Raw genomic sequence first — 68,085 nt, forward strand, 5'->3', positions numbered from 1 at the left:
TTGCACCAGGGTCTCTCTACAGGGTAGCTTGAGTGTCCTCACAGCATGGTGGGTGGCTTCCTCCGGCCTCCAGAGAGAGACCCATCCAAGGGAGCAAGACAGAAGCTGAAATGCCTTGGGAGCCACACACCTTCACTTCTGCTCTATTCTCTTGGTCACACAGGTCAGCCATGATTCAGCGTGGAAGGGGGGCTACACAAGGGTATGAATATTAGGATAGGAAGATTGTTAGGGGCCATCTTGGATGTTGGCTACTATACAGGGCATGCTAAGTGTAACTGATATATTGTGCTTGGGCTATAAATGATTAGAAATGAATCAAAGGTATTTATGGACTAAATTGTCAGGGTCTAATGAGTTTGGCTTTTAACTGTTCGTGATAAGAAATTATTGAAAGGTTTTTAAGAAGGCACCTCGAAGTTTGAACTCTCTCTTCTTATCCATATTATACAGCAAGATCTTTCCAATATGTCCAAATAAACCCCCTGATGTTCTCTGCTTTTTCTTTGGGCCGTTTGATACCTCATGTAGATTTACACACACTCTGTCTTTCAGTTTTGTGTTGGACTGCCTTTTAGAAACTGTCTGTGTCATATATCTACTTGGATATTCTTCCACTTTGTAAAACAAAATCTCTGAATCAGTTGGGATACTTTTGGTTGCAAATGAAAAATTCAACTCAAAATGACTTAAGCAATGAAAAGAATTCATTGACTCATACAACTGGAAAGTCCAGAGGTAGAGAGGATTTCAGGTGTGGTTTGATCCAGAGTTTCACATTTTCAAGAGGGATCTGGCTCTATTTCTGTGATGTGTTGGTTCATCCTCAGGTGGACTTTCTCCACAATAGCAAAAATGGCTCCAGTGAGTCCAAGTTTTATATTACACTGGAAAGAGCAAAAGCATCTTTTTCCTCAGATCCACTTTGATTGGTCTGGTTTAGATCACATGCCCATACTTAAACCCATCACTGAAGTCAAGGGTCTGGAATATACAAATTGGCTTAGTTTAGTCCACATGCTCCACCCTCAGAGCTGGGGGTAAAGTCAGTTCTCCCCAAATGACATAGTCCTTCAAATGGGAATTGGAAGTTGCTGAGAAGAGGGAAATTGGACGCAGGGAGGAAACCGCAAGTGTTCAACACAAAATCAAAATTGTGTTGTGGTTCATCTAAACAACAGTCACTGAGCCCCAGTCAAAGATAATATTGGGCCCTGGGATAGAGCCATAAATTTGACATAATCCCAGCTCTCAAGTGAAGCAGAGTCTATTATTCCCTGAGAACATAAACTCTCTGAGGGTGGGGATTTTTTTCCTTTCTTGTTCACGTGTATATCTTCAGAGCCCAGAACAACACCTGGCACATAATAGGCATTCAGTAAATATCTGTTGAATGAATAGTCTGGGGGAAAGATGGATGTATATGTAATTCACCATACAATATAAGGTCCATTTCTGGCTCTAGGGACTTCGAGAGGATGGGGCTGTGATCTACTGTCTTACTCTTCCTCCTTTCCTCTTCCCTCTTCTGATTGTAGCTCCTCCAGGGTGAGAGACTGGGAGGAAAGAACTGGAGAGAGAACAGAGGGCTCCTCATGTGCCTGGCTGCCTATTGGCTGTCGGAGGTGCCCCTAATCTCACTCGTGTGCCGCTGGGTCCATCTCCTCTCATGGTCCTCAGGATCTGAGGTTCAAGGTGTTCCTGGGGGTGATATTTAGCTTTACCATGGCCCCCTTCTCTGCTGAGGAGCCCCTTGGAGGGGGTAACGCCTGCCTTCCTTGGCCTCTCCAGGCCTACCCATTCTCTAACCCTCTTTCCTTCATTTAGAACCACTAAGTCCCCATTTCTCCCTGTTTCTTGATCTTATTTAAGCCACATAAAACTTTTCTGGAGGAAAGCTCTTATACATGCAGCCTTTCTTTGAACCCCAAGGCCTGTAAAGCCCTGAATATGGAGGCCCTGAAGCTGGATGTGACAATAATGATACAGCATCAGATCAAGGATCAAGGTTACTTTGTCAAACTGGAGACGTTTCAGCCAGAGGATGTTTAGTGTCGTGGTAAGATAATGTGGCAGAGAGAGCTAGTTGTCTCCTAGTATCTGTCTTCCTCTTTTTTCTTTACTAATTCAACTCCAAATTTTAGCCATGCACATGGCTACTTAGAATAAAGACTATGTTTCCCAGCCTTCTTTGCCGCTGTGTGTGGCCATGTGACTAAGTTCTGGCCAATGAGATGGGAGTGGAAATGATATGTGTAACTTTTGGGTCACACTCTTAAAGGAAAGAGTCACATCCACATTCTTTATTTTTCCTGCCAGCTGGAGGGTGGACATGGCGGTGGGCCATCTTTGATGGGCTGGATGAGGACAGTACCTTGGGATGACAGAGCAACTTGCTAGAAGGAGCCTGGCTTTCCAACACTGTGGAGCCTCTCTACCTCCCTGGACTGTCAGCAGGACAGTCTGGCTTAAGCCTCTAAGATTTTGGGTCCTATGACAGCAGTTGAACCTCACCCTCGACTAATACAAATTACCATTTGTTGGGCACATCCTATATGCCAGCCACTGTGCTAAGCTTTTCCACATACATTATTTAATTTAATCCTTACAAGTTTTTGATTGTTGTTAAGTAGCGCATCAGTTAAGGCATTCTGGGCAAAAATAACAGAAGACTCTAGCTAACAAGTAAAAAATGTAATTTACTGGAAGGAAATAGAGTGGCTTAAAGAATGGAAGAGAGGGTTGAAAGACACAGAGAGGACAGAAACCATGGCTTTGGAGGTCCTGCCAAGAGAGAAATAAACCAAATATTAGTTTTCTACCCTTGCGTCACTGTGCTCAAAATTCAAGTTAAATGTAGAGTCCACTTTGCCTAGCTTTGGGCAAGAGGCTACTCATTTAGTTAAGAAAAGGTAAGGCACCTTAACTTACCTTGATTTATTGTCTCACCAGGACTGTACACAATGGTGGGGAGGTAGTTGGCCAACAGGAAATTGACTGTTATTAGTAAAAGAAGGGGGGAATGAATGCTGAGTGGCCTAAAAACAACCAACATCCACTACTGTTAAGTAACATGATTTCTAATTATATTATAAGGAAAATGAGGCTCAGAGAAGCGAGTTAACTTGCCCAAAGTCGTACAGCTAGAAGAAGGCAGAGCTAGTAACTGAACCAAGGTCAATTGCCATACTCTTAATCATGATGCCATGTGGCTTCCAGTGATTGACTCTGACCAAGTACCTTTATGTTTCACTTTCCACAGAGCACTTCTGTGCCCAGTCGGCTTTCTGCTGACTGATGCTGCTTTGAAGAGGGTATAAAGATGGATCTAATGGGATCCCTTTTCCCTGTTGATTCTTGGACCTATTTGGCCACAAATTGGGGGCACGCTTTAACTTCAAGTTTAAAAAACTTGAAGTTGGGATTGTTGGAAAATCACGGACACCTGGTTGTCACTCCTACAACCTGCTTCACCCTCCACACCGCCCACAGGCTGCAAGTGGTTCAGACAGCGATCAGTGGGCCTCTGGTGTATGAACACCTTCCTCTCTTCTTGTGCTTCGGGAAGAACAAACCCCTGATTGCCTGGATCCTTCAAATCCACCCACTTCTCACATATTAATTGTGAGAAGAACTGCTGTAATCCCTGCACGGTTGATTATCTGCAGGGGATAGAGACCTGCCTGAATTTCTGCAAGAAAATGGGGGCTTGGTGTGAAGATACATGGGGCTCAGGTGTGAGGATGTGTGTTCTGGGGGACTAAGCACCCCCAGAGGCAGGCTGCTCTTCACCCCTCTCTCAGAGGCTGTGCCGCTCCCTCACATCTCTGCTCCTCTCTGTGAATAGACTCTAATTCCCTTTTTGTTACCTCTACTCCTTCGAAATTTAGTTTGCCCAAGGCATCACTTCCGCATTCTGGAAAGGGGGGAGGGGGGAGGAGGGAACATCGACGGTCAAGGAGGGGCGGTGTCAGCCCTCTGTCCATCAAGGCTTTCCTTTACATCTCATTGGTCAGAATGGGGTCACATGACCACGCCGCGCTGTGAGACAGGTTGGGAAAACCTGTAAACAGCTTTTCCAGTCCCTATTGGAGAGACACACAGAAGAGTGAGTGGAGGTAGAAGTCAGACCAACCTGCCCAGGGGTGGGGGGGTGGGGTGTGTGTGTGGGGGGTAGGGAGGGTTGAGACAAAAATTTATTAAATGGCTTGAAACTATAAAGCTTTCTGCAAACATTGGCTTCAAAATAGAATGCATGTAGTACCACCCATTTGGAGAGTCATTTGGCAGTGAGTAGGAAGGGTCCCAAATTGTGCAGCATCTTGGCCCCAGTCATTTCATCTTAAAAATTCTATCTGGGGACTTCCCTGGTGGCCCAGTGGGTAATACTCTGTGCTCCCAATGCAGGGGGCCCAGGTTCGATCCCTGGTGGGGGAACTACATCCCGCATGCATGCCACAACTAAGAGTCTGCATGCCGCAACTAAGAGCCCACATGCTGCAACAAAGATCCTGTGTGCCACAACTAAGATCCTGTGTGGTACAACTAAGACCCAGCACAGCCAAAATAAATATAAAATGTTTTAAAAAATTATATCTGAAGAAAAGAATTGCAAAGAGCTGTGTGTAGAAAGTTATTTAATGCAGTATTGCCTAAAATAGTCAAACACTAAAATTTCTCAACTTAATGGAATATTTTATACCATTAGAATAAGCCCTGTAGAGCTTGCGATGAACACACACACACTACTATATATAAGATAGATAACCAACAAGGACCTACTGTATAGCACAGGGAACTCTACTCAATATTCTGTGATAACCTACCTATATGAGAAAAGAATCTAAAAAAGAATGAATATATGTATATGTATAACTGAATCACTTTGCTGTACACCTGAAACTAACACAACATTGTAAATCAACTATACCCTAATAAAATTTTAAAAATAAAGTCTTGGAAAGCTACATGAAATATTTGTGCTAAAACGTTATATGACAAAACCATAGTACAGAATCAAACCTATCCTATCATGACAAGTTTGTAAATAGTATCTGTGCAGAAAAGCTGATATATTATGGTCGTGGGACTATGTGTTGTTTTTTCTTGTTTCCTTTAGTATTGTCATAATACTGTTTGCATAGTTCATACAATTGGGAGAAAGAAATACAATTACAGTGGCTTCCTAGGCCTGCCCCAACTTCTTAGGGGTTAAACAGTCAGATATCTTAGGACATATCAGACTCACGCTCCAGAAGAACCTGCCTTGTGGGGTTGGGGAGAGGTGGTTGCCCTTTTACATTTGCGTCTACCCCCCTCACCCCTAGAAGCAAAAGAATCTGTACAAAAGAGATTCTGGTTCTTCTCCTCCCCTGACAGAAGCACAACTTCCTTCCCATCCTATTCCAGGAATTAGTAGTTTTCTTCTCTGTTCTGCTCAGGTCAGGTCCTGAGCTACTTCTGCTTTCAAGGATGGGAAGCAGGAGGAAGTATTTCAGGGGTGGTGGCAGTGCACGTCTGACCCTGCCCTGCGAGTGACTTCTGGCCAGCCATGTTCTTAGTGTGATTTTGGTGGAAATGCCCAAGACGCCCATCAAGCCTGTGGTAGGAATTTTTCTCTGATCTGCCTGACGTTTGGCTCCCTGCTTGGACAACTGAGGGAGCAGGTGGAAAAGTCTAGAATGCTTCCAACTGAGTGACAGTCAACTCTGATGCCAATATACCATTTATGTGTCATTGGGGCCATGCCAGCCATATCATGGTCATCCCAAGACACAGTGGGTCAAATAATTATAGCTAATGTTGACTGAATATTCACTACGTGCACTCTGACATCTATTATCTCATTTAATCATCACAACAACCCCAAGGGGTGAGTACTATTATTACCATCATTTCCCAGTTGAGGACAATGGGGTCCAGAGAATAACTTGCTCAAGGTCCCAGGCTTTTAGAGCTAGGATTTTAACCCCCCAAGTCTGGCCCCAGGCATCAAAGGCTTAACCAGCTTGTTGAGGATGACATTCAAGTGGAACTTTCCTTGGCAATTCAGTGTAATGGAAAAACAATATTTTGTTTTTGGTACTTCCCAGAACCTTCTTAGGAGGGTCGATCCTGTGAGGCAATTGCCTTTGAATGTGGTATGTCAGGCAAATTGGAGGGGTTTAGACAGAGGTAAGTTGTCTGGCTAGGTGAGGGAAAAGAGATTTGGAGAGATGGGTCTGAGAGATTGTGTTGGGGAGAGAGCAGCCTTGATCCTAGGTGCTGCACGGGGCAACAGGAGATGGAGACCCTGCTACCTTCTTTCTCTTGAGAGCAAAGCCAGAAAAGTTTGGGAGAAGAAACACGGCAGAGAGGATTTGTAAGGCTGAGCATGGAGAGTCATTTGATAGCAAACCCACTTGTTTGAAGGAGGTGAGGGAGTGACCCATGCAAAGATCTGGGGGAAAAATACTCCAATCAGAGGGAAGAGCCGATGTGCTGGTCTTGAAGAACTGCAAGGAGGCCAATGTGGCCAGAGTGGTGGGAGCAAGGGCTCAAAGAGAAGGAGATGAGCTCAGACAGGCAAGGGTGGAGGCTGGGATGACAGATCACTCAGGGCCTGGTAGGTTATGGAAAGACTGGCTTGGACTCCCAGCGAGGTGAGGAGACTTTGTAAGCTTTTGAGCAGAGGAATAATATATGCCTTGTGTTTTGAAAGGCTCCCTCTGGCTACGATGTTGAAAACTGACTTTGTGTTGTTGGGGGGAAATAGAGAAGCAGTGGGGCACAGACAAGGTCTAAGGCTCCATTCCAGGTGGGACAATGGTGGCTTCCACAATTTTGGTAACAGTGGAGTTGGTGAGGAGGGATCATATTTTTGGACATATTTGAAGGCAGAGCCATAGGATTTCCTTATGACTTTCAGTCTGAGTGACTGGAAGTGTTACTGACCAGGGTTTTTGGCCTTCTGCAATCAACTGAAATTGAGAAGACGCCAGTGAGGAACTTCAGGCAAGTCTGTATTGGGGTTCCTGCAGCTGTAGGAGGGGGCGAAAACAAGTAACAGGTTTCCTTGCTCGCTCCCCGAGAGGGGCGGGGATGAGCCAGCTCCTTATATGGGGCGAGGGTGGGGTTGTGTCCAGGGGTCGGGCTGGAGGCGTGGCTTAGGTGGTCTGCCCACCCCTTAGGTGGTGTTGAGTGCAGGGGGCGTGCGCAGTACCCTGTTTTAGCTCCCTTTTCTTCAGAAGTGGCAGTTGGGTTTGTTTTTTTTTTTTTGGTCTTTTTGTCTCTTTTGTCCAGAATTTGCCCCAACTGCACATGCATGCAGTTATAGTCTCTTACAGTTTCTTTGTATTTTGTTGATCGAGGAGACATTTGTCCGGGTGCAAGCATTACAGCACTGCAGCAAAGAGTCCCAGGCCCCAGCCTGTCTCACAAGGACACTACTGCCACTGATTGAAAGTGGGGGAATAGCGCCGCCATGGTGCCCCCAGCCACCTGGCACTACCACGTGGGCCACACAGGCGAAGGCTTGAACCACAGCTCGTCTGAGCTTCAGCAGAACGTCTGTGATCTTCCTGGAACAGAGGATGAGGAGCTGCTCTGGGGCCACCTCCTGCTCACCTCCTACGTCCCTTAGGAGGCTCTCAGGAGTCGTGACTCATGTCCCAGGTTCTGACTCTGTATGAGGCTTTCTGCCCCACCCACTGCCCTCTGCCCCCCAACAGAGCTCCAGATTAAAACTGCTTTGTCTCTTAGTCTAGGATATAGCCTCCCTTTTTTTGGTATCGTCCTTTTTGATGTGTAGGACGACCATAGAAGGATTGGTTTTGCTGTCTATGTAAGTAATAAACCGTATGAACCTAACAGTGGCTCATTGTAACTTTGCCGGTGGAATCAGTTGTGCCTTGGCCTAGCCTTGTCTCATGTGCTTGAGGCTGAGATGGGCCCAGATGCGGGGAGCATGATTGGGAGTGATCAGGAGTTCAGGTCTAGACATACTTGGTTTGCGGAGCTTGTCAGACATGGGGCGAGCCATCGGCTATCTGAGTCTGGAGCTCAGGAGAGGTCTGGGATGGAGACAGAAACCGAGGATCATCGACATATGGGTGATGTTTACAGCCCTGAGCCCACCTAAGGACAGGAGTAGATAAAAAAAGAGGCCCAAGGACTGAGCTCTGGAATCCTCCTTACCAGGTTGGGGAGAAAAGGAGGGATTGGCCAAAGAACCTGGAAGGAGGGATGGAGGTGAAGGAGAAACAGGTGAGTGAGGGCCCTTGGAAGCCAATATACAAATTAATCCTGGGAAGGAGTGGGCAAATGTGAAAAGCTGCTGCGGAATCCCTTAAGATGAAGATTGCAAACCAATTCTTGGAGTTAACCACTTATCCTTGGTGACAGTGATGAAAAAAGTTTTGGTGAAGTGGAGGCTGGGGTGGGGCAAAGGCTGGAATGGAATGGGTTCAAGGGAGAGTGGGAAGGGCAGACCTGGGCACAGCAAATACAGACAACTGTTCTGGAATCTGCTTTGCAAAAGGGATGCAAAAAAATGGGGCAGTGGTTGGTAGGGGAAGTGGGATCAGATAAAGTTTGTTTGCTTTTTCATTAAAAGAAATATATTGAACTCTAATGAAAAACTGATGAACTCAAAAAAGTGCTAACAAAAGATCAAGATGAAAAAAAAATTTAATTACATGGGACTGAGTGAACTGATGAGGATTAGTATAATTTTTGTGACTTTCTGTCTGAATTAAAAAAAAAAAAATCCCACAAGGACTCAGAGGCAAAGAATATACAAATCAATTTTCACTGCAGAGTAAAGGAGCTGTTACAGTGGAGGATTACTGGACTGAATGTCAATATTATGACATAGTATGAGTGTGTTTCAGGTTTGGTAATTGCAATCATTGTTGCTTTTGTTGTGGTCATCCATGTACAATGCTTCGTGTCAGTCTATTTATCTCTTGTAAAAATAAAATACAGTGTGTGTGTGTGAAAAAAAAAGAAATATATTAATTCTGGTGGGAATATCAGATTTTTGTATATACACCAGTATTGGTTTTATGTATTTGGTTTTATGTATTTATTCCAGAACCAACACCTTACCTTTGCTTATCTGACTTTAAGGTAGTGCTGTGATATGGCATGTCTGGCTATGGAGTGGAGTTATGTAATAAGCTATGCTTCATAGTTTTCTGGGCTATTCTTGTGTGTTTTCTCCTCCAGGTGATTTTTAGAATCAGCTTGTCAAATTCGATAATAATCTTGTTGGGTGAGGTTACACTGAATTACTGAGTAATCTGACGGAGAACTGATACCTTTATAATGTTAAGCCTTGTCACCCATGAATATGGCATCGCTCTCTATTCTTTTATGTCTTTCAGGAAAGAGTAATAGCTTAAAAAATAAATAGTTCATACATATTTCATGTTAGATTTATGCTTACGTGTTTTATAGCTTTTTGGTGCTACGAATGGTGTTTTTCCTATTATATTTTCTAATCAGAAAATTAGTCTTAGCTGAACAAGAAATGGATTAGATTTTTATATGTTGATCTTGCTGAATAAGATTAGTTCTAACAAGTTATCACTTAATGGTCTTGCGTTTTCATACTTTCTGCAAATGATGACTTTTTTGCCCATTGAATCTGCCTCAAGTAGGAAATAGGGTTATGATTGGATGTTCCTGCTGCCCATCATTTTTGCCCTTGGGGAGGAAACAAAAGTTTCTTCTCTTTGAAGTGGTTTTCCACAGAGTTGGGCTCTGGGTTCTGGATACTCTAATTTACTCAGACTCAGAAAGAAAATAATTGCACCGGGGTGATACGTAATACTGGAATCTTGCATTATACTGACTTGGGTAGAAAACAGATGGGCAGTAAAAAAAAATTTGACAAATATAGGAAGGTAAAATTTCCTTCTAAAAGCTTATTTTAAACTCTTTTCAGTGAATGGAACTGGAAAATTATTTGTTCATATGGACAAAAATGAAACTGGATTCCCTGTTTCACACTGCACACAAAAAATTCAACAGTACACAAAGTAAGAAGTTAAATAACTGAAGTAAAAGAAGTATTTGAGAAGAATATATAGATGAAAAAAATTTTTCTAACTCTGGAGATTTATTAAACAAGTTACAGAAAAGGCTAATAATAAATTTGGCCACATGAAACAAAAGAACTTCTGCACAAGAAAGATGATAATTAGAATTAATAATAGCATCTAACTCATAGTTTGAGCCTGAGTATCAGAAGAGATTATGTCTGTGAAAGGGACCTGTAAATCACTAAGCAAATGGTGGGGTTTTTTAAAAGTATAATTTCCATTTTATTGTCTTTCCAGGGGACCGTATTTCTTTAGTCTTTAAGGACTTAGCTCCTTCCATGGGCTCTGGTGGAGGTCCTGGGGCAGCACCAGCAGGTCTAAATCGGGGTGGAGGTGTTCGGTCCTTCCGGGCTTCCCGAGAACGATTCCTGACTACCTTGCTGTGAATGGCACAACTCACGCAGTAATGCGGTTTCACATACAGCTTGGGAAGCATATAGGACAGTTCGCGCCAGGAGCTCACTCACCGTCGAAAACACTCGCTTTGGAAATGTCCCTGACGGCTGCGGCCTCTACGATGCTCCAAATGACGAACTTCTTAATGGCCTCATCCTCGGGCACGCATCGGTCACAGCTGGTGCAGCGAATAGGCTGCACGTGGCCGCGCCCCTTTTAGGCACGACCATTATTCCTTCTTTTCCTGATCGTCTTGGAAGCGAGGAGGCGAGAGAGCATGGTGGTTGTTTTTAACCTGACCCAGCAAAGCGCCTTATGCTCTATTTAGATTGATTTGATGTTAGGAACACTGGTTCACTCAAATTATTTCAAGTTTTGAAGATTTTGTAGTTAAGATTCCATGATAGGCATCATAAACGGATGGGTTCTTGACACCTTGGTTCCTACAAGCTTCATGCAACCTGCTCCTGCAAAGCTTGCCGTGGGATTGCAGTTAGTGAGCGGTTGGTAGCTGCTACAGTGCTAAGAGCTGAAATACACTGAAATTAACCACAGGTCTTTTTTTTTTGGTGCATTATAGACTCAGAGCTCCTAAATAGTTACATCAGAGAGATTCTTCTGGTACAATTGCTATCTAGTTGGGGAGGAAGGATTCTTGGTGCTTGCTACCCTGCCCTCTTTCCAGAATTCTCTCTCTGAGGGAGGGGCCGGGGGGAATCTCTCTTACGAACCAGGCATTCTTCTGTGCACTGGAAATAGAGTGATGAGCAAGACAGACAAGAATCTCTGCTCTCTGGAGCTTATAGACTCTAGTTGGGGAGTCAGACAATAGATAAACTACATAAATATGTAATATAATTTCATGTAATAATGAGTGCTATGAAAAAATATCTGAGTATCTGTAGCAGACACTGCAATTGCTCCATTCACGTCCCATCAGTGTTTATCATTCTCATGCAAGCTGGCCAGGTTTCCAGCTGCCAGTACCTGCCTGCCTGAGGGCTCTCTCTGGCTCCTGGAGCCTTCTCTGCCTGGGTGCAGGGCAAATTGGATGCACCAGAGAAGTAAGGCTTTCCCGGAGAGCAGCCCTCCACTGATAGCTAATGTGAGTTGTGGATAAAAATCTAGCCCCCTCTCCTCTCAGGTGGATAACTCTGAGGCATGTTCTGCCCTGGATTTCAGAGTTCCTCAGTGTATTGAGCTCCGATCATCCACAGCAGTAACTTGTTTCATCTCACAGCTTTTATGGGTTCACTTCCTCACCAGTGTTTCCTGGATTACCTCTCAAATAAATTACTTCCCCTTGTCTCAGTGTTCATGTACAGGGGAACCCAAGGTAAGCTTTCGTCAAGAGTAGGGGTAGGGGATGGATGGGAGCTTATAGCTAGGTGCCCACCTGTGGTTACCTGGTCAGGTGCACACCATAAGGTGGGTCATTAAGAAAAGCTCTGGGGGTTGGACAATCTTTCTGAGATATTGCCTATGCCTTTAAAGTGGGCCCTTGGCCTCTGCTAAGGGCACAGAGGGGCCGTGATATCCGAGCAACCTCCTGTGGTGATCAGAGTGTGAAAGTTTTTTTATCAAAAACAAACCCAGCTTATTTATTTATTTATTTATTTTTGCATTCATTCTTTTTTTTTTTTAAAAAATTATTTATTTGGTTGCGCCGGGTCTTAGTTGCAGCATGTGGGCTCCTTAGTTGTGGCATGTGAACTCTTAGTTGCAGCATGCATATGGGATCTAGTTCCCTGACCAGGGATCGAACCCAGGCCCCCTCCATTGGGAGTGCGGAGTCTTAAGCACTGTGCCACCAGGGAAGTCCCGCCAGCTTATTTATTAAAATATGTCCCCACACCCTGGTTGGTAGCTTCTCATCCTGATCCAATGGTCTTATTTCTTTTTCCTCAGCCTCCTTTCCTGCTAACAAGAATGGGCCCTTTGTTGTTTAAATTACTTATTGGTGTTTTTCTTTTCTTTCTGATTATAAACGTCACTCTTTTTTTTTTTTTGTATAAAAGTTTTAAGTACACAAATATATATAGAAGAAAATTAAAATCACCCTGTGGCAGATTAAAGTTGATCACAAATTCTTTGCCACACCTCCCACTGAGAGGTGAGATCTTTGTCCCCCTCTCTTAGAATGTGGTCGAGGGGCTTCCCTGGTGGCGCAGTGGTTGAGAATCTGCCTGCTAATGCAGGGGACACGGGTTCGGGCCCTGGTCTGGGAGGATCCCACGTGCCGCGGAGCGGCTGGGCCCGTGAGCCACAACTACTGAGCCTGCGCGACTGGAGCCTGTGCCCCGCAACGGGAGGGGCCGCGATAGTGAAAGGCCCGCGCACCGCGATGAAGAGCGGTCCCCGCACCGCGATGAAGAGTGGCCCCCACTTGCCGCAACTGGAGAAAGCCCTCGCACGAACCGAAGACCCAGCACAGCCGAAAATAAATAAATAAATAAAAATAAAAGTAGCTATAGAATGTGGTCGAGCTCCGTGACTGCTTGACCACTAGAATATAGTGGAAGTGACTCTGTGACAGTTTCCAGATCAACACCTTAAGAGACTGGGGACTTTCAATTCTTATCTCTTGGAATACTTGCTCTTGAAGTCTAACCACTATGCTGTGAGTAGCCCAAGCCACAGAGAGAGGCCACATGGAGGTCCTGCAGCTGACAACTCCAACCGAGCTCCTGGCCTGCTGATGGCACCAACTTCCAGCCATGGGAGTGATCTGTTTTGAAAGTCCAGCCAAGCTGAGCCTTCAAGGACTCCAGCCCCAGTCACGATCTGACTGCAGCCATCTGAGATTCCCTAGTGAGAACTGCTGAGGCTAGACACTCCACAGCACCCTGACACAATGAGAAGTTGCTGTTTTAGACTTGTGGTTGCCAAGGGAGAGGGGATATGGGGGAGGGATGAACTGGGAACTTGAGATTAGCAGATGCAAACTATTCTGTATATGTATAACTGAATTACTTTGTTGTACACCAGAAACTAACACAACATTGTAAATCAACTACACTTCAATAAAATAAATTTTAAAAAAAGTCGCCGTTTTATTTGGAGTAGTTTGCTCTGCAGCAATAGAGTAGAACAGACCCATTGTCCTATGATCCAGCGACAACCACTATTAACATTTTGGTTTTCCTACACATACGTATTTTTAAACAGGTAATTTTAAAACAAAATGTTCAGAATTTTAATGGAATTGTTTTTAAGAGCACACACATTTCTTTGCTCTGGTTATTAAGAAAGCAGAACTAAGGGCAAGAGAAAACATGCTGGAGAGAGAATGAAAAATGATTGGCTTGTGGATCACGTTAGCAGACACACACAAGTATGGTTTGGTGTTCTATGTAATTTCATGAAGATATGCTCCTGTGTCTTTGAAAACAGCTTGTGCAGACATCTTTGACTGTAATTCTCAGATATTTCTTAGGATAAATTCTTGGAAGTGAAAATTCCAGGGCAAAAGAGTTTGAGGCTTTTTTTTTTTTTCTGGCTGCGTTGGGTCTTTGTTGCTGTGTGCGGGCTTTCTCTGGTTGCAGCGAGAGGGGGCTACTCTTCGTTGCGGTGCGTGGGGTTCTCATTGCGGTGGCTTCTCTTGTTGCGGAGCACGGGCTCTAGGCCATGGGCTTCAGTAGTTGTGGCGTGCGGGCTTAGTTGCTCCGCGGCATGAAGGATCTTTCTGGACCAGGGCTCGAACCCGTGTCGCCTGCATTGCCAGGCGGATTCTTAACCACTGAGCCACCAGAAAAGTCCTGAGGCTGTTTTTTTTTTTTTTCCCACCATTCACTCTTTATTTATTTATTTATTTTTGGCTGTGTTGGGTCTTCGTTTCTGTGCAAGGGCTTTCTCTAGTTGCGGCGAGCGGGGGCCACTCTTCATCGCGGTGCGCAGGCCTCTCACTGTCGCGGCCTCTCCCGTTGCGGAGCACAGGCTCCAGACGCGCAGGCTCAGTAGTTGTGGCTCACGGGCCTAGTTGCTCCGCGGCATGTGGGATCTTCCCAGACCAGGGCTCGAACCCGTGTTCCCTGTATTGGCAGGCAGATTCTCAACCACTGCGCCACCAGGGAAGCCCCTTTTTTTTTTTTTTTTTAAAAGCAAAATAATACTAAAAAAAGCACCGCGTAGAAGACTTCTCTTGTGGTGCAGTGGTTAAGAATCCGCCTGGCAATGCAGGGGACACGGGCTCGAGTCCTGGCCCAGGAAGATCCCACATACCGCGGACCCACTAAGCCCATGCGCCACAACTACTGAAGTCTACGCACCTAGATCCCGTGCTCTGCAACAAGAGAAGCCATCGCACTGAGAAGCCTGCGCGCCGCAACGAAGACCCAACGCAGCCAAAAATAAATACATAAATAAATAAATTTATATTAAAAAAAAGCACCGGGTTTCTCTGTACCTGAGTTGACCTTACTGATGGCCACACAGGAGGATAGCTCTGGCTGACAGGTATTCCCACTTCCCTGGGCAGGAGGGAGGGACATTTTGCAAAGCGTGCTTTCAGGGAGTCATGTTCTGGGGGCCAGGTCATAAGTCTGTGCTTTGCTGTTCATAATGTTTCTAGAAGCAGGTGGGCAAAAAAAGCCACCTATGGGTTAGCGGCCCTGATGGTTTGGGCCGGGAGGCTGGGTAGAGGGGGCAGGTCTGGCAGGGCTGTGTGCTCACTGAGCCTCCGTCCTCTTCCTTTGAGTCTCTGATAGACTTCTGCCTCCTACTTCCCTTTTTCAGTCCTTTCTGGCTTTGGTGGCTTCCTTGAAGTGGCTCAGTGGTGCCTGCAGCCTCACGGCTCCTGCTCTCTCCAGCTATGACTCACAGAGTCCTTCTACTAACAGGTGCGCCAGGAGTTGGGGGGCCCTCACAGTGAGGAGGAGGGGAATTTTTGGGTTTGTGAGTTTGTGGAGAGAAAGGGTACAGAATATTTAGGAGTTAGGCTGGGAGAGACAAAGGGGATTGGGGGAAGGTTAAGGGATTCAAGAAGCAGAGTAGAGCTAGACCAAGATGGGATGAGCAGAGAAGCTTGGATAAATGACTCAATTCATGGACTAGGGGGTCCATGGCAAGGGGGTTTGGCTGGTCCCTTCTTCACAGAAGAGGAAACTGCGGCCCCGAGAGGTGAAATGACACGTCTAAGTGTGCACAGCAGGTCTTGGCTTCTCTTCTTGGAGTGTATCTTCTTGGATTCCACCTCCCCTCCTCCTATTGGTCTCCTCTTTTCCAAGGACGCAGGTGTAAATGTTTGTTGAATGACTGACTGATCAAAATGATTCAAGTTTTTTCCCTTTGTGTCTGTGTTTTGTGGACTAAGAGCCAGAGAAGGGAAAGAAATGCTTGAAAGTTGCATAGGAAGGAAATTACTTGAGTCTTTAGGAACTTGATTGTTGGGCAAATCAGTGGGGTGGGAACCCAGGGTGGGGCTCAGAGAGAGGCTGAATGCACCTGTTGATGGAAATAATCAATAAACAAGAAAAGAGTTTTCTTTGAGCCAAACTGAGGACTATAGCCCAGGAGACAGCCTCTCAGAGAACTCTGAGGAACTGTTCCGGAGAAGCATGGTTTTCAGCACAGTTCTATATCTTGTCAGAACAAAGAACATCAAACAAGTCAGGGATACATTCCTTCAAGGTTAAAAACCAAACCAAACAAGCAACAGATCAGCATGTACACAGCCAGTCAGTATGGCCTTGGCACCTGGGAGTCTTATCATCAAAGGAGTAGTGGCACTGGTGTCCCAGGAAGGGAGGTATTTAATCTTTATTTTTAACATGGATGTTCTTTACTTCTGGACAATGCATGCTTTTCTTTAATTATTAGAATAGTTGTACGATGTATGTTTGATAGGCTACACACAGGCTGTTTTAGTTAGCATAAAATTCAAGCTAAATCATGTATAAGCCAGAATGACTCCCCCATAGCCCAAAACGTGAAAATTTCTTCCATTACACCCTGTTGGTGGTTCTTAGGCCAGGAGTCAGCAAACTGTCCTCTGTGGGCATAAGATGAGGGCTCCACCATGTGTTTTTGTACAACCTGGAGCCATAGGTCCCAGATGAACATTTATAATCGATTCATGACAGGGAACACTAACTTTGAATCACTTTGAACACTAGCTTTGAATGGCGTGCAATGTTATTTCTCCTAAAGAATTCCACTTGTCTCGTCAGTAAATTTGTATTACAAAAAAAATTGTACTCAATTATTATATTTTGAATTTCCTTCATGAAAAAATTTGTAGACATGCATTACCTCTTTTCTTATATAGGTACGTACGTAATAGATTCCATTTGCCTCTTGGTCCACAAAGTCTAAAATATTTACTATCTTGCCCGTTACAGAAAAAGTGTGGTGACCTCTGCTCCAGGCTGGGACCTGGGAGGCACCCATGTCCATGCTGGGTTAGGGTGAATCCCAACAGGAAGATGCTTGGGGCAGGAGAGCAGGCTGCTTTCTTTTATTTTTAAAAGAATAAATTTATTTATTTATTTATTTTATTTTTGGCTGCATTGGGTCTTCGTTGCTGCGAGCTTTCTCTAGTTGCGGCCAGCGGGGGATACTCTTTGTTGTGGTGCACAGGTTTCTCATTGCAGTGGCTTCTCTTGTTGCGGAGCATGGGCTCTAGGCACGTGGGCTCAGTAGTTGTGGCTCACGGGCTCTAGAGCGCAGGCTCAGTAGTTGTGGCCCACGGGCTTAGTTGCTCTGCAGCATGTGGGATCTTCCTGGACCAGGGCTCAAACCCGTGTCCCCTGCATTGGCAGGAGGATTCTTAACCACTGCGCCACCAGGGAAGTCCCCAGGCTGCTTTCTTAACTGTCTCCTTCTCTCCTCCTGACTCCACCCCCCTTGTTCTCCCTCCAGCCTTGGCCTTATGTCACGGGTTCAACCTGGACACGGAAAATGCAGTCATCTTCCAAAACAATGCAAGGGGCTTCGGGCAGAGCGTGGTCCAGCTTGAGGGATCCCGGTAAGGGCCACAGGGGGACTCCCTGTCCACACACTTTCCCTCCAAGGCTTAACATACCTGAAAAAAAAAATCACAATTTCCTTGATTTGTTTTTTTCTTAATTTATCAGAGTTCTAAATTCAAAAGATACAAAAGAGTGTGATAGTAAGAAAGTCTCTTCCTCACTCCCTTCTCCCAATTCCCTCCCTAGCAGGGTCCCTGTTGAATGGTTTCTCATGTATTCTTTCAGAGAGATTCTACAGTGCACAGACCTCCACATCATCCTGCACACAATTTGTAGCACACGTTATACTCAAACTACAACCTGCGGCCTATTTTTGTAAATACATTTTATTGACACTTGGCTACCCCTACTCCCCACTTGTCATTTATTATTATTATTATTTTCCAATACTTAAAAAAATTTTACTGGAGTATAGTTGATTCACAATGTTGTGTTAGTTTCAGATGTACAGCAAAGTGATTCAGTTATACATATACATATATTCATTCTTTTTCAGATTCTTTTCCCATATAGGTTATTACAGAAAATTGAGTAGAGTTCCCTGTGGTATACAGTAGGTCCTTGTTGGTTATCTGTTTTATATATAGCAGTGTGTGTGTGTTAATCCCAAGCTCCTAACTTATCTCTCCTCCTCACATTTCCCCTTTGGTAACCATAAGTTTGTTTTTGAAATCTGTGAGTCTGTTTCTGTTTCGTAAATAAGTTCATTTACATCATTTTTCTCTGTGTGACTTACTTCACTTAGTATGATAATCTCTAGTCATTTATTTTTTGGGGCAGTTTTGGAGCTATAGTAGCAGAACAGAGAGGCTGGGACAGAGACTCTACGGCCTGCAAAGCCTAAAATATTTACTTTTACAGAAATAATATTTATGGAAATAATGTTATTTTTCTAGAAGAAAGTTTGCTGGCCTCTGCTCTACACTGTCCTTTGCATTTTTTTTTTTTAATTAATAGAGCTTGCTGATTTTACCAAATAAATGAAAAAAGAGCTTACTTGTTCTTTTTAATGCTTACATCATATTCCATTATTTGGAAGTACTGTAATTTACATTTATATTACATTTAAATCTCTTTTTAAAATTTATTTATTTATTTAGGCTGTGCTGGGTCTTAGTTGCGGCACACAGGATTTTCATTGCGGCATGTTTAGTTGCGGCATGCAGGATCTTCAGTTGCAGCATGTGGGCTCTTAGTTGCAGCATGTGGGATCTAGTTCCCCTACCAGGGATTGAACCTGGGCCCCCTGAATTGGGAGCGCGAAGTCTTACCCACTGGACCACCAGGGAAGTCCCCAAATCTCTTCTTAATGGACATTAGATTGTTTCCAAACTTTTGCTATATGAACAACGTTGGCATTTTGTACATGTGCAAGTATATTTTGGAAGTAAATTCCTAGAACTAGGATTGCTGGATCCAAGGGTACATGTGCATATGTAATTTTAATAGATTTTTCCAAATTACTCTCTGTGAGGGTGGCAACAATTTGCACTCACACCAGAAGTTTATGCAAACACCTACTTCCCCACCCACTTGCCAACCCAAAGTGTTAGCAAACTTACGATCTTTGTAAATTGAACAGGTGAGAAATGGTATTGCAATTTAGTTTTAAATTGCATTTCTTTTTTTAAAAATTAATTAATTAATTAATTAATTTATGGCCACATGGGGTCTTCTCATTGCGGTGGCCTCTCTTGTTGTGGAGCACGGGCTCTAGGCGCGTGGGCTTCAGTAGCTGTGGCTCGAAGCCTCTAGAGCATAGGCTCAGTAGTTGTGGCGCACGGGCTTAGTTGCTCCGCGGCATGTGGGATCTTCCCAGACCAGGGCTCGAACCCACGTCTCCTGCATTGGCAGGCGGATTCTTAACCACTGCGTCACCAGGGAAGCCCTGCATTTCTTTCTTAAGGAGAGATTTATTTCCTTTCCTGTGAACATTTTTTTCTTATCTGTTGCCCATTTTTCTCTTGGTTTGTTTTTTTTTCCTTACTGGTTTGTGGGAGCTCTGACTATACTGAGGAAAGTAGTCTGGGGTGTGAGTTGCTCACCTCCCTCCCCCGGTTTATCGTTTGTTTTCTGACTTTGCTTTTGGTAGTTGATCAGATACAGAAATTTATTTAAAATGACTGTGGAGTTGAATGTATTCACTTTAAAATGACCTCTGGGTATTATGTCATTCTTAGAGAGGCCCTTCTCACTCCAAGATTAAACATTTTCCCACTTTTGGATTGTACATGGATTAACTCATTTAATCCTGATAATAACCTTGAGGTAGGTACTGCTATTATCCATATTTTAGAGATGAGAAAATTGAAGCACAATAAGGTAATTAATTGACTTGCCCAAGGTCACACAGGAAGTAAGGGTGGGACTAAATTTTAATTTCAGGCAGTAAAACTCCAAGGCCTCTATTCCTGTCCTCTATGCAATATTGCATCCCTGCCTGAACAGGGAAGTGATTCCAAGTTGGGAAGGTAGACTGTCTACCTTCACTGTTTGGCCTTCAGGATTTGGAAATTCTTGAATTTACTGAAATGACCCCTGGGAATTCAAATGACTGGATTATGAGAATATTCACAATAAACAATCAGCGGTTAAAAAAAATTCCCATGTTTTTCTTTGCTGAATCTTCCTCCTATTTCTGGGAGTTGGGGAATCCCTGTGAGGTTGGCTCCCCCACTTTTATTTTGGGTGGCGGAACTTCCACGGTCTCCTTCTCTCCCCAGATGTCATAGCGTTCTCTTGTCCCCCAGGCTGGTGGTTGGAGCCCCCCAGGAGATAAAGGCTGCTAACCAGACGGGCGGCCTCTACCAGTGCGACTGCAGCATGGGCAAGTGTGAACCCATCCCCCTGCAGGGTGAGTCACTGCCCCTCGCTGGGACCTAGGGCTAGGGTTCCACCTCTGCACACACCTGGACTTGCCAGACATTGCCTTTGTCTTGGGATCTGTGATGGGGGCCCAGGGAGCCAGCTCCCTGGCCTCTGAGCTGTATGCAGGCACCCTCAGACACCCCTCTGTGTCCCTTTCCATGACCTACGTGCCTCCTTGAACCCCTCAGACCTCCATGTCTCCCTGGCTGAGGTTCCTGTCCATCCCCTGTCCAGTTCTTACACAGTCCCGTCCATCCCCGAGGGTGACCATGCATATATCTGTCCCTTCAGTCCCCCCGGAGGCTGTGAACATGTCCTTGGGCCTGACTCTGGCGTTCGCCACCAACCCTTTCCAGCTGCTGGTGAGTTGCCTTGGGTCATGGGAGTGTCCCAAGGGAAGGAATTGGGGGCCTAAGACTGCTGGGGCTGGGGTCTTGGTGGGTGGAGGTGCTGGGGTGAAAGGACAGGAAGCAGGGACAGCCCCTCCCACCTATCCCCTGCTCCCTAGGCCTGTGGCCCCACTGGGCAGCAAATCTGCAAGGAGAACACCTATGTGAACGGCTTCTGCTTCCTGTTTGGATCTGACCTACAGCAGCAACTCAGACGGCTCCCAGAGGCCCTGAGAGGTGGGTACAGACGAGCAGCATGAGACTGGAGGGGACTGGCAGGACTGGGCTGAGGGGCTCATAGTCTGGGGGTTTATTTAAGAGTCTTGGTGCAGAAGCGTGAGGGAACTGGGTTCCAATGCAGAGAGGGGCTCTGGAGAGGTGCTAGGATCTTGCGCTTTGAGGAAAGTCCTGATATAACCACCCATCTTTGTGAGACAATGTCTCAACCATTGTCCTTAGAGTTAGTGCCTGGACTCAGCCTGGCCATAGTGCCTGACTGTAGCCTTTGAGGCTCTAGCTGGTGCGGCCCCCGTCCACCTCTCCAACTTCTTTCCCAACCCTTCTACCTTAGTCACTGTGCTCCAGCTGCCTTTCTTCTCCAAGAACCACACCAAGCTGTCCCTGCCTCAGGGGCTTTGCACTCACTATTCCTTCAGCCTGGCATGCTCTTTCCCCAGATCTCAGCTGACAACCTATTACTGTCATCTCAGCTCAAATGTTAACTCTTCAGAGAGACCTTCCCTGAGGGACTCTTCTAATCATTTCCACCATCACTTCCTACCACATTGCCCTGCTTTGCCCTCTTCATACCTATATATCCATATTTTACTTATTTCTTAAATGTTCTTTCTTCTGGGATGTAGGCTCTGTGATAGGCAGAGATTTTGTTGAGTTTGTTGACTTGCTGCTTGACAAATTGCCCCTGAACTTAGTAGCCTAAAACAAGAAACATTAATTATCTTACAGTTTCTGTGAATCAGGAATCTGGACACAGCCTAGTTGGGTATCTCTGTCTCATGGTTTCTCATGAGCTTGAAGTTGTCAAACCAGGGGTGTGGTCTCATCTGAAGGCCTGACTAGGGGAAGATCCACATCCAAGCTCACTTATAAGATGGTTGGACTGAGGGCCTCAGTCCACACTGGCTGCTGGCTGGCTGCTTCCCTCACTTGCTTGTCCCATGGGCTTCCCCACAGAACAGCTCACAATATGGCAGCTGGCTGCCCTCAGGGTGAGTGAACAAGGCAGTGAGAGAGCAAGAGAGAGTGAGAACCCAAGACGGAAGTCACAGTCTTTTATAATCTAATCTCAGAAGACTTCTGCCATATTGTATTCTTTGGGAGTGACTCAAAAAGTCCAGCTCACAGGGAGGATGTAGAGAAAAGGGAACCCTCCTACACTGTTGGTGGGAATGTAAATTGGTACAGCTACTATGGAGGACAGTATGGAGGTTCCTTAAAAAACTAAAAATAGAGCTACCATATGATTCAGCAATCCCACTCCTGGGCATATATCTGGAAAAGACAAAAACCCTAATTCAAAAAGACACATGGACCCCAGTGTTCATAGCAGCACTATTTATAATAGCCAAGACATGGAAGCAACCTAAGTGTCCACCAACAGAAGAATGGATAAAGAAGATGTGATATATATATATATATATATATATATATATATATATATATATATATATATATATATATATATATATATATATATATACATACACACACACACACATAAACAGAAACAACGGAATACTACTCAACCACAGAAAAGAATGAAATAATGTTATTTGCTGCAACATGGATGGACCTAGAGAATATCACACTAAGTGAAGTAAGTCAGAGAAAGACAAATATTACATGGTATTACTTCTATGTGGAATCTAAAAAATAATATAAATGAACCTATATGCAAAACAAAGCAGACTCACAGACATAGAAAACAAATTTATGGTTACCAAAGAGGAAGGGGAAGTGGGAGGGATAAATTAGGAGTCTGGGATTAACAGATATACACTACTACACATAAAATAGATAAGCAACAAGGATTCACTGTATAACACAGCGGACAACATTCAATATCTTGTAATAACCTAAAATGGAAAATAATCTGAAAAATATACTTGAATCACTTTACTGTACACCTGAAACCAACACAATATTGTCAATCAACTATACTTCAGTAAAAATAAATAAATAAAAACTCCAGCTCACAATCAAGATGAGGAAATTATGCAAGGGTGTTAAATATCAGGAGGTGAGAATCTTGGGGACCATCTTGGTGGCTCCTTACCCTTGTTCCCCAAACATCTGTTGATTGAAAGAGAGTGAGTGAATGAATCTTTTAATCCAGCTGATTTCTTTTTTTGTGTGTGTGGCTGTGTTGGGTCTTTGTTGCTGCGCGTGGGCTTTCTCTAGTTTTGGCAAGCGGGGGCTACTCTTCGTTGCAGTGTGCGGGCTTCTCAGTGCCGTGGCTTCTCTTGTTGCAGAGCATGGGCTGTAGTTGTTGAAGCACGCAGGCTCAGTATCTGTGGCACGTGGGTTCCAGGGTGCACAGGCTTCAGTAGTTGTTGCACGCGGGCTCAGTAGGTGTGGCACATGGGCTTAGTTGCTCCGTGGCATGTGGGATCTTCCTGGACCAGGGCTCGAACCCGTGTCCCCTGCATTGGCAGGAGGATTCTTAACCACTGCGCCACCAGGGAAGTCCCATATCCAGCTGATTTCTGACACCAATTTCTTCAACTGCTTGGCCATCTTTTTGCTTGTTTCCAAGTTGGTTCTGGAACCAAGGGCAGATATGTCTTCTTTTTACAGTTTTGTGTTTTTTTTTCTCAAGCTCCTTTGTACTTCACTCTCAACCAATAACCGTCCCTCCTTCTTCACAGAATAAACCAAGGCTACCAGGTGTAAACTCCCTCTACGTCTTCCTTCTCCTTGCCCAGATTTTCTCGATGGCACCACTCTTGGCAGCATCTCACTGGTTTTAGAGGAAGACCCGTCCTTTCCATGAGTAATTCTTCCGTCTGGGCTTCTGAGGCTCTCTCGCATCACCAACTCTGGGGTTCACATCTTTAATCACTTGCTCTCTCTAGGAACCTAAATCCCGTCCCTTCCTTTGAATGTAAACCTGCTCATGCTACCCATAACTTAAAAACAATCAACCACTCAAACTGATAGCAATGAAAATTACCTTCCCTCCCCCGGTCTCCTCTCCATCTTCTACCCTCTCTCCTTCCCTTCATCACCAACCTTCTTGGAAGGGATCTCTCTCCTTGTCTCCATTGCCCCCATGCTGTGATCCTTCGCCCTTTGACATCCGGCTCCTGCCCACCCATCATATAGACCTTGCTGTTGCCAGTGGCATCTGTGACCCTCTAAAGGCCAAATCTCTATTCTGTCCTCATGTTCTCTGACTTTTCCAATGTGACCTGAAGATCACCTCTTCCTTCTCCCAGCACCTTGGCTTCAGACATCTCTCCTCTCCTCTCTTCTCTTTCTCTTGCTTGTGCCCCTACTGAGGGCTTCTATGAAGCTCCAGCTCCAAGCTGTCTTCCTCTGCCTCCCCTGCCCACCTAAGGGCACCTGATTACAGCTTCTGTTCTTGCCCATGTGCTCTTCGTGTCTGACTGCATCCAATTCTGTGGCTTCAGCTCCCACCCCCACGTTTCTCTCTTCAATCCTCGCTCTTAAGCGTTCCAGACTCTTCTTTTTGAAAACATTTTCATTTCCTTAAAAACAGATAAAACATGCACTCGGTTCAAAGTTCAAAAGGCACTAAGGTATATACCATAAAAATCTCTCCTTCTTGGGTCTCCGAGCCTCGTCTTTCCTTCCTGAGAGGCAGCTACTGTTACCAGCGTCTCATGGCTTCTTCTGGAGGTACTCCACGTATCAATATTTATGGACATAGGCGTCTGTATACTTCACTTTGTGCCACAAAAGGTAGCATGCTCTACACACTGGATTGTACCTTGATTCTTTTCACTTAGTGTACCTTTGAGATTTTCAAGAAAGTTTCTGGCTTATCTTCCCTGTTTATTTTCTATATAAATGTTAGAATCTGCTTGTCTATTTTTTAAAAAGCCAATACTTTTTCTGGGTAATTTTATCTCATTTTTTCACTGATGATACAGTAAAATTGACCTTTTTTCCCCTTGTAATGTACAATTCCATTAATTTTAAGATACGCTTAGATTTGTGTAAACAGCAACATGAACAGGATACGAAAGAATTCTTTTACCACCTAAAAAATCCTTTGTGCTATCCCTTTCTACACTGGACCTTTGAAAAACGGCCAGTTTAAACTGCGTGGGTCCACCTACATGTGGATTTTTTTTCCACTAAATTCGTGCTACAGTACTACCGGATCTGAGGTTGGTTGAATCCGCAGATGCAGAATTGCAGATATGGAATTGTGGATACGAAGGGCAGACTGTGAAGTTATACACGGATTTTCAACAGCATGGAGGGTGGGGGCCCCTCATCCTTGCGTTGCTCAAGGGTCAACTGTATTTAGAAAGGGACTAATTATAAAGGTGTGGCAGGGTCTAAAGAAGCTACAAGGGATGGTCCAGGAACCCAGGGTGAAAAACAGTGGAGCTGTTGCCACCCTAGGCTGATGGGACAAGGAGAGGCAGAAGTCCCCAGAATCTGGAAGGACAGGGAGTCATGGGGAGTGGGCCTCCTTGAGAGGAGCACTGACCCGTTCAGGGACACGGTTGGCCCAAAGCAGCCTTGCAGGAAGGGAGCTGAGGGAAATACTCTGATCTCACCCTCTTCCCTCCCTCCGGTCTCCTGTTGAGGTTTCTTACTGGGCAAACACAGCTAGAAGCCAGAGGTTGAAAGAGCCCTGTTGACATGTCCCATGTGGGCTGAGCTCTGGGCAAAGTGGGGAATCGTAGAAAGTGGATTTGGGGCTGGGGCAGAATGGGGGGTTGGAGGGAGGACATCCAGCATACGTTTATGTGCACTATTCCTTTTTTCTCCTGTAACTTATTTCTCCCCTTGTATTTCTGGCAAATTATTTCTTATTCTTCATGAGGTAGCTCTGATAGCACTGCTTTCCCTGACTGCCTTGAGCAGAATGAACCATATTTTTCCATACCACTCTGTCCCATGCTTTTATTTAGCTAGGCACACGGGTTACATCTTGTTCACCTTTCATTCTCATTGCTCAGCAGAGAGCTGACATGAGTCTCTTGTAATCAATTCCTTTTCCTTTTTCCCCAGGGTGCCCTCAGCAAGACAGTGACATTGCTTTTTTGATTGATGGCTCTGGTAGCATCAACCCGACAGACTTTCAGCGGATGAAGAACTTTGTCTCAACTGTGATGAGTCAATTCCAAAAGTCCAAAACCTTGGTAAGGGTCAGTGGGTAGGTTAGGGAACAGCTTGCATAAGGTTGGCAAATACGTGGCAACCAGGCTGCCACGTTACTGTCCTGCTTCTATTAGAGATGTTGCCAACTTGCCAGTTGATCATCGTTTTCTTTCATGATTTGCTTTCTCGCTCTGTCTGGATGTGGCCTCAGCCTTCCTCCAGCCCCCTGTAAAGCACGCAGACTAATTGATATGGGTTGGCGTGGGACATGAAACCCACATGTCATCTCTGGCTGAGTTCTAGTGCTGGGAAGTGGGAGCTGATGGCCGATCTCTGTCCTGGTGAGGCAGAAGGACTGGGGGCAGGGCAGAATTTGGAGACTAGAGTGTTTCAAGATTTATGGAGAGCTTGCTGGGAGATGGTTAAGGGGGAGGAGGGACACCTTCTCCAGTGTAATACCAGGTGCCCGTTCCCAGTTCTCTTTGATGCAGTACTCTGAAGAATTTCAGACTCATTTCACCTTCAATGATTTCAAGAGAAACCCTTCCCCGGAATTGCTGGTGAAGCCAATAATACAGCTGTTGGGGAGGACACACACAGCCACAGGGATCCGCAAAGTTGTGTAAGCTCTTCTCTCTTTGCTTAGGATGGAAGGAGGTTTTATTTTTCATTGGGCTTTGCAGGAAGAGGGGAGTTGTTCAGAGAGGGCTGGGGTAGAGGGTATTTCCAGTGGAGGGGTGAGTAAACGTGTGGAGGAGGGACTGTGCCTGGTATGTTCATGACATACAAGTCGTGAGTAAAGGTGGGATTAAGGGGGCGGGGAGGGAAGGGAAGGCTAGAGGGAGGCTAGAAAGATCAGTTGAGGCCAGGTCACCAAGGCAACTGAAAAGCCAGTGGATCCATTGCAGGTTTTAGCAGTGGGGAGACGTACCCATATCTTGTTTTAGAAAGTTCACTCTGATCTCTGTGTGTGTGTGTGTGTGTGTGTGTGTGTGTGTGTGTGTGTGTCTGTGTCTGTGTAGAGGCAAGGGTGGGGATTGGGACAGAAGTGCAGGAGGATACGCTGGAGAACCATTGCCTCACATCAGGAGAGGTTTGATGAAGGCACAATTAAGCTTATTAATTTGTTTTTAATTTAGAAGGAATAATACTCAGTTAAAAAAAAAATCAATCTATGCCAAAGTATATAATGGCAATGAAGGCTTCCTTTCCCTCCACTCTTTCCCGTTCTCCTGCTGCCCTTCCAGATCTTGGGGCAGCTACATCTCAGTGTTTGTCCCAGGAGAACCCAAGTGCCTCCTAGACAGAGCGCAGTTGCATCTGTAACTGCTGACGTTCCTTCCCTAGCATCAGGCGTATCTCTGTTGGCTCGAAGTTGACTTTTCCTTCCTCTACCCCGGACAGAAGAGAACTGTTTCACAGCAGAAATGGAGCCCGGGAGAATGCCCTTAAGATCCTGGTTGTCATCACAGATGGAGAAAAGTATGGCGATCCTTTGGACTACAAGGATGTCATCCCTGAAGCGGATAGAAAGGGGGTCATTCGCTACGTCATTGGGGTAGGAAATGTGGCTCTCTGGCCTGATGCTTCTGTAGAGGGTTCTACTTGGATACACCCTCCTTTGAATTTGCAAACATCAATAAAATCAAAGTGGGGCAAGGCTCATCTCTGCTAGCCCATATGTTCACAATCATTAACTATTGTTGCAATAATGCTATGTAACAAACCATCCCAACATTCAGTGGCTTAAAACAATAAGTGAGTCTGTGGGTCAGCTGGGCAATTTTTCTGGTCCTAGCTGGACTCCCTCATGCATCTGTAATCAGCTGCAGGTTGGTTGGCAGCTCTAATGATCTTGGCTGGGCTTTCTCCATTTCTGAGGGTTGCCATCGATATCTGTTTGCCGGACTGGAACGACCGGGGTAACTTGGCTCTTCTGTTCCCTGTGTCTCATCCTCCAGTGGGCTAGCTGGGGCGTGTCCTCATGGTGAAGGCAGAGGAGCAAAAGAGCAAGTGGAAATGTTGCAAGCACTTTTTCCAGCCTCTGTTTTTATCACATATGATAATGTCCGTGGGCTAAAGCAGTACACATGGCTGAGCCCAGAGACAATGAGCGGAACAGAATACTCTGCCAAGAGGAGGAGGGCAGAGTACAGCTTTGGGGAAAGGTCTTGGCTACAGGAAGGGGCAAAGGGTTGGGAACATCAGTGTCCTCAAACTACTACAGTATCTTGCATGACATAGAAAGAGGTATCATCACGGGTCTCTGGCTTGGCAAGTAGGAAACACCTTCATATGAAGTAGAAAGCGCCCCCTTCCTCTGAAGAGAGGTCAGCCCCACACCAGGAGGTATGACACAGCAAATGGACCAAAGGCTGGATTTCAGCCCCAATTTCTCCCTTGACAGAATGTAGAGTGTACAACCTGCTCTACCGTACCTGGCAGCTCTGTCCCAGGGGCCTTCTGGTGCATTCCTTCCTTGGACAGATATTGTTTCAGATTCTTTTCCTGCAGAGTTTTCTTCGCTGGAGGAGAGTGCTACCCCCAGAAAGTGTCTGATTCGACCTCTGTTTTTTGGTAACAGGTGGGAGATGCCTTCTTCAGTGACAAATCTGTAAAAGAGCTCGATACCATCGCATCCAAGCCGCCTGGTGATCACGTGTTCCAGGTGAATAACTTTGAAGCTCTGAAGACCATTCAGAACCAGCTTCAGGAAAAGATCTTTGCGATTGAGGGTGAGCTAAGGTTTTGTCGTCCTGGAGCAGCTCCAAAGGCAGCTCCTTATCCCAAAACACGTACTTCCCTGTAGAAACAAGAACCTCCTAGCCCTTGGTACCCTGAGCCTCAGCATCAACTCCCTTCTTCCATTTCCCAGCAACTCTGGCCTCTCTTGCTCAATTACTTTGAAATGGAAGGATCTAGACTTTTCTCTCTAATTTTGCAATCTTGGCTATAGGCTGAAAAATTAGAGGGTAGGGGAGTCAAATCCCTCACAGTATTTTCCCCCAAATTTGGATGTGTTGCCAACATTTGTCTCTTTGGTTCACTGCTGTATCCCCAGTGCCTAGAATAATGCCTGGTACATAAAGGGTGCTCAATAAGTGTTTGTTGAATAAAAGAATTTAAAAGTTGGGGGAAGGTTCATATACAGTCTGGATTTATGGTTTCTCTTGAAAATTTGGAAGATTAGACACCTTTAGGACCATATTCCCGCTTGGCAAAAAGTAGTTGGAGCCAAATAGCCACCATCCCTTTAAAAGGGACATATGGCTAGGTAAGCAACAAGCATATAAATTGTAGCCATTATCTTTTTTTTTTCCGATTTATTCATTTATTTTTTTGGCCACGCCATGAGGCATGTGGGATCTTAGTTCCCTGACCAGGGACCGAACCCGTACCCCCTGCAGTGGAAGTGCGGAGTCTTAAGCACTGGACCACCAGGGAAGTCCCTGCACTATCTTGTAACAACTTATAATGGAGTATAATCTGCAAAAATACTGAATCACGATGCTGTACACCTGAAACTAACATTAATATTGAAAATTAACTACGCTTCAATAAAAAAAGGAAAGCATAACAGAGGACATGTAAGAAAAAGGGGGGTGCACATGGCTTCCATCTGAGCCTCCTTTTGTCTGGCCACCATAGCACTGAGTTTCCAACCCCTGTTCTAGGCTCCTCTACTTTCTTTAATGTAAACGTTCTTCTCCTCACAGGTACGCACACAGGAAGTACCAGCTCCTTTGAGTATGAGATGTCTCAGGAAGGCTTCAGTGCTGTCTTCACCTCTGTAAGTGGTCTTTTGTTTAATTGGGGTTGGGGGCAAGACGAAGAGGGAGAAGAGGTTCAAAGGTTTGGGGGCTCATCTCTGTGACAGGTGTTTGTTGGGAGGCACCTCTTTGATGGGCAGCAGTGGTCCCTTCTCTCTTCCTCATCAATCCTGTTCTCTTTTTAAAAAAATTGAGATATAATGGACATATAACATGATAATAGCCTCAGGTGCACAGCATAGTGATTTAATATATGTATATAGCATTGCGAAATCATCACCACAATAAGTCTAGTTAACATCCATCACCTTACACAGTTACACAATTTTTTTTCTTGTGATGAGAACTTTAAGATTTATTCTCTTAGCAACTTTCAAATATACCATACAGTATTAACTGTAGTCACCATGCTGTACATTACACCACCAGGATTTATTTATTTTATGACTGGAAGTTTGTACTTTTTTTTTTTTTTTAACATCTTTATTGGAGTATAATTGCTCTACAATGGTGTGGTAGTTTCTGCTTTATAACAAAGTGAATCAGTCATACATATACATATATCCCCATATCTCCTCCCTCTTGCGTGTCCCTCCCACCCTCCCTATCTCATCCCTCTAGGTGGTCACAAATCACCGAGCTGATCTCCCTGTGCTATGCAGCTGTTTCCCACTAGCTATCTATTTTACATTTGGTAGTGTACATATGACCATGCCACTCTCTCACTTCGTCCCAGCTTACCCTTCCCTCTCCCCGTGTCCTCAAGTCCATTCTCTACTTCTGCGTCTTTATTCCTGTCCTGCCCCTAGGTTCTTCATAACCATTTTTTTTTTTTTTTTTAGATTCCATATATATGTGTTGGCATATGGTATTTGTTTTTCTCTTTCTGACTTACTTCACTCGGTATGACAGACGCTAGGTCCATCCACCTCACTACAAATAACTCAATTTTGTTTGAAGTTTGTACTTTTTGACCACTTTCACCCATTTTGCACACCACCCACCACTGCCTTTGGCAATCACCAATCTGTTCTCTGTATGTATAAGTTTGTTTTTTTTAACTTCACATATAAGTAAGATCATGCAGTGTTTGACTTTCTCCGATTTATTTCACTCAGCATAATCCTCCAGGTCCATCCATGTTGTCACAAAGGGCAGGACTTCCTTCTTTTTAATGGCTGAATAATATTCCATTGTGTACATATACACTACATTTTCTTTATTTGTTCATCCGTTGATGAACACTTAGGTTGCCTCCATGTCTTGGCTATTGTAAAAAATGCTGCAATGATTATGGGGTTGCATGGGGTTGCATGGGGTTGCACTAGCTTTTCAAGCTAGTGTTTTCATTTCTTTTGGATATTTATCCAGAAGTGTAATTGCTGGATCATACTGTAGTTTTATTTTTAAAGTATTGAGGAACCCCCATACTCTTTTCCATAGTGGCTTCACCAATTACATTTCCACCAACAGTGTACAAGGGTTCCCTTTTCTACACATCCTTAACAACACTTATTTCTTCTCTTATGATGCCAGGCATCTAACAGGTGTGAGGTGATACCTCATCGTGGTTTTGATTTGCATTTCCTTGATGATTAGTGATGTTGAGCACTTTTTTCATGCACCTCTTGGCCATCTGTATGTCTTCTTTGGAAAAATGTCTTTTCGGATCCTCTGCCCATTTAAAAATCAGGTTTTAAAACAAACTTTTGAGTTGTATGAGTTCTTTATATATTTTGGATATTAACCCCTTATTGGATATATGATTTGCGAATATTTTCTCCTGCTCTGTAGGTTACCTTTTCATTTTGTTGATGATTTCCTTTGCTATGTAGAAGCTTTTTAGTTGATGTAGTCCCACTGCTTATTTTGTTTTTGGTGTTAAATCTAAAAACTCATCGCCAAGACAAATGTCAAGGAGATTACTACCTATGTTTTCTTCTTGGAGTTTTATGGTTTCATGTCTTATGTTCAAGTCTTTAATCCACTTTGAATTGATTTTTGTGACTAGTGTAAGATAGTGGTCCAGTTTCATTCTTTTGCATGTGGCTGTCTAATTTTCCCAACACCATTTATTGAAGAGACTGTCCTTTCGCCATCGTATATTATTCTCTCCTTTGTTGTATATTGATTTACCATATATGCATGGGTTTATTTCAGGGGTCTCTGTTCTGTTCCATCGATCTACATGTCTGTTTTTATGCCAATACCATACTGTTTTGATAACTATAGTTTTGCAATATAGTTTGAAACCAGGAAGTGTGATGCCTCCAGCTTTGTTCTTTCTCAAAATTGCTTTGATTATTTGGGGTCTTTTGTGGTTCCATACAAATTTTAGGATTGTTTGTTCTATTTCGGTGAAAAAATGCCATTGGGATTTTTGATAGGGATAACGCTGAAGCTCTAGATTTCTCAATCCTGTTCTACCTTCTTGCCCAGGATGGTCCCTTGTTGGGCGCTGTGGGGAGCTTTGACTGGGCTGGCGGAGCCTTTCTGCATACGTCAAAGGATAAAGTCACCTTCATCAACACAACCAGGGTAGATTCAGACATGAATGATGCTTACTTGGGTAAGTAGAGAGGGCAGGGTTACTTTAAGAAGGGGTCAGGATATGGCATAACTCAACTAGTTTAGATGTCCTTGGATCTTTCATAAGCTCTAGGGATAGGTTTAAAGACAGAAATTTCAAAGCTTCATTTTAATTATGTTAACGAAGAGGAATATAGTGCAGGGTCCAATTACCCCAAGCTCCCAAGCATGGGGCTGCCCCACTGCCCCTGCTCAAGGGATAGTCCTGTTGGAGGGGGCAGTGTTTTCCTCTTAGTTCATTATCTTCAGGTTATGCTGCTGAAGTCATCTTGCAGAACCGGGTGCAAAGCCTGCTTCTGGGGGCGCCTCGATATCAGCACATCGGCCTGGTGGTGATATTCAAAAAGAATGCAGGTGCTTGGGAGAAAAATGCTGAAATCAAGGGCACCCAGGTGAGTGCAGAGTGTGTGGGGCATGGATGTGCCAACAGAGGCACCCTGGGGGCTGAGGGCTTCTGGGATGGGCATCATCAGATCCCAAGTGTGACAGAGTTTTGTAAAGCAGAGGGCTTTAAGCTGGAGAGTCATGGGACCAACTTTGCATTTGAGAATGTTGTGTCCTCACTTTTCTAATAATGGTAAATAACAACACTTGACCTGTACAGAGCTCTCTACAAGTCTACCTGTACACAAAGCTGGCATTTGACCAGTCCATAACCAGTATAGCCATATTAGTTATTAAAATATTGAAATAATTCTATATCTGTCAATAAATAGCTGTTTCCTTGAGACATCCTTCCCCCCTGCACCTGCCATACACTCTGGCCCCTCCCCCCAATACTCTTTGAACTTCCCCATGATCCAGCAACTATGAAGTCAGACAGGGAACCTCAGGGCACCTCTAGGACCCACTCCAGCTAAGCCCATGGTTGGTGCCTGAGAAGTCCCAGGAGTTCAATATTTTGAATATCACCCCTGCAAAAGCTGTTTTTTAAAATCCTCAAAAAAGTATCAGCAAACAGAATCCAGCAATCTATAAAAAGGATAGCACATCGTGACCAATTGCGGTTTATCCCAGGAATGATGCAGGGCTTGTTCAACAATGTTGCAGAAATGGACAAGCTGATTCTAAAGTTCATATGACAATGCAAGAGACCCAGAATAGCCAAAATAATCTTGAAAAAGAAGAACTAAGAAGAACTAAGTTGGAGGATTCACACTTCCCAATTTTGAAACTTACTACACAGTTACAGTAATCAAGACAGGGTGGTACCAGCATAAGGATAGACCAGTGGAATAGAACTGAGAGTCCACAAATAAACCCATACATCTATGGTCAATTGATTTTCAAAAAAGGTGCTGGGTCAACTGGATGTCCACAGGCAAAAGAATAAATTTGGACCCTTACCTCACAATATGCAAAAATTAATTCAAAATAGATCAAAGACCTAAATGTAAGAACTAAAGCTATAAGTCTCTTAGAGGGATTCATAGGTGAATTTCTGTAACTTTAGATTTGGCAACGATTGTTTAGATATGACACTACAAGCACAAGCAATCAAAGATAAAATAGATTAGTTGGACTTCATTAAATTAAAAACTTTTGAGCAGCAAAGGACACTATCAAGAAAATGAAAAGAATGGGAGAAACTATTTACAAATCATATATCTGATAAAGGTCTAGTATTTAGAATATATAACGAACTTTTACAATTCAACAATAAAAGGCCAACCTCATGTAAAAATGGGCAAAGGATTTGAATAGATATTTCTCCAGATAAGACATAAAAATGACCAATAAGCACATGAAAAGATGTTCAACTTTATTCGTCATTTGGGCAATACAAGTCAAAACCACAATAGAGATACCATTAGAATGGCTATTTAAAGAAAAAAATGAAAAATAACACATGTGGGTGAGGATGTGGAGAAATTAGAACCCTCATACATTGCTGGTGGGAATGTAAAATAATACAGCCCTTATGGAACACAATTTGACAGTTCCTCAAAAAGTTAAATATAGATTTATCATATGACTCAGAAATTTCACTCCTAGGTATATACCCTTTTCCAGAATGAAAATAGTTGTTCAAACAAAAACTTATACGTGAATGTTCATAGCAGCATTATTCATAATAGTCAAAAGGTAGAAAGAAACTAAATGTTCATTAACTTATGAATAGATAAACAAAATGGGGTATATCCATACAGTGGAATACTATTTAGCCATAAAAAGAGTGAAGTGTTGATACACGCTACAACATGGATAAACCTTGAAAAATTTATGCTACATGAAAATAGCCAGTCACAAAAGGACACATATTATATGATTTAATTCATCTGAAACGTCTAGAGTAGACAAACCCACAGTCAGAAAGTAGATTAGGGCTTCCCTGGTGGCGCAGTGGTTAGGCATCTGCCTGCCAATGCAGGAGACACGGGTTCGAGCCCTGGTCTGGGAGGATCCCACATGCCGCGGAGCAACTAAGCCCGTGTGCCACAACTACTGAGCCTGTGCCCTAGAGGCTTCGAGCCACAGCTACTGAAGCCCGCGCGCCTAGAGCCCGTGCTCTGCAACAACAGAAGCCACCGCAATGAGAACCCGCGCACAGCAACGAAGACCCAACGCAGCCATAAATAAATTAATTAATTAATTAAAAAAAAAAAAGAAAGAAAGTAGATTAGTGGTTGCCAGAGTATGGTGGGGGGTGGATTGGGAGTGACTTCTAACAGTTACAGGGCTTCTTTCTGGGGTGATGGAAATGTTTTGGAATTAGTGGTGATGGTTACATAACGTTGTGAATATACTAGAACCCACTAAATTTTATACTTTAAAATGATGAATTTTGTGGAATGTAAATTTTATTTCAATTTAAAAGAGCCATTCTGAAAAATAACTCAATGTAATTCACCATAACAACAGACTAGAGAAGAAAAACGTAATAATCTTAACAGATACAGAGAAAGAATTTGACAAAATACATTCTTTCATGATGTTTTCTTCTCAGCAAACTAAGAATTAAAGGGAACTTCCTCAACCTGAGAAAGAACATTTACAAAAAAATCTACAGCTAGCATCATATTTAAAAGTAAAAGAGAATGTTTTTCTCCTAAAATTGGAAACAAGGCAGGAATATCCACTCTTACCACTCCTATACAACATCATACTGGAAGAGGTAGCTGGTCCAATAAGACAAGAAGAGAAAAGAAAAAAGAGCATGCGGAGTGGAAAGGAAAAAATAAAGCTGTCTCTATTTGGGGATGACATGATTGTTTGCATGGAAAATCCCAAAGAATCTACAAAAAAGCTATGTAAGTTATTTCAGTGAGTTCTCAGGATACAAGATCAATATGTAAAAATCAGTTGTATTTCTATACTAACAATGAACATTTGGAAATTTAAACTTAAAGAAAAAGGACCATTTATTAATACAATAGCACCAAAGACCATGAAATACTTAGGTATAAATCTAACAAAATGTGTACAACATCTTTATACTGAAAACTACAAAACACTAATGAGAGAAATCAAAGCCCTAAATAAATGGAGAAATATACTGTGTTCATGGACTGGAAAACTCAATATTGTTAAGATGTCACTTTTCCTCAAGTCGATCTATAGTCTCAACACAATGCCAATCAAAATCCTATTTTATTTTGTAGAATTGACAAGCTAATTCTAAGATTTATATGGAAAATCAAAGAAAGTAAAATATCCAAAACAGTTTTGAAAAGGATCTTAGGTAAATACCATTAGGTATTTAGTGGAAGATTCATACACTATGTGATTTTTAGGCTTTCTATAAAGTTACAGTAAGCAGGACAGCGTGGCATTGACAAAAGGATAGACATGAAGATCAGTGGAACAGAATAGGCCTGAAGTATAAGCCTGACACATTGATTTTCAATAAAGGCACAAAGACAATTCAATGGAGAGTTCAATGGTGCTGGAACAATTGAACATCCATGGTAACAAAACAAAACAAAATCCTTACCCATATCTTGTCAATTCAACCATGTTAAGATTAATTTAAATCGATCATAGAGCTAAATGTAAAATCTAAAACTACTATACTTGTGGGAGAAAACATAGGATAAAATTTTTGTGACCTTGTGTTAGGCAAAGAATTCTTAGATATAACACTAAAAGCATGGTCCATAAAGAAAAAATTGATAACTAAGATTTCAACAAAATGGAAAGTTTTGCTCTCTTCATTAAGAGAATGAACAGATAAGCTACAGACTGGGAGAAAATATTCGCAAATTTTACTTCTTTTTTAAAAAATTACATATCTGACAAAGGACTTAATCCAGAATATATAAAGGATTTCAAAACTCAAGAATAAGAAGTCAAACAATCCAATTCAAAAATAAGCAGAGTATTTGAACAGACACTTCACCAAAGAAGATATGTAAATGGCAAATAAGCACATGAAAACATGTCCCATGTCATTAAATCATTACGGAAATGCAAATTAAAACCACAATGAGATACAACTGCACACCGATTAGTATGGTTAACATAAAAAAGGAAGTAAATTGGCAGTATCAAGTTCTGGCAAGGATGTGTAGCAACTAAAACTCTCAGACATTGCTGTTGGAATGGAAAATGGCACGGCTGCTTTGGAAAACAGTTTTCAGTATCTTACAAAGTTCAATATGCAGTTGCCATAACACTCAGATATTTACCCAGGAGAAATAAAAATAGACGTTCACTGGAAAACCTGTATATGAATGTTTCTAGTAGCTCTATTCGTAACTGCCAAAAGTTAGAAACAACCTGAATATCCCTCAACTGGGGAATGGATAAACAAACTGTGGTACATCCATACAATGGAATACTAGTCAGAAATAAAAGGGAACAGATTACTGATACACGCAAAAACTTGGATGAATCCTAAATGCTTACTCTAGTTGAAAGAAGCCAGACCCAAAAGGCTACATACTGTATGGTTCCATTTATATAACATTCTGGAAAAGGCAAAACTATAGGGACAAAAACAGATCAGTGGTTGTCAGGGGCTGGTGACTGAGGGAAGAGGTTGATTACAGCATAAGGGAATATTTTGGGGGTGATGAAAGTGTTCTGAATCTTGACCATCGTGGCAGTTACATGAATTTATGTATTTGTCAAAACTCATAAAACTAAACTAAAAAGTCTGAATTTTTTTGTATGGAAATTATACCCTAATAAACTTGACCTAAAAACAAAAAAATCCTGTTGACTTTAGGATGAAGCTTAAATGCCTTTACTGGACCATTGGGAGGCCTCCCTCAGTGGTGTGTGGGGCAGAAATCAGACTGTAGTGAGTCATGTCTTGACGTCCTCTGCACTTTCCTCCCTAGGACTTGCCCCAGAAGCTTGAAATTTCCATATACATCTCCCTTTTATCTGTTACTATTCCCCTCCATTCCACCCTGCTGCACCTAGAGCCTTGGAAGGCACTGTCTCCACTACCCAGCCTCACGCTTAGCAAATAGAAAACCCTTGTTTGTTGAATGAAAGAATGACTAAATGGATGATTCCTATGGATGAATTCTACCTATTTACATTGAACATATTTTGGTGTTTTTTTGAACATACTTTTAAGATTCTTTTAAAAGGTAGACATTATTTCTCAATATCATGCAAAAAAATTCCTGTGGCAATAGTTGTTTTTCATCTAAGCCAGTTGATTCCTTGAGACTGCCAAATTTGACTTACCTCCTTAAAGACTTGCAATATATTGAAAGGATATCCTGTCTGGTCTTCCAGGCTTTTCTGTCTGTATTTTCAAATCCAACTTCTTCGCTACCTTAATCATCTCCCTGGAACACCATTTGGGGTAGATCCTCACTACCTGTCAACTCTACCATATACTCCTCTAACTGGCAGTACATTCAAACAAGGATTGATCATGAAACAGAGAGAGGACCACATCCGCTCCAAAGGGCTTTCCTCAGCAGGCATGATTTTTCTTCACAGGGAGAAAAATCCCCGTGCTCTGCTTTAGGTGGAAAGAGGTATGTGATCTTGGCCTTATCTCTTTCAGATCGGCTCCTACTTCGGGGCCTCCCTCAGCTCCGTGGACGTGAACAGAGATGGCAGCTCCGACCTGGTCCTCATCGGGGCCCCCCATTACTATGAGCAGAGCCGGGGGGGGCAGGTGTCCATGTGCCCCTTTCCCCGGGGGGTGAGTGGCTGATGAGACCCGGGCTGGGTGGGGTCTGGGTGTGGAGGGGTCTCCTGGGTTGAGCCCTGACACTGTTTTTGTTCTGCAGAGGGCTAAGTGGCAGTGTGGTGCTGTCCTGCGAGGGGAGCAAGGCCACCTCTGGGCCCGCTTTGGGGCAGCTCTGACGGTGCTGGGGGATGTGAATGGGGACAGGCTGATGGACGTGGCCATCGGGGCCCCGGGAGAGCAGGAGAACCGTGGTGCTGTCTACCTGTTTCACGGAACCTCGGGACTGGGCATCAGCCCCGCCCACAGCCAGGTGAGGCCCGGTCACTATTTTTGTTATAACTGTAGCCTCTTTGCCAATCTGTCCCTTTCTAATTCAATATTCCGACAGCTGCCAGATCAGTTCTCCCAGTAGTCCTTTTCGGAAGCTTCAAAAATAACACATACTTCACAGAAAAGATTCATTCTTACCACAACTAGAGGAGGTGCACAGGGCCATCATCACTCCCACTTTACAGACGAGAAGATGAAGGCTCAGAGGTGATGAACGCTGAGGTGGAAGTGTTAGGATGTAGACATTCCTTTCCTCCGAATCTCAGTCTTGGTAGGATGACCAGCAGACCCGGTTTGCCCAGATCTGTCTCGGTTTTAGCACTGAAAGTCTCACAGCTCAGGAAGGCCTATGGTTGGTCACCCTTCCAGGACTGCGTGCTTCATGGGCTTGTGACTTGTGCAGTTACACGGGGCTCCTGTCTCAGAACGGCGCTGTGCTTAGATTAAGGCTCTGCTCTGGCCATCTTGAAACTCTTAACAACTTTTGAACAAGGAGTCCTACATTTTTTTCTCCCCACTGGGTCCTGCAAATTATGTAGCTGATCCTGATGGTTGGTCACTTGAAATGCAGGTCACCACAACTGGTTTCCTCTCTAAACTGGCTCCCTGTTTCCTGCTGGATGAAGCCCACTGTCTGGAGGGACCCCCACGGTCTGGCGGTCTCCCATCACAGGCCGCCGAGGCCATCCAGTCTGCTGGCTTCTGGTCTCTGTTTTTTTTTTCCAGCCTCACATTTTTCTTCTGTCCTTTCTCTGTCTCCTCATCACTCCTGCCAAATCCCTCACCCTAGAGGTTCAACCCTACCCACACATCCAAATCACCTGAAGGTCTTAAAAAACAGGTGCCTGGGCCCTGCCAGTAGGGGTTCTGATTTAATTGGTCTGGGGTCAGGGCCCCAGGCATCAGTAGAGTTTTTTCAACATTGTATTTAGAAAAATTTCAAAGTTAACTGCAAAGTTGAAAGACTTGTCCAGTGGACACCTGTGTATTTATGAGCTAAAATCTACGATGAATATTTTACTAGATTTACTTTATCACATCTCCATCCTTTTTCTACCTGTCCATCAAGTTCATCGTTACTTTTTCTAGTGCAATTCAAAGTAATTTGCAACACCAGTCCAACTTTGCCCCTAAATACCTCAGCGTGTATATCATCAACTAGAATTCAAAATATTCAAATATGCTTACTGTTATTTTTAAGATCAAATGTACAGACAGGAAAAGCACAAATCTTTAGCCAGTCAAAGAATTTTGAAAAATATAATCCACAATCCTATCAAGATGCTGAACATAATCGTCACTCTAGAAAGTTCCCTCCCGCCCCCATCCAGTCAATTTCTGACCCCATTCCCTCCCAGAGGAAGCTACCGTTCCAATTATTTTCCACCACAGATGAGTTTTGCCCATTCTAGTGTATGGAATAGTACACTACATAGGCCCTAGTATTTTTCACACGCTCTGGAGTTGCAGCCCGGGCTAAGCACTACTGCCTTACGTTCTTCCCTCTGTGTCACGGAGCCTCTTTCCACAATTGTGTGAATATTATAATATGCCTCTTTTCATTGGCACCTGTTGTTTCTCTGTGTAAATGGGATTTGAAGGCTCTGGTTTTACTTCACTTTTATTACAAAAGCTTTACATGCTTGTACAAATTTAAAAATCTAAAGTAAACAGTACCGCAGGTTCAGACATTTGGTGTATGTGCTTGGCTGAGGAGCCAATGGGGCGAAGCTACCATCTGTGGGATTATGACTGAACGCCTCTAAGTCAGCATCCCGCCCAGGCGGAACGATGCGGCAGTGCCGCGGAAGCCTCGGTTGGCCTCGGATAGCCGGTCCCCCCCGCCATCCCCGCCGCGCGTCGGGACCGGGGTCCGGTGCGGAGAGCCCTTCGTCCTGGGACACGGGGTGCGGCCGGAAAGGCGGCCGCCCCCTCGCCCGTCACGCACCGCACGTTCGTGGGGAACCTGGTGCTAAACCATTCGTAGACAACCTGCTTCTGGGTCGGGGTTTCGTACGTAGCAGAGCAGCTCCCTCGCTGCGACCTATTGAAAGTCAGCCCTCCACACAAGGGTTTGTAAAATAATAAGAAAAAAAGAAGAAAAAAACCAACAGTGAAAGTCTTAACACCCTCCCCTTATCTGCACCTGGAAAGGAAAACAAGGTAAGGAGAGGGTCCACACACTCACCCACCCTCACCCACTCCTACATACCTGCTCTCACCCACCCACAACCCCCATACACCCACTCCCACCCCACAGACTTTGGAATTAAAAAACAAATGCAAAAAGGGTCGTGCAATACTATTGCTCTACTCTTTGCATTTTTTACTTGCTCTTTTCCTATGACTGGGGCTAGGGTGATCAGTATGCAGACGAGCAAAACTGCTGTGGCTCTCCCAACTACCATATTATATAATTTCAAAACAAAGCATCCTTCCAACGGAATACGCTAACTTTTTCTCAAAAAAATTTGCAGTGTAATGTACGTGCAGTAAACACACAAATCTCAAGTGATGAATTTTCCTATCTGTGAACTCGAGTAAGCACCACCCAGATTAAGATATAGCACATTTCCAACATCCCACACTTCCTCATTCTTCTTTCTAGTTGATAAACTCACTTAAAAAAAATGGCAGTAAAATATCCATGACCTAAAACTCACCATCTTAACCACTTTTATGTGTACACTTCAGCGGCATTAAGTTCGTGACAAAATCACTTTTAAAATTTCTTAATATATTTGGCTGTTATCCTTTCAGTGTTACTTTTGCACATAGATTAAAGAGTCAAAATTGTTCTTAACAGCTTATTATGAAAAGCAACAATTTCCACACCCACACTGTGATTTCCTCTTCATTTTCCCTCCCCTGAGGAAACCACTTTCAGCTCTTTCAGTGATTCTCCATACTTCCCGAGGACACAATTATTTTGCTGCTTCTTGATTTTTGTTTTCGCATTGACTTCCCACTATGGGAGGTGAGGACTGAGCTCTCTTTCAGTCCCCTCTTGCCACATATTCACACGCCTCCCATCCCACCCCCCCATTCCTTAAATTTATATGATAATTTTGCTTAGATCTATGTTCAGTGTTTGCATTTTCCTGACCATGTAAAAGAGATTCAACTGAGTCAAATAGTATACTATACCACTTCTTTCCTGTGAAACTTTTTGTTTTCCCTGGAAAACCCAGTAATTGATGGACACTTGGCTATCATCTCAAGGTTGTGGTCTAAAGCTTAATAGTTACCCTAATTCCTTGAGAAGGTGTGGGAGGTATGACTTGAGTGGAGCCCAGACAATCTCTCCTTGGGTCATCCCAGGAGACTGAGTTACACTCTTCCCTATTCTTTCCCACCCCTTTCTCTCCTCCTCTTTTCTACCCTCAGCGGATCACAGGCTCCCACTTCTCTCCGAGGCTCCAGTATTTTGGGCAGTCACTGAGCGGGGGCCAGGACCTCACAGTGGATGGACTGGTGGACCTGGCTGTAGGGGCTCAGGGGCACGTGCTGCTGCTCAGGTGAGAGCACACCAGGTATCTTCTTTTTCTTAACATATGTACTTCTTTTTATTTTTAATAATTAAAAAAATATTTATTTAGGCTGCATTAGGCCTTCGTTGTTGCTCGGGCTTTCTCTAGTTGCGGCAAGCGGGGGTTACTCTTCATTGCGGTGCGCGGGCTTCTCATCATGGCGGCTTCTCTTGTTGTGGATCATGGGCTCTAGGCGTGCGGGTTTCAGTAGTTGCAGCATGCAGGCTCAGTAGTTGTGGCTTGTGGGCTCTAGGCACGCAGACTTCAGTAGTTGTAGCACGTGAGCTCAGTAGTTGTGGCTCACGAGCTCTAGAGCACAGGCTCAGTAGTTGTGGTGCATGGGTTGAGTTGCTCCCCGGCATGTGGGATCTTCCCCGACCAGGGCTCGAACCCGTGTCCCCTGCCTTGGCAGCCAGATTCTCAACCACTGCACCACCAGGGAAGTCTCCCAGGTATCTTCTTTTTAAGGAGTGGCTTTGCTGTACGAAGGCCCCTGAGGGCCCTCTGGTGTCCCCCCACAGGTCCCAGCCGGTGCTGAAAGTTGAGGCGACCATGGAGTTCACACCCAGGGAAGTGGCAAGGGATGTGTATGAGTGTCGTGAGCGGGTGGTGAAAGGCCAGATCGCTGGGGAGGTCAGAGTCTGCCTCCGTGTCCGCAAGAACACACGGGACAGGCTGGGAGAAGGTGAGGCTGGGTGAGTAAGTCTCAAGAGGTTAAACGACTGGGGACATGGACGGGTGGCCCAGAGTAAAGTTCTCACAGGCTCCGATAGCCTTCTTCAAGCTTGGGTGGAGTGAGCAAGTGGTTCCTCTGCTAGGGGGGTGGGTGGGGAGGCCCAGCAAACACCCCTAAAGAAGTAAGCATGTGGCACTCCTTTACACTCTCAGTTCTCCAGAGAATGAAGGGCCCCTGTGAACTAACCAGGTCTTTTTTTTAAACTGAGAGATAACTCGTTTAAAGGGGAGGTTGAGCTGATGAAGCTAAACACAAACTCACAAAGCATTCAGATATGCACTTTATCACAACTAACTTGACTTCCTTTTGTCTCTATTCTCAAAGAGTGGCACTGTGCTTAGGGTGAGGAAGAGTAATGATGGTTCTAGAGAGAAACAGGGGGAGGGGATAAAATTGGCTTCTAGCAGTAATCTTACCGGACTGAGGAGATAGCAGTCAGAATTTGGGGCAGCCAGCATGGCTAGAAATTGAGAGCAAAGTCTTGGAGACTAGAGAATTACAGAGAAGGTGTCCCAAAATCCACATAGAAATTTCCTGTAAGTCATTGGCTGACTTTTAAGCCATGCATGTCCAGATCAATACTCTTAGAAACTCAGTGGAAGACAGCAACTGGAGAGCTCAAGAGCTGAACAGAAATCTAGCAGCTTCCCCATGCTGGGGAAGCAGAGATTTGAGAGGGACCTTAAAAAACACCTTGGTCCTTCTACTGGGACAATGTCCACTGAAACCAGCAAACCAAGAGAAACAATAGACAATAGAAATAGACCCATAGGTGATTCAGCAATTAGAATTATCAGATAAGAATTTAAAAGATAACTAAAATTAATATCTTCGAGAAAAAATAGGAAATGATGGAGAACTTCATAAAAAACCTGGAATTCATGAAATAGAGTTAAATGGAAACACTAGCCCTGAAAAATACACTGAATGAAATTGAGAATTCAATAGATAGATTTAATAGTAGATTAGAAGCAGAACAAACAGATATATACTACTATATATAAAATAGATAAACAGCAAGGATTTACTGTATAGCACAGGGAACTATATTCAATATCTTGTATAACCTATAATGGAAAAGAATCTGAAAAAATATATGTATAACTGAATCACTTTGCTGTACACCTGAAACTAACACAATATTGTAAATCAACTATACTTATATTTTAAAAAAGTAGAACAGAGAATTAGTGAACTGGAAGGTAAGTAAATTGCAAGTATCCAGCTGAACACACAGAGAGAAAAAAGGATGAAAAATAAACCATAGGAGACATATGGGACATGGTGAAAGATCTAATAAACATGTAATTGGAATTCCAAAAAGAAGGGAGAGAGAGAGACAGAATAAGAAAGAAGCAAGAGTTAAACCTAAATGGTAAAAGAATGTGAAAAAGAATAGATACATGTATATGTATAATTGAATCACTTTGCTGTGCACCTGAAACTAACGCAACACTGTTAATCAACTATACTCCAATATAAAATAAAAATTAAAAAAAAAAAGAAATGGTGGTAAAGAATTTTCTAAAATTGATGAAAACCATCAAGATTCTCTACCAAATTAGGAACTTCCCTGGCCGTCTGGTGGTTAAGACTCCCTGCTTCCAATGCAGGGGGCGTGGGTTTGATCCCTGGTTGGGGAACTAAAATCCCATATGCCATGTGGCCAAAAAAAAAAAAAAAAAGATTCTCTACCAAATCAAAGAAAGATAACATTAGACATTGTACCATCCCAAGGCACAAACTGCTGAAGGTCAAAGACAGAAAAAAAGTTAAAAGCAGCCAGAAAAAATATACTTAATTTTCCAGTATGTGACAGAATAGCTACTATTTATTGAGCAGTTACTGTGTGGCAGACACTATGCTAAATGCTCTGTAGGCACTATTTCGTTTTCACTATTGGGAAGGTCCAATTATTATCTTCAATTTAAAAATAAGGAATTGAGGCCCTCAGAGAGGTCAGCTAACATGTCCAAATTCAGATAGCTGGAGAGCAGAGGAGCTGGGCCTCCACCTGCTGCCAGTCTGACTCCAAACCCAGGCTCCTCACCACCATTCTACCCTGTCCCTTCAGGAGATACCCAGAGCACCATCACATATGACCTGGCTCTGGACCCAGGTCGCCCACATTCCCAGGCCATCTTTGAAGAGACAAAGAACAACACTCTCAGACATATAGTGACGTTGGGGCTGAGTCAGAAATGTAAGACCCTGAAGCTCCAGTTACTGGTGAGCAGAGGGTGACCATACTCCTGGGTCCTCCAAGCATGGGGCGGGCTTGGGATGTTGAGGAGGGCAGACCACCAAAACCCCACTGTCTCTCAGGATTGTGTAGAGGACTCACTGACCCCCATTGCCCTGCGCCTCAACTTCTCTCTGGTGGGAAAGCCCTTGTCCTCTTTTGGGAACCTCCGGCCAGTGCTGGCTGTAGATGCTCCGACACTCTTCACAGCCTCGGTGAGTCTGGGAGCTGGAGTCCAGCAGGGGTGTGGAAGGGACCAGAGGCCAAGGTTGTTGAAGCTCATTTTATTTCATTTCACATAATTTTATTTCAAGATTTCATTTTACTGTTTCATTTCACCTCTTTTCATGATTTCCTTTCATTTTTCTCATACTCTGTTTTGGCAGTTTCCCTTTGAGAAGAATTGTGGCAATGACAGCATTTGCCAGGATGACCTCAGCATCACCTTCAGTTTTATGAGGTGAGTTTCCTGTCCTCATTTTTACACCCAGACCTGCACCATGACCTGCTGCTCTGTTCTTCTCCTGGCCCCCAGGGGAGCCTGGCGCAGAGCAGCTGCCTCAGAGGTGTGTTTGTGTGGCTGCCTCGTGCACCGTCTTCTCTCTCCGAGTGTCCGCGCCTCCTTCCCGCCGGAACAGACCCGCTGCAGGAAAGCACTCAGCATCTCATGGCATGGCTTGTTCCCACCACAGCCTGGACACCCTGGTGGTGGGTGGTTCCCGGGACTTAAACGTGACGCTGACTGTGAGAAACCAGGGCGAGGACTCCTACAGAACACAGGTCACCTTCTTCTACCCATCTGGCTTGTCCTATCGGAGGGTGTCAGGCGCCCAGGTAGCCAAACCCTTCTCAGGCTCCATCTGGCTTTGCGTTCCCTGCCCCCATGGCTGGTGTTTGACATCATCACCTCTGCCTCCCTTGCCTTCCAGAACCAGCGCTCACAGCGGTTCTGGCGCCTGGTCTGTGAGTCTGACGTCTCCACTGAAGGGTCTGGGACCTTGAAGAGCACCAGCTGCAGCATAAACCACCCCATCTTCCCAGAGAACTCAGAGGTCAGGCTGTTGGCTCCTCCTCCCTTTTTCTCCTTTGTCTTCCTCTGAATTCTTCCCTAGTTCTTCTTTTTCTTCTTCTTCTTCTTTCCTCCTCCTCTTCCTTTTTCTTCTTCTTCTTCTTCTTCTCCTTCTCCTTCTCCTTCTCCTTCCCCTTCCCCTTCCCCTTCTTCTTCTTCTTCTTCTTCTTCTTCTTCTTCTTTCTTCTTCTTCTTCTTCTTCTTCTTCTTCTTCTTCTTCTTCTTCTTCTTCTTCTTCTTCTTCTTCTTCTTCTTCTTCTTCTTCTTCTTCTTCTTCTTCTTCTTCTTCTTCTTCTTCTTCTTCTTCTTCTTCTTCTTCTCCTCCTCCTCCTTCTCCTTCCTCTTCTCCTTCCCCTTCTCCTCCTTCTTCTTCTCCTTCTTCTCCTCCTCCTTCTTCTTCTGCTATTTCTACTTCTTCTCCTCCTTCTCCTTCTCCTCCTCCTTCTTCTTTGCTGCACTGCATGGCTTGTGGGATCTTAGTTTCCTGGCCAGATATTGAACCTGCGCCCTCGGCAGTGAAAATGCATGGAGTCCTAACCAATGGACCGCCAGGGAATTCTCTTCTTTCTTTTAAAAGTAGATGTTTCTTTGTTTTGAAAAACAGCTTTATTGAGATAAAATTCATCTACCACACAATTCACCCACTTCAAGTATACAATCCAGTGGCTTTTGCAATGTTCACAGTGTTGTGCATCCATCACCATGATCAATGTTAGTGTATTTTATTACCCCAAGAAAAGACCCTGCTCCCCTTAGCCTTCAGCCCGTGTCGTCCCATCTCTCCCAGCCCTAGGCAACCACTACTCTATTTGCTGTCTTGAGATTCACCTATTCTGGATATTTCATATAAATGGAATCATATAATAGGATTGCTTCTTTGACTGAGCATCATGCTTTCAAGGATCATCCGTGTTGCAGGATGTATTAATACTCAGATTCTTTTTACTGCTGAATAATATTCTGTTGTACGGATGTGCCCCATTTTATTTACCCATTCTTCAGCTGATGGACATTTGGGTTGTTCCTTCTCTCTTACTCTTGTCACTGTCTCTTCTTTCTCCAACTCCAGATCACCTTCAATATCACATTTGACGTGAACCCTGATGCTTTCTTTGGAAACAAACTACTTCTCAAGGCCAATGTGACCAGGTGCGCTATGCCTGGCCTCCTCCATTTTGAGGCCCCAGCCCCTGGCACCCCTGTTCAGGGTGGACCATTGCCCTCTCCCCACTGGTTCTCCCTTCAGTTCATTTGTTTACTCAACAAACACCAACTGAGCACCCACCACGTTCCAGGCATGGCCCCCTGTGCTGGTGGAACAGTGATGGACAAGACAGCTGTGATTCTTGCCCTCACAGAGGTTATAATTTAGGGGCAAAGACAGACAGGAAAGCCGATGATTATGATACAGTATGAAATGAATGATGTCCAGTCTTCTTGGGAGATTGGTGTTCAGAGAAGACTATACATTCAGGCTGTGAGTTAGCCAAGCAAAGGCATGAATTGAGGCTGGGCATGAAGACAGAGAGAAGGAAGTGTGGACCAAGCAAAGCCCGGAGACTGCAAAGGTCAGGCTGAGTTTGAGCACAGGAGGCAGGATTGAAGGAGTTGGTTAGATATAGGCCGTGTCATGAAATGACATGATGAGTGCTCTTAGGGAACTTGCAGTTTAACTTGGGAGTGACGTGATCACCTTTGCATGCTAGAAAGATCACTCTCCAGGAGCGGGGGAGATTGGGGTGGGAGTCGTTTTGAATTCAGGGGACCAGTGAGAAGAAGACATCCTTCTGCAGGCATCTGTCCTGGTGAGTAGGGATGGGCCTGGGCTACACAGGGGCAGCCCTGGTCTTTCCTACAATCTCTGTTTCCTCTGTTGGATTTAGAGGACAGCGTTTAGGATGCTGAGAGGACAGGACTTGGTGGTTGGTTGGTGATGGAGGGTGAGGGAGAGGAAGAAGGAGAAGGAAAGGCTGATTCTCAATTCTCAAGAGCTGACCAGAGCTCTCTGTTTCCCTTCAGTGAGAACAACATACCTGGGAACAACAAAACCGAATTCCAGCTGCAGCTGCCTGTGAAATACGCTGTCTACATGGTGGTCACCAGGTACTGGCTGCTGGGGCTTTTAGTTCTGCCTTCACCACTGGGCTGGACATGGCGCATTGAGTATCTGTGTGCACGAGTCTGTGCACGTGTGCCTGTGAGTGAGTCTGAGGATATGTGTGCACACGTGTGTGTCTGTACGTGCATGTGTACATGTGTGTGTGAGGGGCCCAAACTGGCACATGCTGCAGGTCCCACCCACACTGCCCCTGCACACCATCCCGCTCGCACCCTCTCAGGGCTGCGTTACCCGCGTGCCTGTTAACCCCTTTACACACTTAGCCCAAGAACCCCTCTCAGGACTCCCCTGATGTTCTGTCACCTCCTGCCCCTTCTTCTTTCTCCCATCAGCCTTGAGGTCTCGACCAAATATCTCAACTTCACAGCCTCAGAGAAGACCAGCCACATTATAGAGCATCAGTATCAGGTGGGGAGCTGAGAAGGAGCCTGGGGAGGGAAATCGAGATGATGGGAACACAGAAAGAATGGTAGAAGGGACTTCCCTGGTGGTCCAGTGGTTAAGACTTTGCCTTCCAATGCAGTGGGCACGGGTTTGATCCTTGGTCGGGGAACTAGGATCCCGCATGCCACGTGGCCAAAAAAATACATGATGGGAAACATGCATGAGGTGCCTGCTTTGGGCCAGGCTCTGTTCTAAGCTTGCTGTGAATCCACACACACCACCACGTGCATCCGTATGTGTATACACACACGTATTAACTCATTTTATCTTCGTAATGACCCTGTAACAGAGGTACTGTTGTCTCCCCCAGTTTATAGACGAAGAAACTGGGGCTCAGAGAGGCTAACAGAACATGCCCACAGTCTCACCCCTAGTGAGTGGAAGAGCCACTGCTTCCGACCAGCCTGTCTGGTTCTGGAATGGGTGTTTAACCCCTGTGCTCTCCTGTCTCTCAGAAAGCATCAAGAGGCAGGATGCTTGGGTCTGTGAGGCCTGATTCAGTACTGGGCTGTCGGGAGTGGGGAGCCTGATTCTAGTTGCTGGTGGGGGCAGAAAGGCCAGAACCCTGATATCTGCCCCTCCCCCCCCACGCAGTTCAACAACCTGGGAGGGAGGAAGCTCCCCATCAGTGTGGTCTTCTTGGTCCCCATCCAGCTGAACCAGGTGACCGTGTGGGACCAGCTCCACGTCACCTTCTCCCAGGTAAGCACAGCTGGGCCTGAGGATTGGGCCCAGCTCCTCTCTCCACAGCCCTGGTCTTTCCTAAAATCACTTCTGTTTCCTCTGTTGGGTTTTGGAGCCATTTCTGATCCTCTCTTGGACCTCGGTTTTCTCACCTCCCGGAGGGTGGACCCAGGAGCCCTCGCTTCAATCCATCCTCACAGTGTCCCTCTTTCCTCAGAACCTCTCCAGTAGATGCCACACCAACAAGAGTGACCCTCGTCGCTCTGACTTCCTGGGGGAGCTTAAGAAGACCCCACTGCTGGTGAGACTAAGCCCAGCCTCAGCCTCGGGGCTGCACGCAGACTCCGCAGTGCCCCCTCACCTGGGCCCAGTACCGGCTCTCATCTGCTGGCTGAGTGCATGGGATGTGGCCTGCATCCAGCTTTCCTGCTCACCTCTCTCCCCTCCTCCCTTCCCCAGAACTGCTCCATCGCTGTCTGCCAGAGAATCCAGTGTGACATCCCGTCCTTTGGCGTCCAAGAAGAATTCAAGGTCACCCTCAAGGGCAACCTCGCATTTGACTGGTATATCAAGGTAGGTGGGTGCCTGAGGCTCGGCTGGGCACAGACAAGATCCTCCAGGGTCAATGGGTCCAGCTCCCATCCTCTCTCTCCCACAGACTTTGCATAACCACATTCAGGTTGTGAGCACTGCGGAGATCTTGTTTGATGATTCGGAGTTCGCCCTGCTCCCAGGACAGGGCGCGTTTGTGAGGGCCCAGGTATCTGTCTCGGACCCAGAGGGACCGCTGGAGGCAGGAGAGGAGGCTGGGCTTGTGGGAGAGAGAGAGAGAGGGGGCTGGGGAGGAGGAGTGAGGGCTGGGGTTAGGGGGCACAGGGGATTTAGTCATGGGGTTCGGGGAGCACACAAGGTCTGACTGGGGAACCCCCAGAAATCCAGAGTCTTTCTCCCCTGATGCCCCCCCTCCCCCTCTCCCTGCTCCAGACAGAGACCAAGGTGGAGCCTTACGAAGTACATAACCCTGTCCCGCTGATCGTGGGCAGCTCGGTTGGGGGGCTGGTGCTCCTGGCCCTCGTCACTGCCGGCCTGTACAAGGTAACTCCCCCGGGGCCCTCTTCCTGCCCCTCCCCTCCCCCCCACCCCCATGGCTTCTCACTCAGCAGCGCCTTCCTGGGTTCAGCTCCCAGCTGTGCCTCAGGCAGCTCACAGAGCCTCAGTTTCTTCAGCTGTAAAATGAGACTATAAATACCCATTCTGTGGAGGTCTTTGGGTTCGTATCTCTAGAGCACTTAGAATGGTCTCTGGTACAGAGTAAACACTATATAAAGAGTACTTATTATTATATTTTATATTTCTTTCCCTCTTTTCTTTCTCAATAGTGATGCCATCCCCCTCCCTGTCCCACTTTCCCCAGATCTATTCTGCACTCCGCCACGTTATTCTTTGCATCTCTTGGTCCCGCCGTCTCCCAGCCTGGCCTGCATGGCCTTCACTCGCCCTCCTGGACTTGGTGCCCTTACTCCCCTGCCTCTGTCTCCACAGCTTGGCTTCTTCAAACGACAGTACAAGGACATGATAACTGAAGCTGGTCCTGAAACTGCCTCTCCCCAGTAACAGCAGCTCCTTCCCCACTCCTTGCTGAGTGGCCTTCCCTGCAGCAAACAGGATGTGGTCGGACCGAAGAGTGAGCGGGTCCCCAGGCTGCTGGATGGACACATCTGTTGGGAGACCAGGGCAGTGATGTCTCACTCAGGAGCAACCTGCTTGGGTTTCCATTCCTGTGTGTGTGTGTGTGTGTGTGTGTGCGTGCGCATGCACGAGTGTGAATAGTGTGTGTGGCTCAGATCTCTCTCGCATGAGGACAAGTGCCTTCCGCACAAATCTCAGGCAGAAGGGAGTTGCTTGGGCTTCCTTGTGTGTGGGTGGAGGTGCCATTGGTTCTTCCTCGGGGACAGAAGTGATGGCAGCTTTTGTGGGTGAACACAAAGGGAAGTGCAAGAAATCCTCCCCCAGCTATAGGAAGCGAGACCTCCTTTTGTGTGTGAGCCCGCAGGCCAGCAGGAGCCCATGCAGCTGGGCCTGAGCCTACCTGGACAAGCCAGCAGGAACCTGTCCAAACCATTCCACACTAGAGCTGATGTGTCCAGTGTGCAATGGTGCACCTCCCTTTATGTATTCATTTTATTATTTTAATGCTACTTTTATTTTTTGAATGGATGAACAGGTCCGTAGTATCAAAATCAAAAGACACGCAAGGGTGTGTGATGAAGTTTCCCTTCCATCCTGGTCTGCCAGCCATTTAGGTCTCTTGTAAAGGATAGTCCAGGTTATGCGTTTGGGGGTCTCCTTCACAAAGATTCTAGGCATATGCACACACACACACACACACACAAGCTTTTTTGCACAAATGGCAGCATGCATTGTTTATACTGTTCTGCATCTTGCTTTCTTCATTAATATGGCTCAGACATTGTTTTATATCAAGACATAAAGTACTTTTTCATTCTTTTATATAGTGCACCATGTTCCACTGTGTGGGTGGATCCTAACGTCCTTGTCTCCCTCCGATATATTATTTCTAGCTTCTCACAATGACAAACAATGGTGAATTAATAAATTGAATATATGTCGTTTTTGCATATGTGTAAGATAATTTATAGGATACATTCCCGGAAGTCTGAATTCTGCCAGAAGCAACCCCAAGAGAAGAATTTGAGTGAAAGAAGCTTATTTAGGAGAGACTCCAGGAAATATCAGTGGGGGAGGGACGTGAGCTGGGGAGGGAAAGGCAGCCAGTAAAGGGTATATTATCAACAGAGGGACCATTATGAGCTCCTGGAGTGTAACCCCACCGGGGAGGTCTGGGACGCAAAGTAGAACACACACCTTGACACTTCCCACCCGAGCAGAGAAGGAGCTGGCGTATGGATACACCAATTCCACATAGTTATTGGCTGAGGGTTGCTCTTTGTGGGGAAGGAAGTGCTAATTCCCTGGCACCTCTGGCCAGCCCTGAATGTAGGCAGAGCGGCTCTGGTGGCCAGAGAAAGGGCTACAGATGCTGCCAGTTGGAAGTCTGCCAGGTGAGCATAGCCCCTGGCAAGGCCCGCAGGGATCCGGGCAGGGTACCAACAGCACTTGCTATGAAGAGTGAGTACAGATGAAGTTTTGATAGCTGTTTCTAGGTAGCCCTCCCTCCTCTGGGGAGTTCTCCCACTGCCCATCTCCCAACCTTTGCCAGTGCAGTACCCACGACTCTGCCCTTAGCACCCATCCTAATGCTCACATCAGTCCTGCTAAGTGGCCATCTCTTGCTATTTACTGATGTCTGAATTTCACTTATGAGGAAGCTGAGACTTAGAGAGATCATCTCAATTGCCTGAGGTCATACAGATAAAGAGGAGATGGAGCTGGGATTCAAACCTGTTTCTGTCTGGCTCCAAAGCTTTTCTCTTTTACTGTCCCGACGGCCTCAGAGGAATGGCCTGTAGCAGGCACGAGGGAGGTAGTGGGGAGAAAGTGGCTGTTGTTTAGCTGTTATAATATCAGGTGAACCATATGAAATCGCTGACACATTTGTTGACAAAAATGGCAATTGCATGCAGTTCATCGAGATACAGGAAAATCATGGCTTAGATGGACATCTGCTCCAGATGTGATAGGAAGGAGGGCAGGTGAGGGAAGTGTCCTAGGGGAGGCGACCCCTGACTCAAGTAGGGGCAAGAGTCTTCCAGTCAGAGGGCAGCACATGTGGGGCTAGCAGAGTGGGCAGGAGCTTGGGCATATGTGCTCTGTAAGCTAGAGTGAGGAGTTTGAGTTTTATTCAAAGTGCAATTAGATGTCATCAAAGGATGACTGATAAGACAATGGCCCTTTGTATCTTTGGGGGTGTTGCAGCACATGTCACTTGAAATTGTTCTACATGATTTCTTCTTCTGACTTCAAAATCCATTAAAAATCCATTTTCTTGGGGCTTCCCTGGTGGCGCAGTGGTTGAGAATCTGCCTGCTAATGCAGGGGACACGGGTTCGAGCCCTGGTCTGGGAAGATCCCACATGCTGCGGACCAACTAGGCCCGTGAGCCACAACTACTGAGCCTGCACGTCTGGAGCCTGTGCTCCGCAACAAGAGAGGCCACGATAGTGAGAGGCCCATGCACCGCGATGAAGAGTGGCCCCCGCTCGCCGCAACTAGGGGAAGCCCTCGCACAGAAACAAAAACCCAACACAGCCAAAAAAATAAATAAATAAAAATCCATTTTCTTCTTCCTTAAGTTGAAAGACAAAAAAACCTCAAGATCTCCAGATGTCCTTAAGTGACCCAGAAAGGAGAGGGCCTCTGTACCTGCAGGCACCTGTCCTTGGATGGGCAGTCAAGGCTCAGAGTCCACATCGGCCTCTTTGCACTGGAAACTTGTGTTGAATTCAGTCAGATAGGAGCTTTATGATAGGTTAAAAAGTAAATTATTTCTAGTGACAAATTACCCTAGCATGATCACAAAGTTACTAATAAACAGGGCCATAGATCTCTGGTGAGAAGCAGATAAACCCAGGAAAGTCTGTCCTTGTTTTTACTTTTTGGGGTTCAGAATAAACAAATCTCTGCAGTCTCCACCCTTCTTTTCTTACTTAGTAATAGGTTCTTATCTGGGACACCGTGGAAGATTGTTATATTGTTATATTAATAGTTATGACCCTCGATGAATTGTGTCTCCCTGCATCCCACTCCCTTGCAATGTGACATTGCTGCTGCTCCCATCAAGTGGTGGGGTCTTCCTCTCTACCCTCTGGAATCTGGGTTGCTCTTGTGCTTTGCTTTGACCAATAGAATGTGGTAGAAGGGCTATTGTGCAAGTTCCTGGGCCTAGACCGTCAGAAGCACTGCAGCTTCTGTGCTCAACCTCTCAGACTCCTGAGACCACTGTGCTGAGACCCAGTTAGCCTATTGGAGAATGAGACAACTGAGGCCCCCAGCCGACAGCCAGCACAACCGCATGCATGAGGCCATAATGGACCTTCCAGCCCAGTCCAACCATCCAACAACTGCAGCCACAGGCAAGTCCAACAAAAGAACTGCCCAGGGGCTTCCCTGGTGGCACAGTGGTTGAGAGTCCGCCTGCCAATGCAGGGGACACGGGTTTGAGCCCTGGTCTGGGAGGATCCCACATGCTGCGGAGCAACTGGGCCCGTGAGCCACAATTACTGAGCCTGCGCATCTGGAGCCTGTGCTCCGCAACAAGAGAGGCCACGATAGTGAGAGGCCCGCGCACCGCGATGAGGAGTGGCCCCCGCTTGCCACAACTAGAGAAAGCCCTCGCACAGAAATGAAGACCCAACGCAGCCATAAATAAATAAATAAATAAATAAATAAATATTAAAAAAAAAAAAAAAAGAACTGCCCAGATTGTCACTTCCCAGAACTGTGAGAAATCATAAATTGTGGATGTTTCAATCCACTGTGTTTTGGAGTGGCTGGTTATGATGCAATGGATAACTAATACAGCCAAACAATGAAATAACATTTCTCATTTTCCTTTGTGGCTAGGTGTGGCCATGTAGCTATATTCTGGTGAAGGGGATGTGAGTAGAGTGAGTGAACAACTTTGGAGTCAGGTCCTTTGAGAGAAGGAGTATGCTCCTTTTCTCCTTGCCATCTTTTCACCAGCTGGAGTGTGAATGTTGTGGTGCACCATTTTTTCTTTTTTCAATTTTATTTTATTTTATTTTTTTTAACATCTTTATTGGAGTATAATTGCTTTACAATGGTGTGTTAGTTTCTGCTTTATAACAAAGTGAATCAGCTATACATATACATATATCCCCATATTTCTTCCCTCTTGTGTTTCCCTCCCTCCCACCCCTCTAGATGGTCACAAAGCATGAAGCTGATCTCCCTGTGCTATGTGGCTTCTTCCCACTAGCTATCAGTTTTACATTTGGTAGTGTATATATGTAAATGCCACTCTCTCACTTTGTCCCAGCTTACCCTTCCCCCTCCCCGTGTCCTCAAGTCCATTCTCTAGTAGGTCTGCATCTTTATTCCCATCCTGCCCCCAGGTTCTTCATGATCTTTTTTTTTTTTTTTTTAGATTCCATATACATGTGTTAGCATATGGTATTTGTTTTTCTCTTTCTGACTTACTTCAGTCTGTATGACAGACTACAGATCCATCCACCTCACTGCAAATAACTCAATTTCATTTCTTTTTATGGCTGAGTAATATTCCATTGTATATATGTGCCACATCTTCTTTATCCATTCATCTGTCGATGGACACTTAGGTTGCTTCCATGTCCTGGCTATTGTAAATAGAGCTGCAATGAATATTGTGGTACATGACTTTTTTTGAATTATGGTTTTCTCAGGGTATATGCCCAGTAGTGGGATTGCTGGGTCATATGGTAGTTCTATTTTTAGTTTTTTAAGGACCCTCCATATTGTTCCATATTGTTCTCCATAGTGACTGTATCAATTTACATTCCCACCAACAGTGCAAGAGGGTTCCCTTTTCTCCACACCCTCTCCAGCATTTATTGTTTGTAGATTTTTTGATGATGGCCATTCTGACTGGTGTGAGGAGATATCTCATGGTAGTTTTGGTTTGCATTTCTCTAATGATTAGTGATGTTGAGCATTCTTTCATGTGTTTGTTGGCCATCTGTATATCTTCTTTTGAGAAATGTCTATTTAGGTCTTCTGCCCATTTTTGGATTGGGTTTTTGGTTTTTTTGATATTGAGCTGCTTGTAAATTTTGGAGATTAATCCTTTGTCCGTTGCTTCATTTGCAAATATTTTCTCCTGTTCTAAGGGTTGTCTTTTCATCTTGTTTATGGTTTCCTTTGCTGTGCAAAAGCTTTTAAGTTTCATTAGGTCCCATTTGTTTTTGTTTTTATTTCCATTTCTGTAGGAGGTGGGTCAAAAAGGATCTTGCTGTGATTTATGTCATAGAGTGTTCTGCCTATGTTTTCCTCTAAGAGTTTGATATTGTCTGGCCTTACATTTAGGTCTTTAATCCATTTTGAGTTTATTTTTGTGTATGGTGTTAGGGAGTGCTCTAATTTCATTCTTTTACATGTAGCTGTCCAGTTTTCCCAGCACCACTTATTGAAGAGGCTGTCTTTTCTCCATTGTAATTTCTTGCCTCCTTTATCAAAAATAAGGTGACCATATGTGCGTGGGTTTATCTCTGGGCTTTCTATCCTGTTCCATTGATCTATATTTCTGTTTTTGTGCCAGTACCATACTGTCTTGATTACTGTAGCTTTGTAGTATAGTCTGAAGTCCAGGAGCCTGATTCCTCCAGCTCCGTTTTTCTTTCTCAAGATTGCTTTCGTTATTTGGGGTCTTTTGTGTTTCCATACCACTTGTGAAATTTTTTGTTCTAGTTCTGTGAAAAATGCCAGTGGTAGTTTGATAGGGATTGCATTGAATCTGTAGATTGCTTTGGGTAGTATAGTCATTGTCACAATGTTGATTCTTCCAATCCAAGAACATGATATATCTCTCCATCTGTTGGTATCATCTTTAATTTCTTTCATCAGTGTCTTATCATTTTCTGCATACAGGTCTTTTGTCTCCTTAGGTAGGTTTATTCCTAGGTATTTTATTCTTTTTGTTGCAATGGTAAATGAGAGTGTTTCCTTAATTTCACTTTCAGATTTTTCATCATTAGTGTATAGGAATGCAAGAGATTTCTGTACATTAATTTTGTATCCTGCAAATTTGCCAAATTCATTGATTAGCTCTAGTAGTTTTCTGGTAATATCTTTAGGATTCTCTATGTATAATATCATGTCATCTGCAAACAGTGACAGCTTTACTTCTTCTTTTCCAGTTTGGATTCCTTTTATTTTTTTTTCTTCTCTGATTACTGTGGCTAAAACTTCCAAAACTATGTTGAATAATAGTGGTGAGAGTGGGCAAACTTGTCTTGTTCCTGATCTTAGTGGAATTGGTTTTAGTTTTTCACCATTGAGGATGATGTTGGCTGTGGGTTTGTCATATATGGCCTTTATTATGTTGAGGTAAGTTCCCTCTATGCCCACTTTCTGGAGGGTTTTTATCATAAATGGGTGTTGAATCTTGTCAAAAGCTTTTTCTGCATCTATTGAGATGATCATATGGTTTTTATTCTTCAATTTGGTAATATGGTGTATCATATTGCTTGATTTGCGTATATTGAAGAATCCTTGCATTCCTGGGATAAACCCCACTTGATCATGGTGTATGATCCTTTTAATGTGCTGTTGGATTCTGTTTGCTAGTAATGTGTTGAGGGTTTTTGCATCTATGTTCATCAGTGATATTGACCTGTAGTTTTCTTTCTTTGTGACATCTTTCTTTGGTTTTGTTATCAGAGTGATGGTGGCCTCGTATAATGAGTTTGGAAGTGTTCCTCCCTCTGCTATATTTTGGAAGAGTTTGAGAAGGATAGGTGTTAGCTCTAAATGTTTGATAGAATTCGCCTGTGAAGCCATCTGGTCCTAGGCTTTTGTTTGTTGGAAGATTTTTAATCATGGTTTCAATTTCAGTTCTTGTGATTGGTCTGTTTATATTTTCTATTTCTTCCTGGTTCAGTCTCGGAAGGTTGTGGTTTTCTAAAAATTTGTCCATTTCTTCCAGGTTGTCCATTTTATTGGCATATAGTTGCTTGTAATAATCTCTCATGAGCCTCTGTGTTTCTGCAGTGTCAGTTGTTACTTCTCCTTTTTCATTTCTAATCCTATTGATTTGAGTCTTCTCCCTTTTTTTCTTGATGAGTCTGGCTAATGGTTTATCAATTTTGTTTATCTTCTCAAAGAACCAGCTTTTAGTTTTATTGATCTTTGCTATTGTTTCCTTCATTTCTTTTTTAATTTATTTCTGATCTGATCTTTATGATTTCTTTCCTTCTGCTAATTTTGGGGATTTTTGTTCTTCTTTCTCTAATTGCTTTAGGTATAAAGTTAGGTTGTTTATTTGAGATGTTTCTTGTTTCTTAAGGTAGGATTGTATTGCTATAAACTTCCCTCTTAGAACTGCTTTTGCTGCATCCCATAGGTTTTGGGTCGTCGTGTTTTCATTGTCATTTGTCTCTAGGTATTTTTTTATTTCCCCTTTGATTTATTCAGTGATCTCTTGGTTATTAAATAGTGTATTGTTTAGCCCCCTTGTGTTTATATTTTTTACAGATTTTTCCCTGTAATTGATATTTAATCTCATAGCGTTGTGGTCAGAAAAGATACTTGATAAGATTTCAATTTTCTTAAATTTACCAAGGCTTGATTTGTGACCCAAGATGTGACCTATCCTGGAGAATGTTCCATGTGCACTTGAGAAGAAAGTGTAATCTGCTGTTTTGGGATGGAATGTCCTATAAATATCAATTAAATCTATCTCGTCTATTGTGTCATTTAAAGCTTGTGTTTCCTTATTAATTTTCTGTCTGGATGATCTGTCCCTTGGTGTAAGTGAGGTGCTAAAGTCCCCCACTATTATTGTGTTACTGTCAATTTCCTCTTTTATAGCTGTTAGCAGTTGCCTTATGTACTGAAGTGCCCCTATGTTGGGTGCATATATATTTATAATTGTTATATCTTCTTCTTGGATTGATCCCTTGATCATTATGTAGTGTCCTTCCTTGTCTCTTGTAACATTCTTTATTTTAACGTCTATTTTATCTGATATGAGTATTGCTACTCCAGCTTTCTTTTGATTTCCATTTGCATGGAATATCTTTTTCCATCCCCTCACTTTCAGTCTGTATGTGTCCCTAGGTCTGAAGTGGGTCTCTTGTAGACAGCATATAGATGGATCTTGTTTTTGTATCCATTCAGCCAGTCTATATCTTTTGGTTGGAGCATTTAATCCATTTACATTTAAGGTAATTATCAATATGTATGTTCCTATGACCATTTTCTTAATTGTTTTGTGTTTGTTATTGTAGGTCTTTTCCTTCTCTTGTGTTTCCTGACTAGAGAAATTCCTTTAGCATTTGTTGTAGAGCTGGTTTGGTGGTGCTGAATTCTCTTAGCTTTTGCTTGTCTGTAAAGGTTTTAATCTCTCCGTCTACTCTGAGTGAGATCCTTGCTAGGTAGAGTAATCTTGGTTGTAGGTTTTTCCCTTTCATCACTTTAAATACGTCCTGCCCTTCCCTTCTGGCTTGCAGAGTTTCTGCTGAAAGATCAGCTGTTAACCTTATGGGGATTCCTTTGTATGTTAGTTGTTTTTCCCTTGCTGCTTTTAATATTTTTTCTTTGTATTTACTTTTTGATAGTTTGATGAATATGTGTCTTGGCATGTTTCTCCTTGGATTTATCCTGTATGGGACTCTCTGTGCTTCCTGGACTTGAGTAACTATTTGCTTTCCCATATTAGGGAAGTTTTCAACTATAATCTCTTCAAATATTTTCTGAGTCCCTTTCTTTCACTCTTCTTCTTCTGGGACCCCTATAATTCGAATGTTGGTGCGTTTTTGTTTGTTTGTTTTTTGTTTTTTTCATAAATAACATTTTATTGAACATACCCACACACCTTTATCAGTGGCAGAGTTGAGTAGTTGCAACAGAGACCATATGGCCCACAAGCCTAAAATATTTACTTGCTGGTGCTTTTTTTTTTTTTTTTTCACACACACACACTGTATTTTATTTTTACAAGAGATAAATAGACTGACACCAAGCATTGTACATGGATGACCACAACAAAAGCAACAATGATTGCAATTACCAAACATGAAACACACTCATACTATGTCATAATATTGACATTCAGTCCAGTAATCCTCCACTGTAACAGCTCCTTTACTTTGCAGTGAAAATTGATTTGTATATTCTTTGCCTCTGAGTCCTTGTGGGATTTTTTTTTTTAATTCAGACGGAAAGTCACAAAAATTATACTCATCCTCATCAGTTCACTCAGTCCCATGTAATTAATTTTTTTTTCATCTTGATCTTTTGTTAGCACTTTTATGAGTTCATCAGTTTTTTATTAGAGTTCTGAAAATGCTTATTCATTCAGTTCAGCAGTACAGTCAGTTACCAGAAACCTGTACTTGTCAGAGTCTTTTCCATGAATTTCTTAAAGATGAAACCCTTTTATAGGAACATATTTGCAAAAGCATCAGAGTACACCCAGAACTGTCTGTAAATGACAAAAGACTTAAAAATGTCCACAGTTAAAAATTTGATGAAAGTTCATAATAATGCAGTTGACAAGAAAATTAGTTATTTCTGAGATATACATTTTAAGGTAATAACTAGGATTATGACTTATAACATTATACCAGAACAGATAAGATTTTTAGAAATTTCATGTAATGTCTGAAACATTTATATTAACATATTTCCATACAAATAACCCAATGAAAGTTTAGTATTAGTTGTTTTGTTTGTTTGTTTTTTTATACTGCAGGTTCTTATTAGGCATCAATTTTATACACATCAGTGTATACATGTCAATCCCAATCGCCCAATTCAGCACAACACCATCCCCACCCCACCGCAGTTTTCCCCCCTTGGTGTCCATATGTTTAAGCAATGTTTAACAAAGCAATGTTTAACAAAGACCTAGAAGAATTAAAGAATAAACAAACAGAGGAACAATACAATACAATACAATAACTGAAATGAAAACTACACTAGAAGGAATCAATAGCAGCATAACTGAGGCAGAAGAACGGATAAGTGACCTGGAAGACAGAATGGTGGAATTCACTGCTGCGGAACAGAATAAAGAAAAAAGAATGAAAAGAAATAAAGACAGCCTAAGAGACCTCTGGGACAACATTAAATGCAACAACATTCACATTATAGGGGTCCCAGAAGGAGAAGAGAGAGAGAAAGGACCCGAGAAAATATTTGAAGAGATTATAGTCGAAAACTTCCCTAACATGGGAAAGGAAATAGCCACCCAAGTCCAGGAAGCACAGTGAGTCCCATACAGGATAAACCCAAGGAGAAACATGCTGAGACACATAGCAATCAAACTGGCAAAAATTAAAGACAAAGAAAAATTACTGAAAGCAGCAAGGGAAAAATGACAAATAACATAAAAGGGAACTCCCATAAGGTTAACAGCTGATTTCTCAGCAGAAACTCTACAAGCCAGAAGGGAGTGGCATGATATACTTAAAGTGATGAAAGGGAAGAACCTACAACCAAGATTACTCTACCCGGCAAGGATCTCATTCAGATTTGATGGAGAAATCAAAAGCTTTACAGACAAGCAAAAGCTACGAGAATTCAGCACCACCAAACCAGCTCTACAACAAATGCTAAAGGAACTTCTCTAAGTGGGAAACACAAAAGAAGAAAAGGACCTACAAAAACAAACCCAAAACAATTAAGAAAATGGTCATAGGAACATACATATTGATAATTACCTAAACGTTAATGGATTAAATGCTCCAACCAAAAGACACAGGCTTGCTGAATGGATACAAAAACAAGACCCATATATATGCTGTCTACAAGAGACCCACTTCAGACCTAGGGACACATACAGACTGAAAGTGAGGGGATGGAAAAAGATATTCCATGCAAATGGAAATCAAAAGAAAGCTGGAGTAGCAATACTCATATCAGATAAAATAGACGTTAAAATAAAGAATGTTACAAGAGACAAGGAAGGACACTACATAATGATCAAGGGATCAATCCAAGAAGAAGATATAACAATTATAAATATATATGCACCCAACATAGGGGCACTTCAGTACATAAGGCAACTGCTAACAGCTATAAAAGAGGAAATTGACAGTAACACAATAATAGTGGGGGACTTTAGCACCTCACTTACACCAAGGGACAGATCATCCAGACAGAAAATTAATAAGGAAACACAAGCTTTAAATGACACAATAGACGAGATAGATTTAATTGATATTTATAGGACATTCCATCCCAAAACAGCAGATTACACTTTCTTCTCAAGTGCGCATGTAACATTCTCCAGGATAGGTCACATCTTGGGTCACCAATCAAGCCTCAGTAAATTTAAGAAAATTGAAATCATATCAAGCATCTTTTCTGACCACAATGCTATGAGATTAGAAATGAATTACAGGGAAAAAAATGTAAAAAACACAAACACATGGAGGCTAAACAATACGTTATTAAATAACCAAGCGATCACTGAAGAAATCAAAGAGGAAATAAAAAAATACCTAGAGACAAATGACAATGAAAACACGACGATCCAAAACCTATGGGATGCAGCAAAAGCAGTTCTAAGAGGGAAGTTTATAGCTATACCAGCCTACCTTAAGAAACAAGAAAAATCTCAAATAAACAATCTAACCTTACACCTAAGGGAGCTAGAGAAAGAACACAAACAAAACCCAAAGTTAGCAGAAGGAAAGAAATCATAAAGATCAGAGCAGAAATAAATGAAATAGAAACAAGGAAAACAATAGCAAAGATCAATAAAACTAAAAGCTGGTTCTTTGAGAAGATAAACAGAAATGATAAACCATTGGCCAGACTCATCAAGAAAAAGAGGGAGAGGACTCAAATCAATAAAATTAGAAATGAAAAAGGAGAAGTTACAACAGACACCGCAAAAATACAAAGCATCCTAAGAGACTACTATAAGCAACTCTATGCCAGTAAAATGGACAACCTGGAAGAAATGGACAAATTCTTAGAAAGGTATAACCTTCCAAGACTGAACCAGGAAGAAAGAGAAAATATGAACAGACCAATCACAAGTAATGAAATTGAAACTGTGATTAAAAATCGTCCAACAAACAAAAGTCCAGGACCAGATGGCTTCACAGGTGAATTTTATCAAACATTTAGAGAAGAGCTAATACCCATCCTTCTCAAACTCTTCCAAAAAATTGCAGAGGAAGGAACACTCCCAAACTCATTCTATGAGGCCACCATCACCCTGATACCAAAACCAGGCAAAGATACTACAAAAAAAGAAAATTACAGACCAATATCACTGATGAATATAGATGCAAAAATCCTCAACAAAATAGTAGCAAACAGAATCCAACAACACATTAAAAGGATCATACACCATGATCAAGTGGGGTTTATCCCAGGGATGCAAGGATTCTTCAATATATGTAAATCTATCAATGTGCTACACCATATTAACAAATTGAAGAATAAAAACCATATGATCATCTCAATAGATGCAGAAAAAGCTTTTGACAAAATCCAACACCCATTTATGATAAAAACTCTCCAAAAAGTGGGCATAGAGGGAACCTACCTCAACATAATAAAGGCCATATACGACAAACCCACAGCAAACATTATTCTCAATGGTGAAAAACTGAAAGCATTTCCTCTAAGATCAGGAACAAGACAAGGATATCCACTCTCACCACTATTATTCAACATAGTTTTGGAAGTCCTAGCCATGGCAATCAGAGAAGAAAAAGAAATAAAAGGAATACAAATTGGAAAAGAAGAACTAAAACTGTCACTGTTTGCAGATGACATGATACTATACATAGAGAATCCTAAAGATATTACCAGAAAACTACTAGAGCTAATCAATGAATTTGGTAAATTTGCAGGATACAAAATTAATGCACAGAAATCTCTTGCATTCCTATACACTAATGATGAAAAATCTGAAAGTGAAATTAAGGAAACACTCCCATTTACCATTGCAACAAAAAGAATAAAATACCTAGGGATAAACCTACCTAAGGAGACAAAAGATCTGTATGCAGAAAACTATAAGACACTGATGAAAGAAATTAAAGATGATACCAACAGATGGAGAGATATACCGTGTTCTTGGATTGGAAGAATCAACATTGTGAAAATGACTATACTACCCAAAGCAATCTACAGATTCAATGCAATCCCTATCAAACTACCACTGGCATTTTTCACAGAACTAGAACAAAATATTTCACAAGTTGTATGGAAACACAAAAGACCCCGAATAGCCAAAGCAGTCTTGAGGGAAAAAAAAGGAGCTGGAGGAATCAGACTCCCTGACTTCAGACTATACTACAAAGCTACAGTAATCAAGACAATATGGTACTGGCACAAAAGCAGAAACATAGATCAATGGAACAAGATAGAAAGCCCAGAGATAAACCCACACACCTATGGTCAACTAATCTATGACCAAGGAGGCAAGGATATACAATGGAGAAAAGACAGTCTCTTCAATAAGTGGTGCTGGGAAAACTGGACAGTTACATGTAAAAGAATGAAATTACAACACTCCCTAACACCATACACAAAAATAAACTCAAAATGGATTAGAGACCTAAATGTAAGACCAGACACTATAAAACTCTTAGAGGAAAACATAGGAAGGACACTCTTTGACGTAAATAACAGCAAGATCTTTTGTGATCCACCTCTTAGAGTAATGGAAATAAAAACAAAAGTAAACAAATGGGACCTAATGAAACTTCAAAGCTTTTGCACAGCAAAGGAAACCATAAACAAGACGAAAAGACAACCCTCAGAATGGGAGAAAATATATGCAAATGAATCAACAGACAAAGGATTAATCTCCAAAATATATAAACAGCTCATTTAGCTCAATATTAAAGAAACAAACAACCCAATCCAAAAATGGGCAGAAGACCTAAATAGACACTTCTCCAAAGAAGACATACAGATGGCCAAGAAGCACATGAAAAGCTGCTCAACATCACTAGTTATTAGAGAAATGCAAATCAAACCTACAATGAGGTATCACCTCACACCAGTTAGAATGGGCATCATCAGAAAATCTACAAACAACAAATGCTGGAGAGGGTGTGGAGAAAAGGGAACCCTCTTGCACTGTTGGTGGGAATATAAATTGATACAGCCACTATGGAGACAGTATAGAGGTTCCTTAAAAAACTAAAAATAGAATTACCATATGACCCAGCAATCCCACTACTGGGCATATACCCAGCGAAAACCATAATTCAAAAAGACACATGCACCCCAATGTTCATTGCAGCACTGTTTACAACAGCCAGGTCATGGAAGCAACCTAAATGCCCATCAACAGGCGAATGGATAAAGAAGGTGTGGTACATATATACAATAGAATATTACTCAGCCATAAAAAGGAACGAAATTGGGTCATTTGTAGAGACGTGGATGGATCTAGAGACTGTCATACAGAGTGAAGTAAGTCAGAAAGAGAAAAACAAATATCGTATATTAACGCATGTATGTGGAACCTAGAAAAATGGTACAGATGAACCGGTTTGCAGGGCAGAAATTGAGACACAGATGTAGAGAACAAACATATGGACACCAAGGGGGGAAAGTGGCGGGGGCGGGGGGCGGTGGTGGTGGTGGTGGTGGTGTGATGAATTGGGCAATTGGGATTGACATGTATACACTGATGTATATAAAATTGATGACTAATAAGGACCTGCTGTATAAAAATAAAATAAAATTCAAAAATTCAAAAAAAAAAAAAGCTGGATGTGACTGACTCATGATCCCACTGAGCTGAGAAGATGAGTAACTGGGGTGTCCACCCCTTCCTTGCTTATATCATCCCCTTCAATCGCCGTCTTTTTCTGGAAATGTCAAAGTCATGATTCACTGAAATAGGGCTGTGAGTTTTAGACACCCTAAGGTCTTGGCTGGAGCCTCACTGTCCTCATCTGTAAAATGAGTGCGCTGAATTAAGAACCCATCCTGTTCTACACTTTTACGATCCAAGTTATCCTTGCCAAAGGCAAGGTGCCTTACCTTGGCTTTTCTCTGAAGCATCATGGAAGTATGTTGGGCAGCTTGAGAGGAGAGATGGAGTCTTACTGGTCCAGGGTTCTTATCTTGTCCATCCTCACTCATCCAGGGTGGAACCCAAGTCTAAGAAAAGAGAGCGAAGGAAAGGCCAGGTTCAAGGTCCTTCGAAGGCTGGTGGTCTCTCAACCTGTCCACAACACCAACCCTGCGTCTCCCAGACTTCTTCTGGTTTAAATCATTTCTGGTTGTCTTTTATCCTCTCCAGCATCTGGGCCACTTCTCCTTTCTCTTTATTGGGTTTTTCTGTCACCATTTCCTCTTGGAATTGAACCCCTGCACCCTCGCTCTCTCCCTCTCTCAAATTTTCTTTATCGCCAAGAATTCCAGGACCTTTCTCCAGCCATGTTGTGTCTGAGGTCTCCTCAGGGCTGTTCCCCTCCGGGTGACATTGCTACTCCCGTCCCTGTCCCCTCCCCCTCCCTCACTGTCCTGGCACAGCCCACTCCAGGGTCACCAACAGCCTCTGTAGCCAGATCCAGAGACTTCCTCATTTCTTACTTCACTCAGTGTCACTTGACTGCAGCCTGTGATGCTGTTCACGCTCCTTCTCTCCATGCTGCCTTTGCACTGTGCCCTTCTCTCTCCTTCTTTGTGGACACTTTCTTTCCCCACCTTCTTGAGCCCCTATTCTGTGGCCATCATTGGCGTTTCCTTGGGACCCAGCCCAGGCCCATTTATCTCCTTCCTCTTCACACTCCCATCAGGATCTCATCCAGCACTTCTGCCAATGGTTTCAGAACTCATCTCCAGCCCAGACTTTTCTCCTGAGATCCAGCTCTGCACACCCTTCAGGATGTGGAGGTTTCCCCCCTTGGGAAGCGCACTTACCTAACACAGTAATCATCATAGCATAGTAAGGATAATAGTAATAAAAGCTCTTAAATATTCTTTCGAGCATTTTCACAATTACAAACTCAACTGTCCCAGCAACAATAGGAGGTGTGTATTTTTATTATCACCCCATTTTGCAGAGGAGGAAGCAAGCATAGAGAGGTCGGAAGAGCCCACTTTTTTTTTTTAACTTTTAAAATTTTTATTTTTTAAAGTTTGTATTTTTATCAAAGTTATACATAGGCACAGTCAAATTATTTTACAAGTTTTGCTATGAAAAATAACAGGCCCTTATCCTTTCCCTCCACATCTCCCTCCCTGGGAGCAGTCGTTTTCAATGAAAGAGCCCAAACACCTTTTTTTTTAATTAAATTAAATTTATTTTTATTTTTATTATTTTTAAAAATTTTTAGTGGAGTATAGTTGATTTACAATGTTGTGTTAGTTTCTGTACAGAAAAGTGAATCAGTTATACATATACATATATCCACTCTTTAAAATTCTTTTCCCATATAGGTCATTACAGAGTATTGAGAAGAGTTCCCTGTGCTATACAATAGGCCCTTATTAGTTATCTATTTTATATATATAGTGTGTATATGTCAATCCCAATCCCTGAATTTATCCCTCCCCACCCCGCTTTCCCCCATGGTAACCATTAGTTTGTTTTCTATATCTGTGACTCTATTTCTGTTTTATGAATAAGTTCATTTGTACCATTTTTTTAGATTCCACATATAAGCGATATCATATAATATTTGTTTTTCTCCATCTGACTTACTTCAGGTCCATCCATGTTGCTGCAGATGACATTATTTCATTCTTTTTTATGAGTCCAAACTCTTAAACACCATGTTTTGGTTTCCTCAACACCAAAGTTGCCCTAGCCCA

At 43.5% G+C, this 68,085-nt stretch overlaps 1 protein-coding gene and 1 pseudogene across 1 annotated transcript; one reads left to right on the top strand and one right to left on the bottom strand.

Annotated features, from left to right (window-relative positions):
• Positions 1-8,000: 8,000 nt before the first annotated feature.
• LOC137750444 (small ribosomal subunit protein eS26 pseudogene) lies at positions 8,001-10,760 on the bottom strand (annotated as a pseudogene).
• Positions 10,761-15,291: 4,531 nt separating this feature from the next.
• Positions 15,292-51,255, top strand: ITGAM (integrin subunit alpha M). Its single transcript, XM_068565319.1, has 30 exons — positions 15,292-15,319; positions 17,340-17,445; positions 20,200-20,303; positions 20,609-20,679; positions 20,826-20,943; positions 25,939-26,069; positions 26,505-26,650; positions 27,433-27,586; positions 28,613-28,763; positions 29,745-29,818; positions 32,238-32,367; positions 32,637-32,779; positions 38,359-38,499; positions 38,588-38,797; positions 42,205-42,335; positions 42,869-43,032; positions 45,158-45,312; positions 45,409-45,540; positions 45,712-45,785; positions 46,018-46,159; positions 46,255-46,377; positions 47,464-47,543; positions 48,414-48,497; positions 48,846-48,921; positions 49,552-49,659; positions 49,859-49,942; positions 50,101-50,214; positions 50,300-50,401; positions 50,626-50,736; positions 51,184-51,255. Exons 1-30 carry the CDS (start codon positions 15,292-15,294, stop codon positions 51,253-51,255), a joined length of 3,459 nt encoding a protein of 1,152 aa, XP_068421420.1.
• The last annotated feature ends 16,830 nt before the right edge of the window (positions 51,256-68,085 follow it).

The sequence above is a fragment of the Eschrichtius robustus genome, chromosome 16 (genome assembly GCF_028021215.1).
Source record: "Eschrichtius robustus isolate mEscRob2 chromosome 16, mEscRob2.pri, whole genome shotgun sequence".
Lineage (NCBI taxonomy): Eukaryota > Metazoa > Chordata > Mammalia > Artiodactyla > Eschrichtiidae > Eschrichtius > Eschrichtius robustus.

Excerpts from the sequence above, each read along its gene's own strand:
- ITGAM (XM_068565319.1), top strand. The coding sequence starts at position 15,292 with ATGACTCACAGAGTCCTTCTACTAACAG. Across the intron at positions 48,922-49,551 it reads TTATAGAGCATCAGTATCAG|TTCAACAACCTGGGAGGGAG; the intron begins GTGGGGAGCTGA and ends CCCCCCACGCAG. Across the intron at positions 50,215-50,299 it reads CATTTGACTGGTATATCAAG|ACTTTGCATAACCACATTCA; the intron begins GTAGGTGGGTGC and ends TCTCTCCCACAG.